This window comes from Phocoena phocoena, chromosome 21, assembly GCF_963924675.1.
Source record: "Phocoena phocoena chromosome 21, mPhoPho1.1, whole genome shotgun sequence".
In the NCBI taxonomy this organism is placed as follows: Eukaryota; Metazoa; Chordata; class Mammalia; order Artiodactyla; family Phocoenidae; genus Phocoena; species Phocoena phocoena.
This window is the reverse complement of record NC_089239.1, coordinates 13198422-13270283: the sequence shown is the minus strand read 5'-3', so window position 1 is coordinate 13270283 and position 71862 is coordinate 13198422. Positions and strand designations below refer to the sequence as shown.

General features: G+C 43.1%; 2 protein-coding genes across 2 annotated transcripts; one reads left to right on the top strand and one right to left on the bottom strand.

Moving 5' to 3' along the window:
* Positions 1-5381: 5381 nt before the first annotated feature.
* Positions 5382-12132, bottom strand: MBOAT4 (membrane bound O-acyltransferase domain containing 4). Its single transcript, XM_065899967.1, has 3 exons — positions 12014-12132; positions 8768-8992; positions 5382-6351 (listed from the first exon to the last, which is right to left on the bottom strand). Exons 1-3 carry the CDS (start codon positions 12130-12132, stop codon positions 5382-5384), a joined length of 1314 nt encoding a protein of 437 aa, XP_065756039.1.
* Positions 12133-18068: 5936 nt separating this feature from the next.
* Positions 18069-42082, top strand: DCTN6 (dynactin subunit 6). The gene is made up of 7 exons (XM_065899906.1): positions 18069-18095; positions 25510-25574; positions 34907-35012; positions 36947-37035; positions 38273-38320; positions 39768-39910; positions 41509-42082. Exons 1-7 carry the CDS (start codon positions 18073-18075, stop codon positions 41605-41607), a joined length of 573 nt encoding a protein of 190 aa, XP_065755978.1. The 5' UTR covers positions 18069-18072; the 3' UTR covers positions 41608-42082.
* The last annotated feature ends 29780 nt before the right edge of the window (positions 42083-71862 follow it).

Here is a 71862-nt window from a genome sequence, read left to right as displayed (position 1 = left end):
TTTTTATTTTTATAATTGTTTATTGATAGTTGATGTACAATATCATATAAGTTTCAGGCGTACAATATAGTGATTCACAATTTTTAAAGGTTATACATTTATAGTTATTATAAAATATCGGCTATACTCCCTGTTTGTACAGTATATCCTTGTAGCTTTTTTTTTTAACTTTTTATTTATTTTATTTATTTATTTATTTATTTGTTTTGGCGGTATGTGGGCCTCACTGCTGTGGCCTCTCCCGTTGCGGAGCACAGGCTCCGGACGCGCAGGCTCAGCGGCCATGGCTCACGGGTCCAGCTGCTCCGTGGCATGTGGGATCTTCCCGGACCGGGGCACGAACCCGCGTCCCCTGCATCGGCAGGCGGACTCTCAACCACTGCGCCACCAGGGAAGCCCTAAACTTTTTATTTTATATTGGATTATACTTGGTTAACAATGTTGTTATAGTTTTAGGTGTACAGCAAAGTGATTTTAGTTATACGTATACATGTATCTATTCTTTTTCAAGTTCTTTTCCCATTTAGGTTGTTATATAATATTGAGCAGAATTCCCTGTGCTATTTTCCCCTATTTTAAATGGCCCCGATCTGTATTTTTCTGGAATTGTGTCTTTGCCAGCTTTCTTACAACTGAGTGTTCTAACACTCCTTAACTTCTTTTATTTCTAATTTTCTAGTCAGTAATATGTTAGTAAGAATGGAATGTGGTCAGGGGGAAAAAATGAGGTAACCAAGCTGACTGAATCAAGTATATAACATTTCTGTACACAATACAGCATCACTGGAGTTAACTAGGGTGTCTCCCACCTCTTACACAAATGAAATGCTTTGTGACGGAAATGGCTCTTTAAAAAACTGTCACTGTTAACTGTATACAGATAAGGGGGGGTGGGAGGAGCGCCAGATAGGGAGATGGCACAGTGCTGGGCAGAAGCGTTAGAGTTCAGTTTTCCACGCTTTCATGTAGGAGTTATTCCGAGCTTAAGTTCCTCACAGACCTTTGTCTGACTTTTGAGATCTTACATCTCTCTTCACCGTCTGTTTTCAGTTGCAGAAAGTCTAGATAGAGACAGTTTTCCTGTTTATATTTATAGGAAACTTCGTACTGTATATTTTGCTTCCAATCTCTTGAAGATAACTTGAATTCATCCCTGGGTTTAGGACTGTAGGACTATATGCTGTAGTCACAGCAATTCAGATATTAACTCTTAATCTTGTAAATTCCAGCTGGAAGGAATAAAACAGAGAGAGTCAAAAAGTGTTTCCACAGCTGAGAAATTAGGACCATAAAACATTCCTTTTTCAATTATAATTGTTTTCTTTTGTGTATTTAGAGGCAGCACTAAAAGGGGGAGTCAGGAATCTTATTTCAGGAGCCAGTAGAACAGCTAATACTATGAAAGAGAAACTTTGTTGCAGTTTACAACCATAGGAACCATCAAATAGAATAAAATATTATAGAACAAACATGAGTATTTCCATATGTGTTATAATAAGAGCATTACTACTTTATAATTTAGTTATCCTGATTTATAGTTTGGCCTTTCATATCAGAAGTGTCTTTTTCTCTTATCAGATCAGTTATTGTTTAATATTATGTAAATATAGTGTGAAATAAGTGTCAGTGAACTTGTGTAGATCTGTGAACCTCTCCAAAATAGGACAGATGTTTTCCTGAAAGCTAGGTATACTTAACATAGAACATTTGAAAATTGTTTCTAAAAGTGTTCACAATTGTACAATTTCTTAGGATAGGACTAAGATGGATGGATTTTTATTTATTTTCGTCATGCTCCAAAACATAGGTGAGAATCAGCTCTAAAACCTAGTTATGAGTATAGTCGTGAAGAAGAGGGTGTTAGTCTCCCAAGGATTAAGGAAAGCTGGGTTTGGGAATTCCCCGGCGGTCCAGTGGTTTCACTGCCGAGGGCCCAGGTTCAAGTTCAGTCCCTGGTCGGGGAGCTAAGACCCCACAGCCACATGGCACAGCCAAAAGAAAAGAAAAGCTGGGTTTGAGCCATACTCCGTACCTAGAAAAGTTCTTTGTTCCCAGCAGCAGTTATACACTACAGGACCGATTCTAGGTACTGTTGGGGAACAGAAAAAGATGGGGACACGTGGTCCCTCTCTGAGCTGTCAGTCTAGTGAGCTAAGACGAGACACAAGAACGGACCAATGGAAGCTGATTCCTATACATGCCAAAGGAGAAGTTTGTGGGTTCACAAGAGGAAACGGTTTGGGAAGCAAAAATGAGGTGGAGGGAGTTTCCCGTTCTGCCCTGGCCGGTCTTCTGCTGGCAGGCAGGGTCATGGACACGAGGGTGTGTCCAGAGCAACGTCCTGGTGGCAGTTCTTCAGCTCCCTGGGGCTCGGGAGGTGGTGAGCGCACCAGCAGTGGTCGTGGGAGCTTCTTGATTCTGACACCCTCATCTCTGGGTCCCAGATACAATGGAGATGGGAGAGGTGGTGAGACTTAGGGTATATTTCAAAGGAACTGATCAGGGCTTCCCTGGTGGCGCAGTGGTTGGGAGTCCGCCTGCCAATGCAGGGGACATGGGTTCGACCCCTGGTCCGGGAAGATCCCACATGCTGCGGAGCAATTAGGCCCATGCGCCACAACTACTGAGCCTGCGCTCTAGAACCCACGAGCCACAACTGCTGAAGCCCGCATGCCTGGAGCCCGTGCTCCACAACGGGAGAAGCCACTGCACTGGGAGGCCCATGCACTGCAGCAAAGAGTAGCCCCTGCTGCAACTGGAGAAAGCCGCGTGCAGCAATGAGGACCCAACTCAGCCAACAAATTAATTAATTAAAAATTTTTTTAAAAGGAACTGATCAAACAGATTCACTGATGAATTGTGTGGGAGAAAGGGAGAAGTCAAGCATGAGGAGCAAGTTTTCAGTTGTCCCTGTCAAGGCCCTGTGGGGAGAAGAAGATGTAATGAGGGAGAGTTGGAAAAAGACAACTGAGGTGGACACCACTTCCAAACTACTGGTTCGTCATATGTATTTGTTACCTAGAAATATCATCATTCGCCATGTTTAAAATCTTTACCAGACAAGAGAAGACTGCTGACATGTTGCCCTGTATCTGCTTTATAAACTGCTTGAGGGGCGACGTGGTAGCACACCATCTCGTCCTCGCAGTTACACTGTGGGATCTGGAGTCACACTGCCTGGTCTCCAGGCTCTTCCTTACACTAGATGTGTCACCTCAAGCGAGTCCTTTCTCCTCTCTGGGTCCCATTTCCACATCTGTAAAATGAGGATGATAGTAGTACCTACCTCAGGGTGGTGGTAGGGTTCAGGTGTGACGTACAGAGCGCTCACAGTGATGGTGCTTGTTCGGTGTTAGCCATTATTACTGTTTCTCTCGCCAGTTCTCTGTACTCTGCTAAGCAGTTCCCTCTTCTCACACAAGTAGACAAACTTTTTTTTTTTTTTTGCGGTACGCGGGCCTCTCACCGTTGTGGCCTCTCCCATTGCGGAGCACAGGCTCCGGACGCGCAGGCTCAGCGGCCATGGCTCACGGGCCCAGCCGCTGCGCGGCATGTGGGATCTTCCCGGACCAGGGCACGAACCCGTGTCCCCTGCATCAGCAGGCGGACTCTCAACCACTGCGCCACCAGGGAAGCCCGACAAACTCCTTTTAAAAATACATTTTAACAATCCAGTCTCTAGAGAATATATTACAGACACGAGTCACTGTCAGCCTCATAGTATCTCTTGGAAATGCTGTAACCACCTTGTTCCTTGTCTGTTGAGTACTTCAAGGTAATCAAGAGGGTCTGTTGACTATCTAATAGACACTGCCTGGTGCTGTGACACGTGCTTCCAATGCACTAAGGACACATGATCCTCCCACCCCCTACTTCTGCCTCAGAACTGAGATGTGGTACACATTTTTTTCTAGAACAGAGAAATATCAATATATTGCCAGACTTAAAACGAGAAGGGGAAGTCACGGTGAATCTGAAACTAAGAAGTCCTTGAGAAAATGAAAACATCAGGGATCAAATTGAAGAGAGAAGCTGCAGCCTGAAACACTGCTGGCAGGTGCATGAGTGAACACTACCCTAAAAGGTGGGAGCCGTGCCGGGGAGGCGCCGTGCCGGGGAGGCCCCGTACCACTGCAAGTGGTGGAACTTGGGGCCAGGACGGGCTTGGGCAACTCACAGGGGGATTACATGGGGCGCTGTAGTGGGAACAGCCAAGCCAGCAGGTCCACCTGCATCACATACACACATATCCCCGTCTCACACCCTGTAGGGTGGGGAAAACCCGTATCCTCCAGCAGCAAGAATGAGAATACCCAGTCCAGAAGACCAGCCATCAAGGTACCCTGCTCAGTGGCACATCTTTTTTGGCAGTGAAAGCACTGCCTCTCCCTTTAGGCGGGCTGCAGAGGCAGGGGCAGCAGGTGGTCTACCCAGGGGATGTCAGTAGCAAAGGGGAGGAGCTCCCAGGCAGGAATAACCGAACAGTTCAGGAGAGCCCAATGGAAGAAAACAAGTTCACAGAATTTACCACGAAGGAAACAGTTGACAGAAGAAAAGATGCTCCATGCTTACAGTTTTGAGTACTGGAGCTATCCACTGGCCCAGAAGGTCACACCGAGTGCTGTACAAAACCTGGCTGATGGAGTCAAGTCACAGAACATTTTACTTTTTTTGCACCCAAACCCAATTACGATTCCCCAGGACCGAACCTTGGAGAAAACACTACTTTATTTTTCCTCAAGGCTCTTCTTCCTATAACAATAGATTTAATTCAAAGACACGTAGAATAATCTTATTACTGATAAACCTTTCTCCACAATGTGTTCTCTCCCTGTGGCATACTGTCCTGAGACAGTGAACCTAGAACCTGCTATCTGCATGGATGGGAAGAAAGGGAAAAGTACACCGAATACTCTACATCTCATGTGATGTTTTGCATTCCCACGTGAAACGTTACATGGCCCACCATCAGCATTTATTCATTCCACAGACTTTCGGAGCCAGACACCAAGACTACAAAGTAATTGAAAAGGAAGGTGAATAGGAATTTGGGAGTAATATATACACACTATTACATGTAAAATAAACAACAAGGACCTACTGCCTAGCATTGGGACATCTACTCAATATTTTGTAATAACCTATGTGGGAAAAGAATCTGAAAAAATATAAATATGTATAACTGAATCACTTTTCTGTATACCTGAAACTAATACAACATTGTAAGTCAACAATACTTCAGGTACATACATCCAATACTTAAAAGAAAAAAAAAATACTTTTATCACGGAAAAGTGGAAACACCTGCATCTTCAAGGCGCCATCTGGTACTTTCTAAAGTCTGTTTCACGGGTGTATTAGATGCAAGTTGGGGAAAGATGTCAGTTAAATTTATGCTTTCTCTTCGCTAAAACAAAAAGCAAAATACAATACACCGTGGGAAAGACGCTGTTGTAAGAATTCCACAGCAGCCAGAGAGAGGAGAGGCTCCGGACCTCCACGGCCAGCATTATGTAGGCAAGGATGAGCTGGGTGTGGGCCCAGGTGAGAGTTCTGTAGAGGACCCGCATCGGCCCGGATCTGATGAACACATTGGCAAAGGTGTGAATCAGGTAGTCGGCTTCCACCATCACAGCCCAGCAGAGGAAACCAAACACCTGTCCCGGGTGGAGTCCGTGCCACCAGGCCGAGAAGACGAACGTCTGCAACAAGGGCCAGGTCCTGCCCTGCTGGAAAACGAGGCGTCGGAGCCACCGAGCTGTGCTTTGGTTCCACTTTCTGGTGAACAGAGCTATCCTGTGGGTTGTTTCCAGCGTCCAAATGTCCGCATCAGGGATGTATCCCTCCTCACCGGGGCTCTGACCAAACTCAGATCCAAAGCCCGCTGCGTAGAGGAGGGAGTCATCCAGGAGCCAGTGGGAGTAGTAGGTGAGTTTGAAGAGCCCGGCAGTGGACCACGTGACATAGACACACTGCAGCTGCCGGCAGTCCGTCAGTCCTGCCCCTGCACTCACCGCCCGCCTCACCACGACCTTCAGACACTCTAGTCCCAGAATCTGCAGACCCCTCCGGGTCAGAGCCCAGAAAGAGCGCCTGGGATACAAACTGCTGGGCCCTTGAACACGAGCCTGAAATCTCTGGAAGGAACAGAGGGGGCCTCCTAGGAGAGCAGGGAAAAAGAGCAAGTAGCTGAAATAGGGCAGAGCCCCCCACAGACGCTCAGACAAAGAGCTCCTGTTCCTGATGCCTCCTCCTGCTGCTGCTGCTGCCACTTTCCCCTCACGAATGTCCAGAGACAGGGATGTGACCCTCTGGGTCAAGAGCATGAGGGAAGAAAGAGTGACGCAGAACCTGAAAGAGATTTTTTTTTAATGTAAAAACACTCCACGTTTACTTTATCCCCTTGCAGTGCCTCACCCAAGACCCAATGGCAGGGACTTCCCTAGCGGTCCAGTGGCTAAGACTCCATGCTCCCAATGCAGGGGGCCCGGGTTTGATCCCTGGTCAGGAAACTAGATCCTGCATGCATGCTGCCACTAAGAGTCTGCATACCGCAACTAAAGATCCCACGTTCCACAACCAAGACCTAGCCCAGCCAAATAAATATTAAAAAAAAAAAAAAGACCCAGTGGCAGATGGGTGTCTCTGAACAATTAAGACCAATCATGGCCTGCAGTTCCCCCACAAAGACTCTTGGATTAGTCCAGAACCACAGGCTCCTCCGAGCAGGATGGAAAGGTAAATGGAGAAATGAATCATTAGAGAGGCAAATAAATGAATGATGAGGAATATTATGGTGAAACGTTGATTATCGTATTTCTAAGAATACCTTATAAAGATTAGGATCGAGAATCAGGGAGAAATTTGTCACAGAAGAAACAAGACCTTAGTTCTGTTTAGTCTTAGTTCTTCCTATAGACACTATAGGAAGTTGGAGATTTGGACTGTGAACCAGTCCCTGACTGAATGATTCTGAAGGCTTTGGGATTTGGGCTGAGGAAGGGTGAGTCAAGCTGGAGGTTCAGGGTGTATGCTGAGTCATTAGCAATTTGAGCTGTGTTCTTAACCAATCACCTGACCTGTTCCTGCATCACCATCACACAGTAGAGAAGATCCTGCTGACCGTGGAGAAAATTAACGAAACTTAGTGACACACTCTACAATCAGGAGCGCTGTCCTGTGGGGAGAAAATGGCTGTTTCCCAACCGTTGCTGCTTCCGCGTCTGAGAACTTAAGGACAACTGACCTCCTTGGTTGACCTATCAAACAGTAAGCGAAGTAGCCGCCAAATGCCACTAACCCCTGTTCAGTCAGTCCTCTTCTGTTCAGGGCTGAATGTGTCCTTCCCCACCCCAAATTCATATGTCGGGGTCCTAACCTCCAGCACCTCAGAATATGTATATTTGGGGATGGGTCTTTAAGAGGTAATTAAGGTAAAACAAGGTCATGAGGGTGGGCCCTAACCCAAGATGACTGGTTTCCATATTAGAAAAGGACACAGACACACATAGAGGGAAGACCACGTGAAAGCAGAGGGAGAAGACGGTATCTACAAGCCAAGGAGAGAGGCCTCAGGAGAAGCTGAACCTGCCAACACTTTGACCTTGGACTTTCAGCCTCCAGAGGAAGTAAATGTTTGCTGTTGAAGCCACCCTGTTCGCAGTACTTTGTATGAGAGCCAGAAAAACTAACACATCTTCCCGCTTCAGCCCAGGTTCAGCCTCCCTCCCGTGCAGCCAGATTCTTCAACTTGCTCCTCCAGCCCCTATCAGGTCCGGCCTTCTTCCTGAAATCCTAAGTCACCACATCGCCGTCAGTACTCCCCACTCCCTATCCACCCACCATATTGCCTCTTCTTCAGAGAAGCAGGCCCTGGAGCCTTTGGTGAAAACAGTCAGAATAAAGAATAGGATTCTGGGTGTGGGAGGGATGGCAGAGTAAGGCAACCCATGGCAGCTAGAATCAGAGAGGTGACCCCCTCGACAGGTCACCGCTCCAGTTCACCGTGCGACCATGAAGCCAGTCCGATGGTGATCACGTCGAGAGCAAGGAACAGCAGGCTTCAGGATGGCAGAGACGCCTGTTTCCCTCTAATCCTGGTGATCTCACTGGCTCAGGAAAACAACGTCCCTAGACTGTAATTAGCGCCCTATTTTTTTTCTTCCTGGATGGAGTGACTTCCCTTTTTCTGGGGGATGGAAGAGCTGAGTGTCAGTGAAAGTAAAACTCTTGCAGAGCAGGTGTGTGGGAAGGCAGCAAAGGTTTATGGTAGATTTACACCTTCCCTGTCCTACTGAAACAGCGGGGAGGCTGCCGGCTATGTGTCTAAACTACCTACACTGAGGTGTGTGTAACCTGCTTAGTCACCTGCAGGCCGGCCTCATCTGTGGGCCCTGGGACTCCTGGTTCACCCCCTTTCTCGGGCACAATGTGAATTACAGCTAGTGTCAGGCACTGTGCCATGCAGGCAGTACATGGTAGTTATTAGGAGATTAGTCATACAATGACGCTTACATTCATTCATTAACTCTAACCTAAGAGGCTTGCAAGATAGGTATTGCTATCCCCCCAACACACACTTACACACACCCTTTATTTCAGGAAAAGACATTGAGGCTGAGAGAGGTTGACTGACTCACTCAAGATCACGCTGATGGGATGCGGAAGAATTTGGATTCAAAGTCCACACCCAGGTCCTCCCCACCAGCACCCCGGTGCGAGCAAACCCTGGTGGGCTCCGTAGGAACACAGGAACGGGCTGCTTTACCTCGTGGAAGGAGCTTCTTGCAGATAATACTCCGTATAGTGCAGACCCAGGTGGCACAGCGTCTGCCAGCTCATCTGAAAGAGGAAAGTCAGCCTGTGGACGTCCTGGGGGCCCAGCGAGTGGATCAGGACCACGGTGCACAGAGCGGGGATGAAGACCAGCACAGCGAAGGAACCCATGGCGGCTACTGCCAGGGCTCCTCCTACCACCAGGAGGAACAGGTACCTGGAACACAGAACGCCTTGGAGCAGTGCGACAGATGAGTCACTTCCCGTGGCAGCCCATCTGTGGAACCCAGTGGAGGTGGGCGCCCCCTCACCCCTACAGAAGTCACACTGTTGTCACTCTGCAGTATTCCTCCTGTTCTGAAGGAGAGAAACATGGAGGGTAGAGGCAGAGTCCATTTGTAAACCACTTCTGCAGGAGACAAATCTTGACTTCTGCCTCTGGGACCCTGGGCACCCCTCTGTGATGTCTGCCAGACCAGTGGGGAGACACCTGCCCCCAACAATCCTGTGGGGACTGGTCTGGAATGTTTCCCAGGAGGGTCACACCCAGCCCTGCGCTTGCTGCCCAACCAAAGTGATGGGAATCTAGGATCCAAGATCTAGGAGGACTCTAGATATCATCTCATACAGATGAGTCTCTCCCCTTTCCACAGAGCTGCACGTCCTGGCCCTCAATGCCTCCCTTTGATAAGTGTTTGAGAGCTCAATTACAAAGTCTTTAAGTGTATCGTTTAATAATTTTTGTCGTCTGCATACATAGTTTAGCCTATTCTCCAAATTCAAACAAATAAAACCATACAGTATTTGCTTATCTGAGTAGAGCTTCTATCATTAGTATAATATTTTGTTTTTTTAATTTACTGAAGTATAGTTGATTTACAATGTTTCAGGTGTACAGCAAAGTGATTCAGTTATACATATGTATACTCCTTTTCAGATTTTTTTCTATCATAGGTTATGATAAGATATTGAGTGTAGTTCCCTGTGCTATACAGTAGGTTCTTGTTGTCTGTTTTATATATAGTAGCGTGTATATGTTAATCCCAAACTCCAAATTTATCTCTACCCCCTCCCCAGCTATCCCTTTGGTAACCATAGTTTGTTTTCTATGTCTGTGAGTCTATTGTCTATCTCTGTTTTGTAAATATGTTCATTTGTATCATTTTTTAGATTCTACATGTAAGTGATACCATGATATTTGTCTTCATATCTACCCTTAATCCTCTCTACTGTACTTTAAGTTCTCATGACTTGGTGCTTTTTGCAATGTTGTAAATACATGTTGTAAATGATGTTGTAAATACATCAGTGAAGTGGTTTGTGGAGCATGCCTCCTTTGGAAGCCAGCGGATGCCCTCTGGATCTGCAGAGGCACCAGAGTTTCCATATTATGAGGACTCAGCTCTTCTCTCCACAGTATATGGAGATTTGTTTGTTTTTTCCTTTTAACTGGTGCCTAGTTAATAAATCTGAACAAAGAGGCCAGAAAAAAAATCTGAAACAGGGACTGAGTGGTCAGGGACAGGAAAAGTGAATGAATCTCTATGTCACAGGGTATAGATCATGGCTCCTTGGCCTGTGACGCACACGCCTTTTGCAAGAATTTCTTTCTTTCTTGAGGGAGACGGCAGGTGTTTCAGTGTGCGAGGCTGTATTCCACAGGCCCTGGCCATTCCTGAGCTTCAGCCTATGCTTGGGATGACTCCTCCTCTACCCGCCCAAGCCTTCGCCTCCCTGCCATCGGAAAATAGGGGAGAACACTTATTCCTTACACAGCAGAGGTGAAACATGAAACAGTGCCCTCTCCCAAAGCAACTGCCCTGGGGATTTGTAAACATTATTATGTCTACACATGTACAATGCAGAATGCATGATTTTTTGGAGTGCTGATTTTATTCTGGGCATTGGGCCAATAATTCCTTTATATGAAATATCTTCATTTAACCCTTAAAACAATCCCATGAGGTAGGCATTATTATTTCCATTTTACAGATGAACTCAGAGAGTTTATTCACATACACAAGGACACTCAGGAAGTGAGGGACCGGGACTCACCAGGCTAACTCCCAAAGCCAGCAATATTAACCTATGGGAATTAGCCCTTATTTTTGCACTTGTTTTGCTTTATTGTTTGTGATTCTTTCTCAATAGGAAACTTTTTTTTTAACAACTGCTTCCCTCGTCTCCTAAACAAAGGTAAAATGCCATCAACCAGTTGTGAAGATGTAATAACCTACCATAGGGCTTCCCTGGTGGCGCAGTGGTTGGGAGTCCGCCTGCCGATGCAGGGGACGCAGGTTCGTTCCCGGTCCCGGGAAGATCCCATATGCCGCGGAGCGGCTGGGCCCGTGAGCCATGGCTGCTGAGCCTGCACGTCTGGAGCCTGTGCTCCGCAACAGGAGAGGCCACAACAGTGAGAGGCCCGCGTATCGCAAAAGAACAAAACAACAACAACAACAACAAAAAAATAACCTACCATAGTTTAATCGAACTCAGCCATCCTGGTTGCTAGAAACAGCTAGATTTTACTTATGAATCCCCAATATATAAAAATCCTAGTTTCCAAAATAAGTGAATTATTAAGAGGTTGAACTTTGGCAATGGATTTTCACTTTACAAAAGGATATTCCATAGAACCTTTTTTTAAAAATAGGGACTGTCTCTAATGTATTGAATTTACCAGGTATAAAAAAATCATTTCAATCAAGTTATCAAATCTCTAGTGACAAAAATTTTGGATCCCACGTAGAGATAAAACTAATCGAACAAAATTTATTTTGACTTTTTTCATTTCTCTGAGAAATCATACAAAGGCATTAAAAGAATCACATAGTTGTATATTTAATAAAATTTAATTTTATTGAAAATGATAGAATTCCATGAAATTAAGACTGTTCAAGAACATCTGGGGCATATGGTTGATTTATAGATGCATCTATTTGGGGAATTCCTATATCACCCCAACATCCCTCTGTCCCGCATTTATTTTTATCCTTTTCCTACTTAATGTGACCCTATCAAACTTTGGCTGAGTCAATGCAGACATGATGTCAATTTCCAGTTCCGATTCACTCTATTAGACATAATCATGATCAAGCGATCAATAATCGGTGGCAGTGATAACTTAAAAACAACCAGTGTAATTAGTATTTAATATTCACATCTGCACTCCAACCTGGGCTTTTTGATCTACTATAGTATTCATAGACGTAAGAGCAAAATTAGCCATCAAACCTACCTGGCATGAGTGGAAAATGAATCCATAATGCAGAGATAATTAAAGAGAAGTGCAAAAGGAAAAGCAGCCACTTGATAAAGTGATACAGGATGGAGGAAGAACAGCTGAAGCCAATCCATCATGAACTGGAACAAAAGATACTGTCCTTTCCAGAATCCTTAACGGATGCTTTCCTGGAAATCTCAACCAGGTTCTCTTTGATCTTTTTATACGGTTTAGGAAGGCCTGGCTGAGCAAAAGGCAAACAAAAGCACTGGAGATAAGCAGTATAAAAGTTGGCTTTCTGATAAAGGGAACTCACTATAGAAACCAAAACGCATCTGGTGTTAGATTACCTAGTAAGGATATGTATGAAAAGCATTGCTTTCAGAAGTTCTGGTTTTGTTTATGTACTGCAGTATTTGCCTTTCCAGTCATCTGACTTTCATATTCTTCTCACTAAGTAAATGGAAAATCTCATTTTCCAATTGTGGACAGTCAACTCACCCGACTGGGGAGGGGGAACGAACTGTGAGGAAGGGAGGCCAGTTCCCCCACCCAACCATGTCCTCCTTAGGCTCTTTATACTATTCCCTTATGCTATTTCTTCTTTTTTTTTTTATAGTACCTAGTCACCACCCTTTATATACCTATTTCTCGATTAGCTTATTGCCCGTCTCCCTGCTGCAATGTGAGCTCTGCAAGGGAGGAACTTTGTTATGTTTATTGCTGTACCCCCCTACACATAGAACAGTGCTGGATGTGTACGATGTACTCAGTAAGTACCTGTTAAAATTTGAAAGGTTTTAAGGAAGCTAAAGTGTGGAGAGGAACATTTAAAGAGAAGCTCTTCTTTAGGGTGTGGAGAAGAAATCCAAGAGACACTGCCTACAAGCAAGACAAAAACAAGAGGCCAGGGCTTCCCTGGTGGCGCAGTGGTTGAGAGTCCGCCTGCCAATTTAAGGGACACCGGTTCGTGCCCCAGTCTGGGAAGATCCCACATGCCGCGGAGCGGCTGGGCCTGCGCGTCCGGAGCATGTGCTCCGCGACGGGAGGGACCACAGCAGTGAGGGGCCCGCATACCGCGAAAAAAAAAAAAAAAAGAACAAGAGGCCATTTCTTGGCGGGTAGAGGTCCATCTACTGAGCCCATCCCAGACCAGCCACTTTTCATCTCTGAAGGCACATGCAAGAGCAAGCAGCCTTAAATAAGGGACGGGAGAGTACAGCCTGATTCAAAAGCATCTTAAGGGCAAGGACCCCCTGTTAGTTGGAGACAGCTCTGCACAGAAGAGAAAACATGAAAGAAAGCCTCCAATTAGCTAGGGCACTCTGAGCAAATCAGTCACCTCTCTGAGACTGAACACCTTCATCTCAAAATTCTATATAATAATGACAGTTATTCAGCAGAATTGTGTTGTCTTCAACAGAACTGTTATGAAGATTAGATAACGTATGTAAAAGCATGGAGGATAAAGCTGGTTGGTTGAATGTAGTTGAAGGTAACACAATTGAATAGTAAAAATGATGAGCATTATTGGGCTACCATTTTATTTATTATTTTTTAAAATAAATTTATTTATTTATGTATTTTTGGCTGTGCTGGGTTTTTTGTCGTTGTTGCTGCTCACGGGCTTTCTCTAGTTGCAGCGAGCGGGGGCTACTCTTCGTTGTGGTGCGCAGGCTCCTCATTGCAGTGGTTTCTCTTGTTGTGGAGCACGTGGTCTAGGTGCGCGGGCTTCAGTAGCTGTGGCTCGCGGGCTGCAGAGCACAGGCTCGGTAGTTGTGGTGCATGGGCTTAGTTGCTCCGCAGCACGTGGGATCGTCCCGAACCAGGGCTCGAAACCGTGTCCCCTGCATTGGCAGGCAGATTCTTAACCACTGCACCACCAGGGAAGTCCCTGGGCTACCATTTTATGACAGACCTGTGCTAAGCACTTGGAATAGAAGGATGAATAAGATACGGTTCCTGCCCTCAAGTAGCTCTGAATCTACTAGGGAGAAGGAAATGGCAACAAACACTTGCATTAAAGAACTATAGGTGCAGTATACCACTGGCACACTGTACTGGACAAATAAGGAAGCAATCATCTGCAGAGATAAGGAATTTTTTAAATGCAGGGGAAGTGGGGAAGGGGGAATGCTTAAACTGGCTCTGGAAGGATGTTTCCAAACAGATGGATAGTTTATTCCAGGCCACAGATGGCACAAAGACCTAGACAAACAGTAGAGCAATTAGTGGGAGAAAAGGGCTCCCTAAGCAATGAATAAGCTCACATCGTAGTAAGCATATTAAAATGCAACCACAACCCCCATTAAATATACTTGCTAGGTTCAGAAGAATTGAGTTGCACTTAATTTGTTAGGGAAAAGGTTATGCTTTTTGTCATTAAATTAAATATTTATTAATTCTTACTTGTACTTTCTGCATTTCGGAATCAGCATATTTTATTTGCAGGTCTCAAACATTTTATAGGTTCCCCGAAAGGCTTATAGGCCCTAGACACTGTAGCTAATATTGATAAAATGGTCCTTTTTACAAGCATGCCATGATGGTTAATTCTGTGTCAACTCAGGCTGTGCTGCTCAGCTGTTTGGTCATCACCAGTCTAACTATTGCAGCGAAGGTATTTTTGAGATGAGATTAAAATCAGATTTAAATCAGTAGACTTTTGGTAAAACATATTACCATCCAAAATGTGGGGGGTGACTTCCCTGGTGGCACAGTGGTTAAGAATCCGCCTGTCAATGCAGGGGACACGGGTTCGAGCCCTGGTTTGGGAAGATCCCACGTGCCGAGGAGCAACTAAGCCGGTGTGCCACAACTACTGAGCCTGCGCTCTAGAGCCCGCGAGCCACAACTACGGGAGCCCGTGAGCCACAACTACTGAGCCCAGGTGCTGCCACTACTGAAGCCCCCACGCCTAGAGCCCGTGCTCCGCAACAAGAGAAGCCACCTCAATGAGAAACCCGCGCACCACAACGAAGAGTAGCCCCCGCTCGCCGCAACTAGAGAAAGCCCGCGCGCAGCAATGAAGACCCAACACCCAACACAGCCAAAAATAAATAAATAAAATAAACAAAATGTGGGTGGGCCTCATCCAATCAGCTGAAGGCCTTAAGAGCAAAGACTGAGGTTTCCCCCCCAACAGAAAGCAATTCTGCCTCATAGAAACCCTGTCTGAATTTCCCACTTGCAGATTTTGGATTTGAGACTGCAAGATCAACTTCTTCCAACCTGGGGTTCTACGTAACTACGTGAGCCAGTTCCTTAAAATAAATGTGTGTCTCCCACGGCTTCTGCTTCTCTGGAAAACACTAGCACCCATGCCATGGAGGCCTTTTTTTTTTTTTAACATCTTTATTGGAGTATAATTGCTTTGCAGTGGTGTGTTAGTTTCTGCTGTATAACAAAGTGAATCAGCTATACATATAACTCCATATCCCCTCCCTCTTGCGTCTCCCTCCCACCCTTCCTATCCCACCCCTTAGGGGTTCACAAAGCACGGAGCTGATCTCCCTGTGCCATGCAGCTGCTTCCCACTAGTCATCTACTTTCTGTTTCTTAGTGTATATAAGTCCATGCCACTCTCTCACTTCGTCCCAGCTTACCCTTCCCACTCCCCATGTCCTCAAGTCCATTCTCTACGTCTGTGTCCTTATTCCTGTCCTGCCCCTAGGTTCTTCAGAAACTTTTTTTTTTTTAGATTCCATATATATGTGTTAGCATATGGTATTTATTTTTCTCTTTCTGACTTACTTCACTCCGTATGACAGTCTCTAGGTCCATCCACCTCACTACAAATAACTCAATTTCATTTCTTTTTATGGCTGAGTAATATTCCATGGTATATATGTGCCACATCTTCTTTATCCATTCATCTGTCGATGGACACTTAGGTTGCTTCCGTGTCCTGGCTATTGTAAGTAGAGCTGCCATGAACATTGTGGTACATGGCTCTGTTTGAATTATGGTTTTTTCAGGGTATATGCCCAGTAGTGGGATTGCTGGGTCATATGGTAGTTCTATCTTTAGTGTTTTAAGGAACCACCATACTGTTCTGTATAGTGGCTGTATCAATTTACATTCCCACCAACAGTGCAAGAGGGTTCCCTTTTCTCCACACCCTCTCCAGCATTTACTGTTTGCAGATTTTTTGATGATGGCCATTCTGACTGGGCCATGGAAGTCTTTCAAATTAATTTAGACAGACATTGCTTAAAAATGAATAGGTGTTTACAAGCTTGGAGACAACAGGATGTTTTAAATTCATCCATATATTTATTCAACATGTTTTCTTTGAGTATCAACTATGTGTCAGGTACTGTGGTCAGTGAGTAAAGAGTAGGGACAAACTCATATAGCCTTACTTTCATGGAACTTAGTCTTTGGGGGACGTGGTAAAAGAAATACAGCTGGTGATGGATGCTACCCTTATCCCTTGGAGATAACCAACAGTATAGCAAGAGTGACCTATTTTAAAGAAATTTTTATTTTATATTGGACTATAGTTGATTTACAATGTTTTACTAGTTTCAGGTGTATAGCAAAGTGATTCAGTTTTATATATACATATAAGAGTGACCTATTTCTGACTCAGTGGTCAGAGAGGCTTCTCTGAGAATGAAGGTCAGTTTCTTGTATCAATTGAGCTGGGCTACAGTTCTCAGTTATTCAATCAAATGCCAGTCTAGGTGATGTAGTGAAAGTATTTTGTTGATGTGATTAAATGCCATAACCAGCTGATTTTAAGGAATAGAGATTATCCTAGATAATCTGGGTGGGCTTGATTCAATCAGTTAAAAGGCCTTGGGGCAGAGCTGGAGCTTCCTGAAGAAAGTCCACCTGTAGACAGGGCTTCACTCCATGTGTCGGAGTTCCAGGCTGCCCTGAAGATTTCTCACCTGCCTAGCCAGCCCCACAATCACGCTGACCAATTCCCTGCAATAAATCTCTTAATATATTATCTCCTAGTGGTTCTGCTTCTGTGGTGGAACCCTGGCTGATATGCCCAGTATATGACATCTATCTGAGACTAGAGTCAGAAGCGTGGGGGGGGGGGGGGGGGGCGAGGGCAGGTGGAAGCTGTTTGGGTCTGAGATTCAGCCTGGCTTCCTGAAGAATGAAAGTGTGATTACAGAAAGAGGAAGAGAACATGAAATTAAAGAAGAGAGAACTGGGCAGGGGCTGGATTTTAAAAGGAATGGGAAGTAAAATAACTGAATTTGGTTTTTAAAGGATGATTTTAGCTACAGGAGAGTGGCTTGGATGGGGGTGTGATCTCAGAGGTCACGGGTGGAAGGGGCAGGCTACAGGGGAAGGTTAGATTAGAGAGGTGGCAGAGTAAATGATGCAAAGTGTAAGAATGAGATGTAGGAGCTGCAGAACTTGCCGGTGAATTATGTATGGAGAGGTGAGGACTGCCAAGGATGACTGTTGAGTTTCTTACTTGAGCAGCTGGGTGAATGGCGGACTCCTTTACTAGACAGAGATCAAATGACCAACTTGGATCCTCTGGAGAGAGGGCAAGGGCGTAAATCAAAAGCTCTGTTCTGGACATTTTAGGTTTCATAAGACCTTGAGGCACCCAAGTGGACAGGTGAAGTAGGCAATCGAATAATCAGCCCAGCAAGGAGGACAGAATTAGAGATATTAACCTGAGACCGACAGCAGGTAGAGGGTACTTAATTTACGGGAATAACGAGCTCACACTGAAAGGGAAAAGGGCCCAGCGTTTAGCAGTAAGATGCTTAAGGAAAGGAGACTGAGAATGAACAGTGGGTATAATGAGGTCACAATGACGTGCGTTGGATCAAACTAAACGGCTGTTTTAAATCCGAGTCCATCGATCCCCGGATTGCGCTAAAACCAGATGGTGGCCATGCACCGCCCCCTGGCACAAACCCGCTTACCCCAGCAAAGCGGAACCTTAAACCAGAGCCGGCCCCGCCCCGCCCCGCCCCCGCGAGCAGCCCCAGGCTCCGCCCCTTCCCGATCCTGCCAGGCTCTGCAATCGTTCGTAGAGATCGTCGCTTTGCCCAGGCGGTTGTGTAGATCCAACTGGAGGTCAGGCCCAAACCATGGCGGAAAAGACTCAAAAAAGGTGGGTCGCTGCCTGAGAAAACCCTGTTCTGTCCTCTCCGCAGGGGTGGAACCTGTTCCTGGTCGCCTGTGGTGGGGCCTTAGATGGTGTCTTAGATCCCGGGCGCCCGGCTTAGACGGTTCCTAAGGCCCAGACCTGGGCGTCCGCGGAGGGAGGGGACGACGGAGTAGCGGTAGAGCGGCCTGGGAAGGTATACGGAATGGGGCTGGGTTCTCGGTCCCTCCGCGACCTCACCGGCGCTCCTCCGCCACGCGCCTGCGCGGAAGCGGTCTCGGGCGGGGCTGCGAGGGGAGGAGGGTGTTGTCCCCCGCCCCGGACACAGAGGACCGGTCCCCTTTCTTTCCGCGGCCTTCGGGGCGCCTGTAGCTGCCCTGTGTCCTCGACACACGTGGGAGTGCCGGCCGCTGCCCAATCCCTTCGTGCCTGTTGTGGGCGCTGTGTTTGTGTAGACGGGCTCCAGGGGGGCCGCACCTGGACCAGAACTAGCTGCTTTGTAGACGCGTGGGGACAGGCCCTGGGGTTGCTTCTCCAGTGGTCTTACTGGCTGGGCACTCTGGGTGGAAAGGAGCGGCTGGGAGGGGTACACGCTTAAGTTAAACTGTTTTCCACAGCAGCAGTGTTGAGCACTCTGTGGTGACTCTCTCTGAAAAAGAAAACCGACAAACCTTGTTTTGGGTGCCATAAATTAACATTTAGGTTTTTCTTCTCTTTAGGCAGGTAATTGTAATCTTTTTCATAAGATAAAGAGGAAAGGAATATTATGCACAGTATAGTGGTGTGCAGTGAAGATGAAGGTGGTGTTGATTGTTGTTTTAATAGGTAGGTCTTTGGCTAAAGACCTGCCAGCTGCCTGTTTCCCCGTCCGCCCCATCACTCCCAGGTACTACGTGGAGATATTCGGACCACGTTTTAATTGATCTAGCGGTGAGTTTAATTATTCCTGCCTCACAAAGTGTGCTGATTGTAATACACACTGCCTGGAGCCTCTTCCTTCTGCATAAAACTGAAGACAGGGCATTTTTGAGTCTCACCTGTTGTCGCTTGCCCAGGATAAGTTAAACGTTAGATAATACTTTTTTCATAAAAAAAATCATAGCGAGAGGGAGGCTGAGGGAATGGAAAACTGGGATGGGAAATCATGTCTAAAATGAGATGTTTATAGAGGTTAATTTATTTGTCCCGGGCTTAATAAAATTGCTTTTTTAAACACACAAACCAAGTTGAAAAAACATTTACAAATGTTGATACATTCAAGGGCAGCATCATTCAGCTGTCACAGAAAGAATATCCAAAATGACAGGATGTTTCCAGGAAACTTTCAGCTAACAGAAAAGAGATGACTGGTGTTAGGATAATGATGTCCCGGAAATGAACTTTGCTTCAAGACGTTTAAAGTCTCTGGGTTTCAGTTTCCTCATCTAGAAAATGAGAGGTTTGGACCATTTTCTGTTTTCTACTTCATGTTACTGAAGTTTTTTCTTCTATTCAGTAGAAAGGTTTTATATTTTCTGTGGTTTCAGCAGACAAGTGACACATAGTAACCCAGATGGATCATTTTAAAATTTTATTAACTTGTTCCTTGTAGAAAGTCAGTGCCTGTTAAAATGATGGGAGCAGACATAGCTGTGTCTAATCTCAAGAACATTTCTTGAAGATAGACCCAGGGATTATTAGTTTTTGGTTTGATATTCTTTTTACTTAGAGCTTTAAAAATACTTTGTGGTAGGAAGGTTTGTTCACAGAAATTTATAGAAGAAAAATTCTTGCACGTCTTTTTTTAGTTTTTCACGTCAGTAAGGAAGTGGTGATATTTAAAAATATTTAAAAATATTATGCATATACCTGGAGCTCCTAGCTGTGCTGTTCCTATATAATAAAAATATTTTAAAATATTTAAAATTTTAAAAAATATTAAAAATTTTTTTAATTTTAAAAAATTAAAAATTTTTTACACATCTTTTACAAATGCTCATCACATAATCTTTCTGGTGTTTTTCTTTTTTCCTAGAAATCTTCCCTTTGAAGTCTTCTGTCAACTTTGCTCTCTAAGACTGATGCACAGCTGTTATCCTGATGTTTCCCTCTGTCCTTGCACGCTGGAGCCTCTGTTTCTAGAATCTGTCTTGTCTGTTGGTTTACTTTTATTTAGCTAAGTACATCCTTCATTAGCTTCATAATAAAGAGTGCATAGGAGATATTTTTTTTTAGAGTTTGCAAGTCTAAAAATGTCTTTATTTTCCTTCCGTAGTTGTTTGCTAGTTTGGCTGGATAAACAGCTCTAGGTTAAAAGTAGTTTTCACTCAGATTTCTGTAGGCATTGTTTGCTGGTGTTGTAGTATCCAGTATTGCTCTTAAGAAATCTGATGCCATTCCGATTATTTCTTCCCCTCGGTGTGTGACTGTCCCACCCCCCACCCCTGGAAACTTTTGAGGATCTTCTCTATAGTGTTCAAAATTTTTATGATAATGGTACTTGCCCATGGGTGTTTTGCATTCACTGAGTCCTTCCGGAGTGGAGATTGATGGCCTTTGTCCTGGGGAATTTTCTTGTGTTATTCTTTCATAGTTTATTCTCCAATATCTCTATTTTCTCCTTTCAATATTACTTTTATTGGGATTACTTTTATACTTCATGTATTGGTCCTCTAACCCTCTTGCCTTTTCTCTCTTTTTTTTTTTACATTTTGTTCTACTTTCTGGGAGAGCTCTTTTTTTAACCTCCATCCTTCTAGTGAATTTTAAATATTAGTCATGTTTTTTATTTCTAGGACCTCTTTCTTAGACTCTGTTCCTTTTTCATAGGCTTCTGTCTTGATTTATGCAGTAGTGTCTCATTTCTCTCAATTATAAGTGTTGTGTGTTTTTAATGTTTTCTTCTACTATCTGAATTAACTGTGTTTCCTCAAACTATTTTTTTTTCCTGTTTGTTTTGGGTTTTTTCCTTCCTAGTTGGAGGCTTCCTGGATGTATCTGATAATGGCCTTCTGTCCATTCTGTCCATTGTTAAGCATGAGAACAGCACAGCTGGGAGCTCCAGGTATATGCGTTAGGCTTGTCCTCTGATGTGTTTCAGGGTAGAGCAAGTCAGGCAGGAAGCTGAGCTTTTCATTGAAGAACTCAGGATGTCTGGTAGTTTCTGTAGAAAAGAATCATCTTCTTATCTCCTTGCTGCCTGAAATTCTGTATGAGGCCAGGAAGGCACATGGGGAAGGGGTGCTGGTGGTCTCACTGTTGCTCTGCCCGTCATTGTCACCTGGCTTTGGCTTGATATCTTAAGTGCAGCGCCTCATGGAGGGGCCAGTCATCACCCGGCTGTGCCCCTGAGGATGGGTACGGGGGCAGACATCTGACTGCTTGGTTGCCTCACTTTTCTCCCCTTCCCTAGTGCCTGGTCCCTCCAAGCTAAGCCTCTCAGTGACTCTCTTCCTGCTGCTTACAGGCTTCTGAAAGTCTTGACATCTTTCATCTGCTGTTACCTCCTCTCCCTTGCTCTTTGGGAATAGTACTTCTTTTATTCCTTTACTGTTGTTTTAGTGGTATTTTGAAAGGAGAGATAAGTTGTCCATGTAGACCAGGGGTGGGCTAACTTTTTCTGTAAAAAGCTAGTATTACCTTGTTTTTATTGTTAAGGAGTACATAGTGTTCCAGTAAGCTGGTGGCAATATTTTATTTCATTACCTCTCCCTTTTTATGGCTATCAAGGTTATTAACAATGAATGTTTCACTGTTCTGAATAATATTATAATGACCAATTTGTACATATATTTTCCTCCTATTGAATTCTTGATGATAGAACTCCAGAAATAGATTTCCTAGATCACACATTATGAATATTTTTATGATTCCTGATGCATATTGGTACAGTAATTTCAAAGAGGTGTCCTGATACTGCCACCAGAAATGTCCTAGTGTCTCAGTTAAATTACAGCTGCATCATCATTGGATAGCTGTCATTAAAGGAAAAACAAAACACCTCATCACCCTGAACAAACTAATATGAGATAAGAAATGGGCCAGAATATAACCATATTGAATATTCCAAGTATTCACATTTATCTCATAACACAGCCTTTCATTTCTTCCCTCCATTGACTTGTGTCATGTTTCTGCTGGTACGATATCAAGCATCCTGGGTGTAATATGACACAGAACAGTTAGAACAGTGGTCTAGAAATATTCTAACCCATGCCATTGTGAATATGGTGTAACCGGGTTATATTTGTGATAGCAGTTTATTTGGAGACTGAAAGTAATGAGAAGTAATGCTAATGAAAAATAATCATTTTTTCCTTGGTTAAAGAGGATTGTTGCTGAAGCAGTGGGAGAAATGATTTGAAGAACAGAAAAACTGGCCTTAAAGGGAAACTAAGGAGTCTAAAATTCATTAAATGATACAAGTTACATGAAAGTATTTTTAGATAAAGGGGGAGACCCTTTTAGGGATTATGATTTGAGGGGGACTTTTTCAGGGAAGTGGATAAAGTTTCACCCTGATTATGGAAACATATCCAGGACTTCTTTAGTACCTGGCCTTAAGAAAATTTGATCAGCTGTTGATTGATTGATTGGATAGGTAATGCATTTGTGTGATTCAAAATGCAAACAATTTAAAAAATGATATATAATGAAAAAATTCCATCTACCTTTGTTTCCCTGCTATCTATCTCCTCTCTCTGAAGGCAGTGAGTATTGATTGTTTCTTACCTGTTCTTCCAGAGATAGTTTGGAAACATCCAAGAAAATACAAATATTAAGCAGTTACACACTAGTACCACTGTACACATTGCACCAGTTGTAAATGATGCTCAAAAGTCATTTCAGAAAAGCTGAATGTGCTAAACACTTAAGTATTTTATTAGAATGGTAAGGTTGTCTTGTTTAAGTTCATGTTACGTATAATGAAAATTTTCAGTCATCGAGGACAAATTTTAAAAACATGAATCTGTTTCAGAGTAAAACATTTGAAAAAATAAAACTTTGCAATAATATTTTTTAAAATCAAAGAAGTATCCAAAAAAGACATGAAACACAAATAGAAAGTACCATTAAATTTGTTTATAGTATCTACTGTATGTTAAAAATAAGCAAGTAGGGACTTCCCTGGTAGTACAGTGGTTAAGAACCCGCCTGCCAATGCAGGGGACACGGGTTCGAGCCCTGGTCCGGGAAGATCCCACATGCCACAGAGCAACTAAGCCCGTGTGCCACAACTACTGAGCCTGCGCTCTAGAGCCCGCAAGCCACAACTACTGAGCCCGAGTGCCACAACTACTGAAGCCCGCACGCCTAGAGAGAGCCCATGCTCCGCAACAAGAGAATCCACTGCTATGAGAAGCCTGCACACCGCAGTGAAGAGTAGCCCCCGCTCACAGCAACTAGAGAAAGCCCGCGCTCAGCAGCGAAGACCCAACGCGGCCAAAGATAGATAAATAATTAATTAAAAATCAATCAATAAGCAAGTATTTTCATACATGAATATTTATAGAACTTAATGATATTGATATGAGCGAATCATTGCACTCTAGATTTCTAGTCCTTGCTGATGGTGATACAAATATTTAAATATAAATATGATATTTACTGAAATGAGAAAACAATTTTTTGAAAAATTTATAAATCAAGGCTGTAACATGCAAGTCAAGAAAACTTCAACTGTTGTATACCAGGTTTTAGTAATTTACCTGAAATGCAAAGTTCATGTCTTAGAAGAAACTTTGATAGGTTTTGTTTATCTTGTAGAGCTAGAACATGGCAAGGATGTCTGGTTTCAACACTCTTCTACTTAATATCATACTGGAAGTCTTAGCCAGGACAATAAGGGAAGAAAAAGAAATAATATGAATACAAATTGGAAAAGAAGAAATAAAACTGTCCCTATCCACAGATAACAGAATTGTTTACATGAAACTGGTTTACATGGAAAATCCCAGAGAATCTATAAAACTACTTGAACTAAGTGGGTTTAGCAAGGTTGCAAGATACAAGGTCAATATACAAAATTATTGTATTCCTATAAACTTGCAATGAACAGCTAGAAATCAAAATTTTGAAAAATCCACACAGATATAAAATAGAAATATCTAAAATGGTATTGTTATTTCATAGAAACTGAGAGCAGATTTAACACCATGAATAATATCATTACTACTAAGAAAGATTATTAATGACTACGAGTTACTTAGCGAGTGTCAGTTAAATGGGGAAGTCATTGGTACAGTTCCTCATGTCAGCTCATGGCTCAGCTAGGGCAGCACTTAGCTAGGTTCAGCTGTGTCCAACAAAAGACCACAGCAGAATATCAAAAACATTAATAAATTATTTGGAAATTATTAATTTTTTGAATAGTTTGCACTACAATTTAGATCACTTGATCAGCAGTTTTATCATATACATAGAGAATAAATAGGAATATTTAGAAATTTTAAATTTCTACATTGGGGCTTCCCTGGTGGCGCAGTGGTTGAGAGTCCGCCTGCCGATGCAGGGGACACGGGTTTGTGCCCCGGTCCGGGAAGATCCCACATGCTGCAAAGCGGCTAGGCCCGTGAGCCATGGCCGCTGAGCCTGCGCGTCCGGAGCCTGTGCTCCGCAACGAGAGAGGCCATAACAGTGAGAGGCCCGCATACCGCAAAAAAAAAAATAAATAAAATAAAATAAATTTCTACATTGATTTCTATATTACTATTACATTGCTGCATTGTTAAATATTTTGAACGAACATTCTTTTTCCTCTTCTTTTTTTTTTTTTATTTTTGCGGTACGCGGGCCTCTCACTGTTATGGCCTCTCTCGTTGCGGAGCACAGGCTCCGGACGCGCAGGCTCAGCGGCCATGGCTCACGGGCCTAGCCGCTCTGCAGCATGTGGGATCTTCCCGGACCGGGGCACGAACCCGTGTCCCCTGCATCGGCAGGCGGACTCTCAACCACTGCGCCACCAGGGAAGCCCTCTTTTTCCTCTTCTTAACCAAGATACTGGCATGTTACTGTCCATCTCTGGCTTTGATTTTGTTGACTTAACAATGTAGCTTGGAGATCATTCCAACTCTTTACATACAGGATTATTCATTCTTTATTATGCTGTATATTAGTTCATATTATACCATAATTTATTAACAGTTCCCTACTAATGAATATCTAGATTGTTTTGAGCTTTTTGCTATTTAGAAACAATGTTGGTGTTAAAAGAGTCCAAAGCCTCTTTTCCTCTCAAGCATTTTAAGAACGCACGATAAATAATTTTAGCTCAGTGGATGGTGTGCCACCTGAGAAGTTTATAATATATTAAATCTTACAGTTTATTTTTCATTTTTCCCTCAATTTGTTTTAACCTTTTTCTCATTGCAGTGTCAAGATAGCTTCTCTAACAGTATTTTTAAACTTTACGCGTGATGAATGTTACCTTTTTTTCCTACAGTGTGAAGATTGCACCTGGAGCAGTTGTGTGTGTAGAGAGTGAAATCAAGGGTGATGTAACTATAGGTAAGAAAATAGCCTATTAGTGTTGTTTCTCAAGAATTGTGATTTATTTCAGTGCTTTACAATTCATTAGGTATTATTTTCTATGTTTGACTGATGCCCTAATTTTATTGAGAAACAGTGTATTTCTCTAAGTGTTTAATATTTCTAAAAGAATTTAGTGTGATGGAGTCTATATTTAAACTCATGTCTGATAAACTAACAAGGCAATATAATAAAGTCTTTTATTTGAGAGACAGCTATTGTGTACCTACTACGTGCCAGGCACTGTGCTAGCACTAGGGACCCAGCAGTGAACACAGCAGACAAAGGTACTGCCTTCACAGAGCTTACATTCTATTAAGAGTATAAACCATGGAGTCTGACAGACTTGGGGTAGCATCCTCGCTCTTAACCTGCTGAGTTACCTCTGGCATGTCACTTAACCTGTCTCATTTTCCCCATCTGTGTAATTGTGTGTATCAGAATTAGGTTCAACTGCTTGTAGTGGTGGCTTACACACTCAAAGGTTTACTCCCTTATGTAAAAAGCCCAGGGGTAGGCAATTCAGGGCCTGTCAGTTGATTGTCTGGGAACTCCAGCCTTGCAGGCCAGGATGTGATGGCTAGAGCACGAAGAGTGATCTTGGATAAGAAAGGGGAGGAGCGGAAACAAAGGGTGTACCTCCCAGTGCATCAGCTCCCCTTAAATAGTCTTCCTGAAAGTTCCACACGGTCTTTTGCCTTGGTCTCGGTCTCATGGACACACTTAGCTACAGAGAAGGCTGGGAGATGTAGTCTGAACTAGACACGTTGCTGCCCCCTTATTGGGTTCTGTTACAAGGCAAAAGGAAAGAATGGATATTCAGTGGTAGTTAGCAGCTTTTGTCACAGGCAAAATAGGAGTGCCTCCCTCAGAGGCTTTTTTGTTTGTTTTTTTTTTTTACCTTATAGGTTTTTGAAGGATTAAAAAAAAGAATATTTGTGGGGCTTCCCTGGTGGCGCAGTGGTTGAGAGTCCGCCTGCCGATGCAGGGGACGCGGGTTCATGCCCCGGTCCAGGAAGATCCCACATGCCGCAGAGCGGCTGGGCCTGTGAGCCATGGCCGCTGAGCCTGTGCGTCCGGAGCCTGTGCTCCGCAACGCGAGAGGCCGCAACAGTGAGAGGCCTCACGTACCGCAAATAAATAAATAAATAAAAGAATATTTGTGAAAGTCATTGCCCAATACCTAACAGATAGTAAGCACTCAATAAACGTTGGCTAATCACACTGTAAAATCAGTGTAGCCTTGTTAGAGGTGAAGTCCAACATTTAAATCAAATGAACAATTTAACATGAGGCAACTTGCTTATATGAACATGATTAAATTCCCCCAAATGCACATTTTAGCACATTCTAGTTCTTTTACATGTGTTTTCACTGGACATGGTGCCCTGGTAGCTTTATTAACGTGAGCCCATCCTTACTAGCCACTGTGTGTTGCTGGAGTAGAGCTTTCAGGGAATTAAGTACACTTTCAGAGAGTAGATATGCCTTGTTCCCTTATACTAACAGTATCTGTAAAAGAAAAAAATTTTTTTTTAAATTTTAGTAAGTCTAAGCCTCCAGCCACTTCAGGCATCATGTCTTATAAAACCAGTTAAGATTGTGCCTGTATTGGGAACTTCCCTGGTGGCCCAGTGGTTAAGACTCTGCACTCCCAATGCAGGAGGCCTGGGTTCGATCCCTGGTCAGGGAATTAGACCCCACATGCATGCCACAAAGAGTTCGCATGCCACAACTAAGGAGCCGGCAAGCCACAACTAAGGAGCCCGTGAACCACAACTAAGGAGCCCGCCTGCCGCAACTAAGACCCAGCGTAACCAAATAAATAAATAAAGGAAATACAGCATTAAATTACTAAAAAGATCATGCCAGTATTATGGAACATCATTAGGAATTTGCCAGGTTGGATTTATTTAATTATAATATTTTAAATTGACAGAATTTCAAAGTTTAGATGATGGCTCTTTCTTTCCAGTGCTGTATTAACTCTTTGTTAACTCTTAACACTTGCAAACTTTTTATGAGGAGAAATTATGATGGTCACATGTTTATCAAAATGTTCCTGTGCATTTTGCCTTTTTTTTTTTGGCCTCATGTGGGCTCTTAGTTCCCCAGCCAGGGATTGAACCCGAGCCCCCTGCATTGGGAGCACGGAGTCTTAACCACTGGACCGCCAGGGAAGTCCCTCCTCTGCATTTTTATTCTAGTATTTTTATGGTTTTCTTCATGATTCGAGGAATAACATCTGATAGTAGCCCACAAGGTGTTCTGTAATTAGAAGGAAAATAAATTATAATACTTACTTTCCCTCTCATTTCTACTTCTTCCTCACTTTAAACAATAAGTGTTCAGTATCTACTGTATAGTAGATATATAGATGGTATAAATGTCTCTACAGGCATAAATGTGCGCACAGGTATACATATATGTTTGTGTGTGTTTGTGTGTGTGTTTCAGATTTGAAATAACAGGTCCTGTCCTTGCAAAGCATCCCTAGAATAGCAGTAAAGGCTTTATCCTGTGAAAAGGAGAGCTGGACCACTACATAGGACTGGGGCCTGGAGGTTTCAGGAATCAGCGCTCGCTTTTCTGTTTCCCCTCTGTCTTTTGTTCCTTTGTGCTTCTCCCCTTTGTTTATCCCTTTTATCCTCCTGCCTTCTGTAAATGTTGAAATTATGTAAAGAAATACAGTATTTAAATCTACTTTCCATGTAAGCTCATTACCATCTGATGATGCACAACTTTGATGGTTAAAATATAAAATGATTGTTCAACACAGATTTTCAGTGACGGATTGTAGCATAAGAAATGGTAATTTTTTAAAAACTAGTGATTTGAAGTTTATCATAGAATGGATCTAAGTTAATATTTGTTGGGTTTATTTTTGACCCAGTTTTTTAGAACAAGAAAATTTGCTCACATTACAGAAACATCTCAATTTTTGAAATTAAGGAAAGGGGCTTCCCTGGCGGTCCAGTGGTTGGGAGTTTGCCTTCCAGAGCTGGGGACATGGGTTCGATCCCTGGTTGGGGAACTAGGATCCCACAGGCCTCGGGGCAATTAGGCCCACGCACCGCAACTCTTGAGCCCATGCCCATCCCCAGACTAGAGAGAAGCCCATGTGCTGCAGCTAAGACCTGATGCAGCCCAAAAATATAAATAAATAAATATTTTAAAAGAAAATTAAGGAGAAGATTCAGAAGTGATATAGTGACCCAGTGTTCTGTGTTACACAATTCTTATCTCATTTTCATTGTGCCTGTTTCTTATCTCTAATTTTATATATAAACATCAAAATTTTCCAGTATTGGTATTTAGTCATTTCTATCATGTTATATTTGGTATAAAATTATCTCTTATCTTTTGATACTATTAATTCATTTTTCTGATGTAATACATCAGATTTAAAAAGCTCCTGGGAGATATAAAGTTAAATCAAAGCTGAGAGTAGAGATAAGTTATCTGATTAAATCTCACTCTCCCTACCATGTTGTGTTTTTTTATTTTTAGTGTTGTGGTTTTTATTTGGGGGGGGTGAAATTTTCTTCTTAGGGAAACTTTTTTTTTCTTATTTATTTTTAATAATTTTTATTGGAGTATAGTTGATTTACAATGTTGTGTTAGTTTCTGCTGTATAGCAAAGTGAATCAGTTATACATATACATCAATCCACTCTTTTTTAGATTCTTTTCCCATATAGGTCATTACAGAGTACTGAGTAGAGCTCCCTGTGCTATACAGTAGGTCCTTATTAGTTGTCTATTTTATATACAGTGGTATGTATATGTCAGTTCTGATCTCCCAGTTTATCCCTCCCCCTCCCTTTTCCCCCTGGTAACTGTTTGTTTTCTACATCTGTGATTCTATTTCTGTTTTGTAAGTAAGTTCATTTGTACCATTTTTTTAGATTCCACATATAAGCAATATATGATATTTGTTTTTGTCTGAATTACTTCACTTAGTATGATAATCTCTAGGTCCTTCCATGTTGCTGCAAATGGAATTATCTCATTCTTTCTTATGGCTGAGTAATATTCCATTGTGTGTATATATATATATATATATATATATATATATATACTACATCCTCTTTATCCATTCCTCTGTCAATGGACTATTTTTCAACTTACGGCTGTTTTTGTTTTTGCTTAATTTATCAGAACAACTAATGTAAGTCTTCTGTTACAGTATGAGATTTGAACACTTAATAAGCTCTGTTTTCTGGCTTAAGTGTCAATGAATTTAAGTGTAGTTTAATTAATAGATTTTTCAGGATGTTTTACATAACTTATCATTCCCTTATCAGTTTTACTCTTACCAAATTATTCCATTCTGAAATATTTGAGGAGCAAAGTAATTTTTTCCTTTGCTATATTTCAGTTAGTAGAACTTTAAACCTTATCTTCTGTTTTCCTAGAAAATCAGGTATTTGGTTTATCGAAGTAACTAGTCCGAAACTTTGAAGTATTGTCCTTAACCAGAAACCCTATGGCTGTGGCTCTGCAGGAACCTGACCCTTTCATTAGAGGCAGCTAGGAAACAGACCTTGGGAAAAATAACAGCACTCTCGTTAATTATAATTTGGGTAAATAAGGTTTCATAGTATGAAGCCTGTTTTTAATTAGTTTGCCTTGATTCATGGGCCATGCATTATTTCCTGAAAATTTTTTTTGAAAGCTGAAAAACATTTCAGAAAGGTAGCTCTGAGCACAGTCCTGTAGTCCTGTTACAGGGTGAAGGCAGACTCCTGGGGTTTAGGACAGGGCTTGGTGGGACATCGTAATGTGAAGGCAGAACTGAGTACAGTGGCAAAGCTTTGTGATGGAAGCACTTTGTCCCACTTATTCTGTCATTCTTTCCATTAGAGTTTTTAATATAAGCTTCCCTTTTATTGTGGAAATCTTTTTTTAATTGAGGTAACATTGGTTTATAACATTATGTAAGTTTCATATGTACATTATATGGAAATCTTTTTCAATAAAGCAGAACAGTGGCTTTGACTTGAGAAATTCATTGAATATAAAGCAGTTCTTAAAGATACTTCAGCTTACAGGTCAAAGGAATTGTTTTCATTTTCAAAAGAGACCTTGTGGCTTTTGGAGCTATTTATTGACATATGAAAATGTCCACAAAGATTGCTTTCTGTGGCAAAGATAGACAGGAAAAATGCCCTTTACTAAATGAGGGGAATGGAAATTTGATGCAAGGAATGTCTTTCTGGCTGGGTTGCGTCAAGCCCGGCCAACCATTTAGAAAAATAATTCATCAGCCAGTGAGGCAGCTCCGACTCTAGACACACTTATCCAAACAAGGAGATAAGCCAAATAGGGTTTCAGCACATTTGGTAAGAAAATATACAAACTGCCCCGCCAGAAAGAGCGCCAAGAAAGTTCACAGCAGCCTTTTAAAAAAAAACTTTCCATGGTGACAGATTTTTATTGTTAAAGCATTTTAACCTCAAGACCCTTCAGCTTGGTTTGAATTCAGACCCATTCTAGGTAAAAATGCTTCTTGCGTGCAGAAAAGTATGGAGCAGACTGTGCTCACATTCCAGTGTCTTGGACTAGTGCTCAGGTTGCCGGGCTGTCTGGTGACGACCTCCAGCGCTGCGCAGAGACAAAGCCTCACTCACCTAAGTCAGAAAGTTCCTTTAAGGAGTTCACCAAATTTAAGTCTTAGCAGTCACATGTCCTGTGGTTCATATACACATACTAACCTCTCTAGTCTCTGCCCAAAGAGACCTACAAGAGGTTAAGGGAAGCTATTCAGTTTATTGTCACCCATGACCTTGTTGTTAACATCACAACTTGAAGTAGATAGTTTTCATGTTTCAAGTCATTTCAGCCCTGAACTCCAAGACTTGTAGTTTGGCGGTGTGGCCACCAGGTGGAGGTGTTGTCCTAAACACAGGTCTCACAGCAGCTGCTCACAGGTCTCATAATGCTTTATATCCCAAGGCAAGGCCATCAGATTTATAACCAGTTTTCCGGTTACTTACTAACAAACTTATTAATAATGATAAAAACAATAACAATGATAAACACCTGGCTAAAATAGCCCCAGCATTATTTTTAAAAATTGTGTAAGAAGACATGGGATTTGGGATTATTCAATTTTTAAAAATTTGTGCTCATCTCTTTGGGTTTCTTTTGTATAATTAACATGTATTATATTATTTTTGAAAGGAAAAGATGAAAATACCAATTGTTTTCAAAGCTGTACTTTAGAGGAACTTTTAAAGGAGCACAGGTCCCAGTGGTACTTTTGTCTTATTAGCCCTTTCTCAGGTAGCTTCTTGCAAGGCTGCTTGTTGTCAAAAGTACCAGCAGAATATCTAGTGCCTCTGGCTACTTATCTAGCTGTGGCAAAGGATCTGCTTTCTTTCACAGCCATGACGATCTCTTCCTCCTGTCAGATTTTTAATGCTAGCAATGGAAAATTATTCATTTTATTAATTATTAATCTTTTTCACTATCTTACAGTATGGTGAAGAATTTTCCTCCCTGGTTAAAAAGAGGTTTTACCCCAGTACCTGAGTATCAGGGAAGTAAAGCACTCACTTTTCTTCTGTTTCTCAGACCAGAAGGAGTTATTTTGTTTACTGTGATAAAGTTCTTAGCTCTTAGTGTCAGGTTATGATGAACTTCCCATTTTGAAGAACTGTGATCTCCTTTTCAAACATTATTTTATATAATCCACACTTCAGCCCAGTGAGGTAGGTTATCATACTCATCTTTTTATAGATGAGAAAACTGAGGCATTTGAGAGATTAAGCACATAGCCTTTAAGTGATAAAGGCCAGAGCCTGGACTTTCTAGACAAGGGGCGGGGTGCTAGCTGGGGCTTTAATTATAAAGAACCTAAAATAGAAAGATTGTGTCCCTTTATCATGGAATATTTTGATGTAAAATGTAAATCTGGTATTGTGCAAACTACAGATTTAAATTGGTTCACATGGCTGGAAGACCTGTAAGAAATTTCTCATTTCAAAGGAATCCAGTGTTTGTTTCAGAAATGTTTTAGCACCTCTCCCCAAAAGTGTTAACTTCTAAATGCCCCTTATTAAGGAATTGGTTAAATAAACTATGGTATATTCATATGATGTGAAATAATAATCAGCCATTAAAAAGAATAGCCAGCTAGATACTTATATGGAAAAACCACCATGACTTACTAGGTGAAAAAGCAAATTGCAGAATAAGTACTATTCCTTGTTTTTTTGAAAAAGTATGTATTTGTAATTCGTATTTTTTCTCATTTATTTTTTAACTTTCTAATGAAATATATTTTATATACAGTGATATTTACAGATTTTAAGTATATAGTAGTACTTAAGTCTGGAATAATACTCCAAATTTTTAAGAATAGTTATCTCTAGGTGGGATTAGCAAGAGGAGAGAGGATCTTTCACTTTTGGCTTTGATTGAGGTTTTTCTAATGAGTATGTATTCCTTTTATAAGTGTGTGTGTGTTTAGCAAAGGAAAAAGGCACACGTGGTCACAGTCACGGTCGCCTTGAGAAGCTTCCCGTGGATCTCAGTGATCCCGTCTTCTATTCTGAAATCTCCTATCCTGAACAGGAGAATTTGCCAGGGAAATTGTACTTTAGTAGCTGAGAATTTGGGGAGCCAGAGGTGACAGAAATAACAAAGCCACTCTCTGTGCATCCTTTGACTTGGGCCCCACCCTCTTTATCAATCCCGAGCTCTTCATTGTTAGGGAAAAAAATAAGCACTGAGATTCCTTCCAGTTCTCTGGGCACCTGGAATGCCTCTTTATTTTAATACATTTTTGAGCAAGCATGTTAAGTATTCCCAATTTTTAAGATAACAAGCTCAAAAGGGCAAATATAGCACACATTCCTTTTTGTTTCCCTGTAACATACAGCCCTGCCTGTCACAAGCAGATAATGATTACTGAATAAATTAACAAGTTATTAATATACTTTATTAAAACAATAGAATACTGAATTTCATGGACAGTGCCATCTATCTGACTCCCCTCCTACTTTCTGTCAGCACTTCTGCCCACCCTCTCTTACTTTCAGAGTCAGTTACTTCCTGTCCGCTTGTTTACAGATAAAAATGGCCTTGGTATGGGTGGGTGGGCGGGCGGGTGTTGGAGAGAACGGCTGCCTCGAGAGATTCTGTTTTCTCACTAGTGGTTTCATTATCACCCAAATGCTAGGCCTATAGGGAGGAGATGTTACCGGATTTAGGCAGTGCAGTGCCTCCTTCATCCTGACCCGCCAATGGGCTTGATGAGAGCCCTTCCTGCCCCTCGACTTGAGGTTGGAGTCACTGCCTCAGGTCTCCTTTTATCAGAGTCGTAGGACTCCAGTAACCATGCTTGGCTCCTTCCTCTGCCTGCCGTTACCCCTTTCACCTGGTTAAAATCACATCCTAGACCAGTAGGGATGGTGACAGAGTAACAAAGCTAAGGTTAGTCTCCATATTTTCTAACTCTCATCTCGCCCATATTTCCTCTTAATCCCTTAATAAAAGGACTAATTTTGGGCTTCCGTGGTGGCGCAGTGGTTAAGAATCTGCCTGCCAATGAAGGGGACACGGGTTCGAGCCCTGGTCTGGGAAGATCCCACATGCCGCGGAGCAACTAAGCCCGTGTGCCACAACTACTGAGCCTGAGCTCTAGAGCCCACGAGCCACAACTACTGAGCCCGCGTGCCACAACTACTGAAGCCCGTGCGCCTGGAGCCCGTGCTGCACGACAAGAGAAGCCACCGCAGTGAGAAGCCCGTGCACCACAACAAGGAGTAGTCCCCGCTCGCTGCAACTAGAGAAAGCCTGCATGCAGCAACGAAGACCCAACACAGCCAAAAATAAATTAATTAATTAAAATAAATAAATTAATTAGCTAATTAAAAGGACTAATTCTGTAATGCGCTAGCATAAGAAAGCACCAACATTGTAAGCAAATGAGCCTTACCTTTATGAGGGAAAGGAAGGAAAGGAATTAATTTTTATTGCTGTCTACGTGTCAGAATACTATGTCTACAAACATTATTTCATCTAATTCTTAAAACAGCCCTGCAAGACTGTTATTATCACCGCCCCCATTTCACCGCTGAGATAACAGAGGCTTCAGAACAGAGGGTGAGCCAGGGCTGTCCGGCTCCAAAGCGTGTGCTGTCTCCACTCACCTCGGCTTGAGATTTGGCACGAACGGCAGTGATAACATTTGTAACGTGCCTAGTGTGGTGCCTGGCACCTATTTTAGGAAACGTTCCTCCCAACAGCCTCCTTGGAAGCGCAGCCTTCAAAAGTAATTTCTTTTCACCATACTTTTAACAGGACCCAGGACAGTGATCCACCCTAAAGCACGAATCATCGCGGAAGCCGGGCCCATAGTGATCGGCGAAGGTAACCTAATAGAAGAACAGGCGCTCATCATAAATGCGTGAGTGAGACTCTTACAGATGCTCTGAATCAGGTGCCACAGTGTTTCCATTCATTTCAGCCCCATCTCTAGGGACCTTTTACAACTGACATCTGGAAAGCCCACTATTTGAGAACTAGAGAAACACTAAGCATCTTTTTCTTTTTTAAAAAAATTAATTAATTAATTTTTAGCATCTTTATTGGAGTATAATTGCTTTACAATGGTGTGTTAGTTTCTGCTTTATAACAAAGTGAATCAGCTATACATATACATATATCCCCATATCTCCTCCCTCTTGCGTTTCCCTCCCTCCCACCCTCCCTATCTCACCCCTCTAGGTCGTTACGAAGCACCGACCTGATCTCCCTGTGCTATACAGCTGCTTCCCACTAGCTAGCTATTTTACATTTGGTAGTGTATATATGTCCATGCCACTCTCTCACTTCATCCCAGCTTCCCCTTCCCCCTCCCTGTGTCCTCAAGTCCATTCTCTACGTCTGCGTCTTTATTCTTGTCTTGCCCCTAGGTTCTTCAGAACCTTTTTTGTTTTGTTTTTTTAGATTCCATATATATGTGTTAGCACACGGTATTTGTTTTTCTCTTTCTGACTTACTTCACTCTGTATGGCAGACTATGTCCGTCCACCTCACTACAAATAACTCAATTTTGTTTCTTTTTATGGCTGAGTAATACTCCATTGTATACATGTGCCACATCTTCTTCATCCATTCATCTTAAGCATCTTTTTCAACACAAGTAATTAGTAAATGAGGAAAGCACAGACCAGAGGGGTAAAGAGACTTGTCCAAGGTGAGATAGCTCGTAGGTGGATGACTAGAATCTCCGAGTCTCGGTCTGATAATCTTCCCCTTATGTATGACAGCCTCTTCTGTTCCTGAAGCGAACATTTCCTGAGGACACCCCCAGTGGCCCAGTGCTGTGCTCACTGCCTCAGATAGTCTTTTAGTTGGATGTCTTGGTTCTGGCTGCAATGTTATTACTCATACCCAGACATGTGAACTTAAATCTGATATATATTTTCATATGCTTTGAGGGATAACACTCAGAATTATATTTGAAAAATTGGGGGTTCTAGAGGCAATTTTTAAACTTTATAAAATATTAGAACATTTACATGATCTTAGTGAACTAGACTATAATACCTGTGAAATTTTTATAAGCATTTGTAAAGCTTTCTAGGTAAAATTTTGGCAGGAAATTCAAGCTTATACCTAGTTTATAGCAACAGTGTATGGAATTTTTAATAAAGACCTTGGGAAAATACTTAACTGTGATAAAGAGATTGATTTCTCTTAATGCTTACTTAGGATTTGGGAGTTTCTTACTATATTAAACAGTTTCTTTTTAAAATATATTTTGGCACTTTTAGTGTAAGTCAATTAACAAGTTATATTCTGCAGTAACTCAGCTGTCAGAGATAAAGCACTGTTTTTAAATGGCTTTTTCCTCTTAGACCACAAACATCTTATGTTCTAAATGTTTCAGCTATCCACCTAACAGCATAAAATGATTATTTTATGTGAATATCTGTTTACATTTCACAATCTTGAATGATTATTAAGAAAGGGAATTTTTCAAGTTAGGCATGATTTTGATTCCATTTCAACAAGCCGAAAGTCCTAGCCAGCATCTTTTCTACCTTGTCCTGGGAAAGGCACACTGGGCTTTGAGTTTAAAAAATAAACAAAGAAAGACTGACCTTCTGTACACACCTATGACTTCTTTACATTTCAGTAGTTCTTTTTCAACTCAGAATAAAGTCTTCTGCAGCATAGAGGATAAATAATTCACTTGGATTAAGAAATTACTTACATTGTTACATATATTAAGCTTGATGGAGGTAAAATTGAGAGAATGAACCCAAATTCCAAAACAGCAGAATTGCTTACTGCACTGTTAACTTGTTGATAATTTGTCTCTTCTTTTTATAGTCATCCTGAAAATATCACTCCTGATGCTGAAGATCCAGAGCCCAAACCTATGATCATTGGCACCAATAATGTGTTTGAAGTTGGCTGTTGTATCCTTTGCCATAATTTAAGATAAATCATTTCCAGCTGTCTTTTGGTACCTAAATCTCCTCTGTAGAAATTGTTGTAATTTATCTATCAAATACTTACATTATATATATATAATTATTTTTTAACACATAATATAATTGTATATAATATATGTTATATATTATGTAATTTATATTATGTGTATATATAAACATTTATAAACTATGTTTTTAGGACTAGGCCATCCAGCTCTTTGAAAGGACTTATTTACAGTATAATCCCCTCTGTTCCACTGAATAACCCGAGTAAAAGAAGTATGCTGTTTTCACGTGTGCATGCATGCACACACAAACTCACACTCACCTTTAGGAACCATCTTGCTCCTGTTGCTACATCTTGTTGGCAGGTCCAGTGACTGAGTGGCAGTAGACATGAAATAGAGTAATCTTGGCTTCAGTCCTGGTTTAAGAACCACACTCTGTCCATTTGATTCCTATATAGTTTTAGGTTGACAGTATGTTGTCTGATACAAGGAAATGGTGGATGGAGATGAAAATATTTCATTCTTTGCATTTTTCCCCCCAAGTGTCACCAGTGCCTTTGCTGATTTCTTACTCTAAAAAGATAGTAAAATCTTTTCAAGATGTCAGCGAAACCTTATTTTATAATAGAAACTACTTGAAGGAGAAAATCTAAAGGTTTAACAATAGCAAAATATTTAAATAAACTGCAAGCATAAAATGGACCACTGGAACCATTAAGCAGTCATTTAAAATTATGTTTTTAAAGATTTTTGATGGTATGGGATAAGGCTTGCAAATGGAAGTGAACCGAATAAAGTGAGCTACAGACGTTTATACGGTTTGATTTTGTACAGTTTGATTTCCAGTTATATAAAGGGAATTATACATGTTTACATAAAGATATATCAAGGCATTAACAGTGCTACCCTTAAGTGATTGGGTGTTAGTTTTCATTTCCTTAAAACAGTTATGAAAATATGTTACTCATAAAATCGGGGTATAAGGTGCCCATTTCTTTAAAAATATAGAAGACATTTATTTATACTTGAGATATTTCTATATAAAGATTCAAACTTTACTTGCACACTGCCCTGGGCAAGGAGTTCTGGCCAGGCCAGCCTGCGTGGCCCCTCCCATGCCTCTGTCTCTGCCCCAGTGCAGGATAAGGACAGAGTGAATTAGTAGGGAAGAAATATGAACATATTCACAATGGCTACTTAACTCTGGCTTACAGATTCCCAAGCCATGAAAATAGGAGATAATAATGTTATTGAATCAAAAGGTAAGTTATGTTTGGAACTTTATTGTGAAAACTGATTACCTCCTTTCTCTTTGTGGTGTTCCAGAAAACAACCTAAGTACAGACCACGGCAAAGTGGTGTGCTTGGAAGGAAGGCGGGGTTGGAAGTGGGCTAACACAGCTATGAGATGAATTCTTTGCCTTTAAGGAACCTAATCTAGTAATGTGTTTCATACATTAATTTAAAATTCTAGCTATGTACATTTAAATCAGGATTGAGTTAAACCATAAACTTCAGGTGAAAGATTTGAAAAAGATTTCTCCTAAAAACTAGTGTCTGACTTCCCTGGTGGCTCAATGGTTAAGAATTGCCTGCCAGTGCAGGGGACACATGTTCGAGCCCTGGTCCGGGAAGATCCCACATGCCGCTGAGCACCTAAGCCCATGCGCCACAACTACTGAGCCTGTGCTCTAGAGCCCGTGAGCCACAACTACTGAGCCCACATGCCACAACTACTAAAGCATGTGTGCCTAGAGCCCATGCTCCACAACAAGAGAAGCCACTGCAATGAGAAGGCCATGCACCACAGCAAAGAGTAGCCCCTGCTCGCCACAACTAGAGAAAGCCCGCACGCAGCAACGAAAACCGACTGCAGCCAAAAATAAATAAATAAATAAATAAATGATTTTTTAAAACCAAAAAAAACTTCCTTCCTTCCTTTAAAAAAAAAAAAAAAAAAAACGAGTCAGTGGTAATTTAGTTGATTAACGTTATTGTAGAATTAAAGAAAAAAAATTAGTTTCTCTAGCAGTTTGCTTTCTTGAATTTCAGGACTGCTTTTCCCTAGCCCATCAGAAACAAATGTGAGCTACTTTATCATAGGTGGGGCAATGCGGGGGCCATGTAAGTTACCATCACTGCTGGGAAGCAGCTCCAAGAGCTTGTCCAGAAAGAACTGGAGTGATAAGACTTTTTTAGAATAGTGCCTTTCCTTTCTTGGTCTTGACTGGCATGAAAGAAAATGTTTTCTTTAAAAAAAAAAAAATTAGGCTTTTGGTTAATCTGCTTAATGGTTTTTATTTAATTTGGATTACCAGTTATGATGATGATGATTCCCACTGTCATTTTCTATTTATTGTGTACTTACTATGTGTCAAACCTGTGCTTGACACTTTACATTTACTATCTCATTTATTCCTTACAGCAAACTATGAAGTGGGATGGTCTCCATTTTATAGATGAACTTGCTCAGAGAATTTACAGTGACTTGCCCAAGATTGCACAGATAGCAGCAGAGCTCTGTTTTGAATGCACTTGATACTAGTCTGGTGCCTGCCTCTGCGCTGTACAAACCCTGGACTAAAGTGATTTCTTAATATTTTTTTAAGGGCAGTTTGTATTTTTAGACTTGCATCATCTTAGGAAAAAAAATAGTGTTCTAGTCATTGAATGTCTTACATGGTAGTTCTCTCTGTGTCTTTCCTGCAGCATATGTAGGCAGAAACGTAATATTGACAAGTGGTTGCATCATCGGGGCCTGCTGCAACCTGAACACGTTTGAAGTCATCCCTGAGAACACAGTGATTTATGGTGCAGACTGCCTTCGTCGGGTGCAGACTGAGCGACCACAGGTACTAGAACCTCTCTTTTAAAAAGAGTCTTTTCTAGGGCTGCTAATTTTCCCAAATACCACATAATTGTTTTAATGGGGCAGCAAGTCAGCTGTTTAAAAAGCAAATAATTAAAATAAACCATGAGAGAAACATTCCTAAAACTATAATTTCTTTGTAATTATTGAGTCCTTAATATCAGAAATATGTCCAAAGATGACAATGACACATTGATTATGGGAAAAGAAAATCCAGTGATATTATTCCTAATCTTATGTATTTTCACTGGAGGTGCATCACCAAGCCTTACAAACTATATGGATTTGCTCCTAAAAATACCAACCTTCGAGGGTAAGGAATGAACCTACCAAATTTATACTGAATAGCCAACTTGGGTTCATCTATTAGTTTACTAACACAGATGCCTTGAAAATAAGCACAGCTTGTGAATATGCAGGTATATTTAGATATTTTCCTGTCTTATGAGAAATTGTCCCCTCCTAATAACCAAGAATAATGGGAAGTATGTATTTGGAGTTTCACATTAGAGTAGGAGATAAGTAAGATAGGGCATTTGGGACTTCCTTTGGACAGAAGACATTCTGATTGAAGTTTGGAGCCTCACTGTTTGGCACACTCAGTATATTACCCACCCTCCTTCCCTTTCCCCAAAGAAAGTATTTTTCAAGACATTTAGCACTTTTGCTTCCTAGCCATATTTTATCAGAAATTAAAATTCCAGCTCTTTCTGGGTTATTGTAATTCTGTAATGTTTGGCCTTTATTATTATTACTATTATTATAAGCAAGTATTACCTCTATAGACCAAAAAGGAAATAAGAACAAATCCAGTATTTTTTCACTATCTTTCTGCATAACAGCAAAACAATTGAAGAGGGAGAAATGAAGCTGGAGTTGGGTTAAGGGAGATTAGAATTATGTGAGCAAGAATATCTGAAGTTTAATACATAATGGTGTGTATGAAACTCTGTTTTCCATTATCTTGCTGATTGTAAGGATCATGTAAAGGTCCTTATTACAGAGGATTCACCCAGACTTTTGGAAACAAAGTTCTTAGGGCAAGGGCCTAAAAGTCCATAATTTTCACAAGTACTCCCAGTGAGATTTACAGTGAGGGAAGTTTGAGCAAAGCTGGTATATGAAGAGTCAAGATCAGGTGAGTGTCACAGCTGTGTGCTCTGTAGGTCGTGTAGAAAGCAGTGTACTTGGGGTATTTTACTTGTGTTGTCTACTATAATTGGAACTTTCTCAGTTCTTAGAGGCCAAGGTGAAATCTACGAAAGCAAGGTTGAAAACTGATTAACATATATTTTTATATGTAAAATGTTTTGGCTTTTTCTTATTACCAAACTTAACGTATGTTCATTGTAAATTGAAAAAACAGAAGCAAAAATAAGTCAGTGAATGGGATCCACTGCAGGGGCACAGGTTCGATCCCTGGATCCCTGGTCAGGGAACTACGATCCTGCATGCTGCACGGCAGAGCCAAAAAAAAAAGTCAGTGAAAATCACCTGTAATCCCATGACATGGTGATAATCATCTCTACCTGATACTCTTTGCTTTCTGTTGGTCAGTTCTTAATTCTCTTATCTTTTTAGCCCCAGACACTACAGCTGGATTTCCTGATGAAAATCTTGCCAAACTACCATCACCTAAAGAAGACTATGAAAGGAAGCTCAACTCCAGTTAAGAACTAAGAACAATATATGACATCAAGATAATATTTGTCTTTGACCACTGTCTTTTGAAAGAGCCACAGTGTTTATGCACTCTTAGCAGTCTGCAGAATAATGTGTGTTGACTTTATCTTGTAAAATTGAGTTAGAGAGGAAAGAAATGGGGTTTCATTGTAACTGTCCTCTATAATTTATATAAAATGTATTATTTTCTGATATCCTTGTCCCATTTCTGATAATTTACGGATTTCTTATTTTGTGTTGTTTTGTTATGTAAAATGTTGGCCATGAATTTTAGTTATATAAAAGACTACCCATGATAAGAAAGAACATATTGTTATGTATTTATATTCTAGCATTTACTAAACTAAATAAAAATGTTGATGACAGGACTTTCAGTGAATATACTTTAATCAATTTTTCTACTTGCATCAACTCTCCCAAAATAGCTCTTTTAATTTTTATTGTGTACTAGCTATATATTAAAGCTAATGTGGATTTGTAGCTGTTTAAAATTTCAGTGAAATTTCAGCAGCTATTGAATTAATTTAGACTTCATTTTGTTTCCAAGAAAAAGATTTGGTTTTTTTTTTTCAGTAAAACAAAAGTAATCAGGGAAAGATGTATTCAGTAGAATACAAAATCAAAAAGAATGGTGTCTGATGAAAATGACAAGTAAAATGACCATTGAGTGGTATTCTTAGGTTTCTGAGAATAATGAAACTAGAAGAGATTTTGATATATTTATAAATGTATGAAATTATTTTGGCATATTACTAATCACTAATTATCGACCTTGTCATAATTCTATTTACCTAATTACATAATGGGCAAAATATTGAGGATTTTATTGTAATTCCAAGTTTTTTTAATAATTCAAGTGCATACATTTAATGGGACATACTTTTTAACTTTTGAATCAGTAGATGTTGATTCATACTAAGACATTAAATGCTAAAATATTTTCTCTTGAAACTTTTTTTTTCATTGAAGTATAGTTGATTTACAATGTTATGTTAGTTTCAGGTATACAGCAAAGTGATTCAGTTATACGCATATATGTATTCTTTTTCAGATTCTTTTCCATTATAAATTATTACAAGATTAATTTTTAATTGTGGATAGTAAAAAACTATTTTCGAATTTCTGAAACTGACTGGTACAGATTAGCCTTTGTTCCAGTTGTGAACGACTTGATTTTGGTAAGAATATTCATGACTCAAGTTAGAAAACTGTACTACTACATGTAGTGGTTTGAAAAATGAGAACATCACATAAATGTCCTGTTTTTGATAACTGCTCTTTATTCATTTTTCAACCCCTGGTGATCAACTTAGGATTTTGTTGATAATGAAAATTTCTAGATAAAAGATCAGAAATTACAAAACTGCCCTTGAAATACTGTACCAGTTCTGAAATATTATCTCTAGACAGGCTCTGATATGCTAATAAATGCCCTGTACTCCAAACTATACAGGTAGTATGTGAAGACAGCAGTGAGATCCCTCCTGAGGACTTAGTAATAAGATATCCCCAGAGAGTCAAACTAGTTTAATCATCATGTGAGAAGAGCCTCAACGTTTCCCAGGTACACTGTGGCTTTTAATCACTATTAACTCATTTGAGGAAAGAAAATGTCAATTTACCAAGAGTTTAGAGAAACAAAAGTGACAGTGTGAATATAGTGTTAACCCACGGAGGGGAGGTGCTGAATCCAAGAGATGTGAGCCATTCAGTGACCAGAGGTGTTCTCTACTTCCCATAGTATCAGTTTATGAAGACTTGCTGTGGCTTGGGAAGAGCATACCTCAAGACTTGCCACTTCGTCCTCTAACTGCAAGCTTTACTGAGCCACCTTCTGATTGCTGATACGGACTCTAAGCTGTCATTCAGGAAAAGGGGGAGCTCTGTATGAGAGCATCAGAATTCCATTCTGCACATAGTAAACTTAGAGAAGCTTTCTGATTTATACATCAGTGTCATGTGAATTTAGTTTGTGTAGTTCTGCCTCCATGTCCGTCAGTTTAGTCTGTGAGTTTTGAATATTCTAATAAAATAGTTTATGATCCTTCAGGACAGAGAATCAAAGCCCAGGCAGTTTATTGCAGTCTTTGCTCTTTGGGGCTTCTCCATAGCCAGGCCCCCAGCCTTCTCCTGGTGACAGTCTCTGTCTCACTGAGACCTCATTCAGTACTCAAACTTCAGCACAGATATTCTAGGCAATTATGCTATGTGGTAGGACAAACCCTGACATGCTGATGACATAAAAAGTAGCAACTAAGCAGGGAGAAGAAAGAAACCATTTTATCATCGCAGTTTGATGATAGTTCTTGGGTCAAGATGATGGGTTTTCACCAGGTGAAGTGTCAGGTCTAGAAAGGGTACTTTTTACCCTGCTGTCCTCTTCATCCATTAACACACACTGTAGTGGTTTATCTATGCAGTGTAGAAAATTACCCTAAAATATAGCAGCTTAGAACAACAGATGTGTATTATCTTCTTGTGTGGTTTCTTCAGGTCAAATCTAGGAGCGGCTCAGCTGGTGGTCCTGGCTCAGTGCCCCCTCAGGTTTCACTCAAGCCAGACTGCAGTCATCTGAAGGCTCAACTGGGTCTGAAAGGTCCACTTCCAAGGTGGCTGCCTCACATGGCCATCGGCAGGAGGCCTCAGCTCTGCACACGTGAGCCTCTCGACATGGCTGCTGAGCGTCCTCGTGATGGGGCAGCTGGCTTCCCTCAGCTTCCTTCAGCTTCTCCCAGATCCAAGCAAGGAAAGTCCTAGTCTCTAATGTTGCACACCACCACTTCCATTGCATTTTATCTGCTAGAAGCAGGTCCCTAAGTCCATCTCACACTCAAGGGGGGGTGATTAGGCGCTACCTTTTGAAGGGAGGAGCATCCAAGAACTTCTGTTCATGTTCTAAAGCTGCCAGCATACACACGCATCATTCCCACCTGGGTTCCTCCCTAGTACACCATCAGCATCTCTTAGGGGCCCCCATGCTGTGGGGAAGCTTTAGGAAGGACTGCTGTTTATTGATGGGCACACACGTGACATCATTCAAGATCTTCATCTCATAACCTATAAACCCTGTCTTCTTTTTTTTTTTTTTGCGGTACGCGGGCCTCTCACTGTCGTGACCTCTCCCGTTGCAGAGCACAGGCTCCGGACGCGCAGGCTCAGCGGCCATGGCTCACGGGCCCAGCCGCTCTGCAGCATGTGCGATCTTCCCGGACCAGGGCATGAACCCGCGTCCCCTGCATCGGCAGGCGGACTCTCACCCACTGCGCCACCAGGGAAGCCCCTCAATATATTTTTTAATAGGGGAAAGAATGACCCACACCTGATCCCATATGCTGTCAGCCTTTATATTTTAACTTTATCATAATGCAGTAAGAAAAATCAGAAAGCTCTTTACTGAATTATAAATAAATTATTAAAGTGTGTTTGTGCTGGACGACAAAAAGTCAAGTGCATTTGAGTTTTGAATATTGAAATATGAAGGGGGAAAAGTCATGCTGTAAATGACATTTTGCTCAAATCACCTTCCTCTTTCTGTAGTATACAAGGGCCCCTTCCCTATATTTCAAGCTTTGCATAAAAGAAGAGTCATATTAGATCAGGGGCAAGCATCCATCCCTGCTTCATCCTTCTGAGTAGATCCTCAAATTTTGTTCAATTGTCTACCCAATCCACAAGTAAACCTCAGTCGGTGCCAATGTGTGTTTGCCCTTTCCCTGGTCCACAATTGCACATGTAACTTAAATTTGCTTAATTCAAGCTCAGGGAAGAACTTAAGAGTTGGGGAGGAGATTTTCCTTCTGCCACAGGATGTGTATAGGGGAATAGGCTGCCTCTTTGCTGCTGGCAGCCACCTTACCACCATGAAGGGAGGCAGCAGAATGGAAAGATAGGAAAAATATAGGTGCTCCAAGACATGGCTGAGCCTAACCTTAGAGCCTACCTAACCCTGAACTTGTTAGGGGAGACATTTTCTCATTGTCTTAGCTGGGGTTTCTATTGCAGAAAATACAAAATTTTTCAAGAAATTTTGCCTCAATTTTTTTTCCTTCTTTTTTTTTTTTTTTTTTTGTGGTGAAGCAAGGTACAGCATTTATTTGCAGGACACAAAGCAAGGAGAATGGGCAACATATGCTCAAAAGACCTGAACTCCCTGATGCTTTGGAGCAAGCGTTTGTTTAAGGCAGCATTAGGAGCGAGGGTCACAGGTCATCAGCTCATGGACATTCTCCTCGTTGGTTGGTGGTGAGGTAACAGGGTGATGTTTTGGAAATCTTTATCATCAGTCTTCTGGTTCCAACCAGTCTGGGGTCTACATGCTTGTGGTCAACATGTAGTCAACATCCTCCACTGGATGGGGGTCTTAGTTTCTTAGTTTATGTCTGAAGCAAGTTCCTGAAGCAACACCCGCCCTGTGTACTGCAGACAGCAGGCAGGACATGGTGGCAGTCTTCCCGCCTCAATTTTTTGGTGGCCTGCTTTGCTCGTGTAGTTAGCACAAGCCTGGTTCATCTGTTGAGCAACCCAGCACTGCCTGCTGCTGCATGGGTGGCAGATTGAAGAGGGGCAAGAATGAATAAACAGGGCAGAAAAGAAACTTTGTTAACAAGAGATGATGGTAGCTTGGGATGTGGCAATAAAGGTATGGACAAGTGGAAAAACTAAAGAGAGATTTATGAGAAAAGTGTATGATTCTGTGGTCTTTAATACATTCACAGAGTAATACAATCATCATGACTTAATTTTTTTTTTTTTAACATTTTCATCACTCCAAAAAGAAAACCCCACACCCATTAGCAGTCCTTCCTCCTTCCTTCTCACCTCTGGCCACCACTAATCAACTTTCAGTCTCTGTGGATTTGCCTGTTCTAGACATTTTATGTAAATGGAATCATGTAATATGTGGTCTTCTGTGACTGGCTTCTTTCACTTAGCATAATGTTTTCAAGGTTCATGTAAGTAATAGCACGTATCAGTACTTCATTCCTTTTGATGGCTGAATAATATTCCAGTATATGGTTATACCTCATTTTGTTTATCCGTTCATCAGTTGATGGACATTTGGGTTGCTTCTAGTTTTTTTTTTTTATTTTGCTATTATGAATAATGCTGGTATGAATATTTATGCACAAGTTTTTTTGTGTGACAAGTTTTTATTTCTCTTATACATACCTGGGAGTGGAGAAGAATTGCTGGGTCATATGGTAACTCTATGTTTAACTTTTTGAGGAACTACCAAACTGTATTCCAAAGTGCACCATTTTAACTTACACCAGCAACGAATGAGGATTCCAGTTTTTCCACATCCTCACTAACACTTGTTAATATTTGTTTCATTTTAGCCATCCTAGTGGGTGTGAAGTAGTGGTATCTTATGGTTTTGATTTGCATTTCTTTGATGACTAATGATGTTTGGGGCACAGATCATGGCTTGCATGCAAAAAGTATTTTAGTAATTGAAAAAAGTATTTTCAGTATTATAAAGTGGTTTGTTTTTATTTTGGTTTATTTGGTTTTTTTGGCCGGGCCACATGACATGTGGGATCTTAGTTCCGCAAACAGGGGTTGAACCCTAGCCCCCTGCATTGGAAGTGTGGAGTCTTAACCACCAGACCACCAGGGAAGTCCCATTATAAAATATTTTGATAAAATATACATCCAATAATTTAACAGATAATAATAACTGCATTGAACAGTACTAATTGAGCCATCAGGTAATGAACTAAAGTAAATTTACAGAGAAACACGGGTTTTATCCTTTAGAAAGAAGCTTATACTCGAATTGGGAGGTATAATGAAAATAACACCTATATATGCACATTTATTAAGGCGCAAATCAAAACACTAATTACCTAAATACTTAACTTGTGGTCCGTGGATTATATGCAAACTGTGGATTTTTTCCTAAAAAGATGGTCACGGTCCATAACTTCTGTGAATTTCTTAAAGAATTCTAACCACTACCACCCCCGCAAAAGCTAAGAATGACTGCTCTAAAATTTTCGTTGGGGAAAAAATGACTAATGCATTCTTAATGTCTGCTTCCATTAACATTTCTTTCTCAATGTTAGTTACTGGTTAAGTTATGCATTTTGCTTTGGTAACCATTTTTTCTAGTCAAGGCTTTCTGGGTCACAAGATAAAGATATCACTTCACACTAGTTTAAGGGAAAAAGACTTTATGGAAGGCTCTCGATGTGGCTAATGGAATCCAAGGGCATCCAGCCTGGCTGGGACCAACAGAGGACTGGCCCAGGAAGCCGGCAGCCAGCTTCCCTCGCTCGAGTTCTCTCAAATTATCCGCTCTGCTGAGTGAAGCAACCACCACTGCTCATGCGTGCCCCTGACCCGGCGTGCCTGCCCTCACTCCCTAGCTTCCGCGTCCTCCGTTCACTGCCCTGCAGGAATGGCTAAATAGTGCCTCACAGCCCCAATTCAAAACTCTCAGGATTGAGACTCTTCGTTAGTCCCACTGCTAATCCCATCAGCTCTAGCCGCGAAGGCAGCATCCTGTGGATGTGGAGCAAGTGTGACGCTGCCCCTGGAAAGGGGAGCAGAGGCGGAGAGACACCCCGCCTGCGTCTCCCGCTCCACTCAACTGAACGTGAACTTGCTTGTCCGTATGCCTGAACTTCAGGAACTTTTCATTTGTAGGAGTCTCTAGAATCTGAAATGAAATACTCTCATTTCCTATGGAGATGATAATCAAGAGAGAAAACTTATTGATCTTTTAGATCAAAATCTCCATTATGTTATCTTTATTGCAAACCAAGCCTTGAGGGATTTGTGTCACTTCCCATGTTACAGTTTCAGATCCTGGCCACCATCACCACCACTGCTACACACACCCACATACCCACTAGCTAAAAAGACAGATGCCTCCTTGAATATTTAGCTTAAAAGTTGTCACGGTTGGCCTGTTGATGGATATCAACCATCTGAAGAGGTGAATCCCAACCTGCAGTGTTGCATATATATTTTATTTCACAAACTCTCTCCTGTTTCCAAGAGTGCTGTGAGATTTGTATGGTTTTTTTTAATGAATTTAAATGAATATTGCTTTGAGAATTAAGTTTGACCATTTTCCAGTACCCAGTAGGCTAATAATGGACGTGGAAGCCCCCATGGGGAATCTGTTCAATTGGACGCACGCAGGAGACCCACCCCGTTATCCACCATTCACAGTAGTGGTGGCTGCCGACACTCCCTTCAGCTTCTGATTCCAGCCAGAGTCTTGCTGTCATGGACTTCACAGGAGGGTCATCATCCCCCCGGATTAGTGAGGAAGTCTGGAAACCATCAGCTTGTTACCTGAAAATTGGGCTTGTCTCTTTTTGGGCATCGAGCCAAAAGACACAACCAAGCCACAGATCAGGAGAAGGAAGGGTTTATTATTACTTGCAGCAAGGAAGGAGAACACTGGGGATCTTTCCCAAAGCAGTGTCTCTCTGAACCACAAAACTGGGGAAGTTTTAAGCTAAGTGTACATGCATATTCATGAAGGGGCTTGAGCAGAGGAGAATTCAGCACAGAATTGGGGCAGAGGTCAACGGAGTCCGAGCTTTAGTTGATTAAGTCAGGAGTGTCAGGTCATTCCCTCTACCTGCGGGGGAGCCTTCGTTCCTGCAGAACTCAAAGACATTATTATGTACATCCCTTGAGGAAGAACTAGGACTCTGCTTTATCATTTCACTATTGTTTGACTGCCTTTTCTCTGTTCCTATATTCCTTTGTTCCCTTAGCATCATTAATTACTGAGACATGTTCAAGGGCGAGCATTGTGGCCAGCCTTAGATCCCAAAATGGCTTAGGCCAAAATGGCTTCTTCTCATGTCAGGAAAGCCATTCCTGGCTCTCTTTCTCCCGGGATCCCCTAACCTATCTGCTTACAAGCTCATAGGTCCTCTACCTTGGCTGTTCATCAGCCCCCCCAGGCCAGACCTCATAGTCTCTGAAAAATGTAAAAGCTTTCCAGGTGACACACAGCCTCCAAGGTTGAAGACTGTCACATTTGATGGAATTTTCAGACAAAATGTGTGGCATAAATTGCAAAAACAAGGGTAGGGTTGTTTTTTCTGGTTTGTTTTCCCATATTTCAGTTTCATTATAAATATGTCTCATTCAGTACATAAAATTTGGGGGGAAAAAAAACATTCACAACCCCAAAATAAGGAGAAAACCACTGGTACCATTTAATCGTATTTTCTACTAATGTTTCCTATCCATATATTTTATATAACTAAGGCCCCAGTGTAAATACACAAAGACTATTTGGTTTTATTTTGTACTACTTGACACTGTAAGGAAGCATTTTCCAGGCAAGGCAGGCAGTATGGTTATCAGAAAATTAGAAGTAAAAATCCTCCCATCACTTGAAGGTCCATCCCTCCCACCTAGCCTCACTAGGTCAAAACAAGAACTCGCCAAAGTTAAAACGCGGAAACAGGTAGTCAAGACTTAACTGGTTTTACCTCAGAGCCTCACCGGATAAGGGCTCTTTTAATAACAAAGCTTCCATTTAGGGATACTGAATTGCCTTCCCCTTCAGAGTCTATGGGCCACTTGCTTTGATGTGCAGTTCCCTTTAAACCTTGCTTGTTAGGCACCTGGAAATTCCTGAGAAGATCTTTAAGTCAACAATACAGATTTCTGAGCCTTGACCAGACCTGATGTCCCCTCCCTGCCTCCCCGAAGCCTCTTCCAAAGGCAGTCTGCCTGGGGTGATAATGGGATCCCAGCCCCAGAGGGAGCGTCCATCCCGACTTACCACCACCCAAGTGCCAGAAGGGAGCTGACAGCTGGAGGTGGCTTTTCCTGCCCTTGAGTGAAGGTGTTCGTTGACCCCCTCAGACTTCTGACAGCTCCCTCAAAAACCACTTGCCAAGGGCAGGAGTCCTTGTCAATGGGCACCTGTCCTCTCTGGAAATCGGTAAATTCTCTTTGAATAGTTTATATTTCAATTAGGTTACGGTGCATAATTACGGAGGGTGACTCATGGAGAAATGAAACAGAAATGATCACATATATACTATATTTATATGCACACACGTAGACTGTCCATAAAGTACAAGTGTAAAGATTATGTATACGTGAAAACATATTAAAGGAGAGCGAGCCAGACTTCATTCTAGATGACAATCCACCCCACCTGTCCCTTATGATCCATGGGCAGGTGTGGAAATGACAGAGCCTCCCTCTGAAGCCCCACCAAACAGTACAGATCTTTTTCAACTTACAGTGGGGTTACGTCCTGATACACCTATCATAAGTTGAAAATACCATAAGTTGAAAATGCATTTAATACACCTAACCTACAGAACATCATAGCTTTGCCTAGCCTACATTAAACATGCTCAGAACACTTACATTGGCTTACTGTTGGGCAAAGTCATCTAACACAAAGCCTACTTTATAATAAAGTGTTGAATATCTCATGTCATTTATTGAATACTGTACTGAAAGTGGAAAACAGGATGGTTGTCTGGGTCCAGAATGACCGTCAGTGTATTGATTGTTTACCCTCATGATCGCAGGGCTGACCCGAAGCTGAGACTCGCTGCCACTGCCCAGTGTCACCGGAGAGCATGCCGCCAGCCCAGGAAAAGATTAAACTTCAAAATCGAAGTACGGTTTCTGCTCACTGCCTATCACTTTCTTGCCATCCTGAAGTCGAAAAATTGTAAGTCAGACTAAGCTGGGGACCATATTCTGTACTTGGTAACAGAGGAAAGGCCTTTGCCCCTGCAGAGCCCAACTCAAGGCTTTCCAACTTTGCGTAAAATACCGCTGTCTTACAAAGTAAACGTGAGCAGAATAGTTTAACAAGAATGGCTGTTGTCTTTCAGGTAAACCATAGATTCTTTAGAAGTTGAGACAAACTAAAGCCTACACAATCAATCACTCTCTAAAAAATCATTCCAAAAATGTATTTCATTCATCAGAATGCTGCCTTTTTCCAAAAGAAATTTGAAGTGAGTTAAGGTAAAGAATGTGTACACATTAAGATTAACAAAGTAGGGGGGCTTCCCTGGTGGCGCAGTGGTTGAGAATCTGCCTGCTAATGCAGGGGACACGGGTTCGAGCCCCGGTCCAGGAAGATCCCACATGCCGCGGAGCAACTAATCCCATGCACCACAACTACTGAGCCTGTGCTCTAGAGCCCACAAGCCACAACTACTGAGCCCGTGTACCACAACTACTGAAGCCCGCGTGCCTAGAGCCCATGCTCCGCAACAGGAGAACGCAATAAGACACCCACGTGCCACAACGAAGAGTAGCCCCCACTCGCCACAACTAGAGAAAGCCCATGTGCAGCAATGAAGACCCAACGCAGCCAAAAAAAAAAAAAAAGATTAACAAAGTAGACATGAACAGAGCAAGTGGGAAAATGAGGCGAAGCAGACATCCTAACCCCGAGAACTAGCTAACCACTGTGACTGCCGGTCAGACTTGGCTTCAAGAGCAAGTATACAAGGCAGTTAGCAGGAAACCTGGAACATGATAAGGGCTAATAAGTCATAGCCAGTATTATTATAATTCATAACCAGTATTACATTTCTCAAATACCCATTTTATTTCATCTCATGAAGTTGCAGCTACATTCATTTTTAAGGCTTTAAAATAATTTTGGAACAAGATGTCATTGGATTGGAATCTCCTGGCACAGTGCAGCACCAGGCTTGCTCTTCTAACTCAGGGTCGTCTGAGCCTTGCATTTCAGCAATTAAAAAAGAATGATTGGGAACTCCCTGGCAGTCCAGTGGTTGGAACTCCGTGCTTCCCTGCAGGGAGCACGAGTTTGATCCTTGGCCGGGGAACTAAGATTGCACCAGCCAAGCAGCACGGCCGAAAAAAAAAAAAAAAAGATTAAACTAGGAATGTCCTTTTCCCATACGTTTAGCTCTTCCATCTCTGACTGGAAAATTTGGAGGCAATAAGGTCCCCAATATTTTGGTCTGCAAAACATCTCTGTGATTCTTGATAGCCATGACAAATAAGAAAAAAGAGTAAGTTCCATTGTTCCCATCACATATAATGGAAGGTTTCAACTATAATAAGACTCTCAAAAAGTATTTCTAGCGCAGGTCAGAGAGACACAGAATCGAACCAAACAGGATTTTTCTGTTATCTGTCATCTGGATCTGAGATGCTGCCCTCAAGAACCAACTTGTATAGCCAACGGCCCTAGTGCAGTCCCTGTGAGTCTCCCAGAAATGCCTCATGTCGGGGTCTGGAGTGAGTGTCGCACTTTATACAGCAGACGGCGGCTGGCACCAGTGGCACCATTGCAGACATTAGGAAAACTAGCGGATTCCACCTGGGCACAAAGGCCAAGTCTCTCTTCATATGCCCTCCTATAGCTCTTCCTTTTTGCCTTCTGCCAAATCCTTAGGTGAGTCCATCCTGTTTCACCTGAGATGGTACCAGAAGGAGGTTTATAAAAGCATTACCTCTCCCCAGGTATCTCGCACAGTGCATGGTCCACCCTCAGTAAGTAAATGAATGAGAACCAAACAACCTCCAAACAAAAATGACACTAATGGTTTTCAGTTCAGTCCAGAAAAACAAAACAAAAGAACCCCACGGCATTTAAAGAAGAGAATGAGTTGTCAAATAAAATTGTCGAAATGAAACCCCCTAGATTTCACCACATATTCAGCCTTCTGCTTCAGTCAGACCTGCCTGATGCCCCTTCATCTCTACGATCATCCACCTCTCCTCATCTGATCAGAAACTGTCATCAGCTATTATTATTTAGCAATTCTGTCTTAATGAGATTAAGAAGATTGGAGGTGAGAGGAGGGACAGCAGATGGAATATATTCTATTTTCTGAATTGATAAGAGAAAGGAGGCAATGTAGACATGGTCAATTTCCATCGTTAATCAAATAGAAAATACTAATTTCCTGAAAAGAAAATTTGTGGGTTCAATGTCTCTTTACTTTTTCTCAAAAAATCTGCATTTGGTCCCAACCCACCAAGATGAATATAATTTTCTTGGATTTATCTCAGGCGAAAAACTACCCTATCTCGCTTCGTTCACAGTTAAGAACCTCTAAAAGCTACCTCCTGTCTATTGGCATTTTTATTTAACCAAAGGAATAAGCATTAATACTAATATATGTGTTGTTTACACTGTGATTATGCAAAGCGGAGAAAGTAAAAGAACAATTTGACTTGTAGAGTCTTTACATCATTGTTAAATTCTCCAACCCTGTCCCATCACATCCCCACACTAAAAATCTTCAGAGATGATTATCAAACTTCATACATGTATTTTAAAACGTTTGTTTGCATTTATAGAACATGATTCCACCTGTGATGTGAGCCTAGATACACAAACCCTATTTCACTATTAGGATTGTTGTTTGTTTCTTTAAGTAAAATGTCCAGCTGACACATGGTAGATGTTAGAGGTGCTTAACCATGAGGGCAGCAGCTGGCGGGCAGGATTAGAACATGCCACGCTGGTCTTCAGAGAGCGAGGGGAGAGCCTTTTTCCCCTGACTGCTGAGCGGCGGGACCTCCATCAATCAGCCCAACACCCAATCTCTCAGCTTACAATCGACAGATTCTTAAGAAGTTTTTTCTTGCTTTTCTCCCGGAATGTTCCTACCCCAAATCAAAGCCACGCTCAGAAATATCGCTACATGCTATCTACGCTGATTTTTTTTTTTTTTCAGTGCAAAGCAAGGAAGAGTGGCGTTGGCCCAGTAGTCCAGAAGCTCTTATCTAAGAGATGAGTGAAGGGAGGTTCTAAGACCCTCCTTGTTTTACCTCTGATCCCAGAGGCTTGAGCCCCCAAAGGTCAAGATGGTGGCTTCCCTTAGAGCCGTGAAGGATGGGCCCGGAGAAAACTAAGCTGGGCCTGGATGCAGAGAAGTTAGTACACGGGTCGGGGCATGACAGTCCAGGTTGCTAGGGCTGACACCCCGTCCCCTGCCCTCCTCCCCACCCCTCCCGCCCCATTCCCCTTGCTCCCACTCTGCCAGCCTCCCCTCACTGGCTTCACTGGTTTTACTTGCCCTTTAGCCAGCCCAGTCCGTCCCACAGCAGACTCCCAGCCTCTGCCCTCTCCTCGTCCTCTTCATACCCGTTTCCACTGGCACCTCCTCCTCGACTGCTCCGTCCGGGGCCCTCTGTGAGTCATCTCACCCATGCCCCTGGCTTCAGCTGCCTCCAGTCTGCTAATTGTGGCCCGGATTTCCAACCTGGCTATATCACCTGATATCCAAGCTCCGGCCGTCTTCTAGAGAGCACCACCCGATGGCCTCCTAGCCCTGCATTCAACGTGTGCTTCCACCTGACCAGCCTCCCAGAGGTGCCTCACGTGGGTGGTCTGGACTGAGTCCCACTTGATTCCATCCCAGTTTATACAGTGGCTGCCACCAGTGACACTATTGCAGACGTTAGGAAAACTAGCAGATTCCATCTGGGCATGAAGAGCAAGCCTTTCTTCATGTGCCTCCTGTAGCTCCTCCTTGTACCTTCTGCCAAATCCCCAGGCAGCTGCATCCTTAGAGTCACCTGAGATGATACCAGTTTATGAAAGCATTACCTCTTCTCAGGTAGCCAAGTGCATGGCTTTAAGGACCTGTTCTCCCAAACTAGCAAACTTTCTGTCATGCGTTATTCCTTCCTACACAGTCACCAGCCAGCTCAGCTCAATCCTATCTCCTAAGTATTTCCAGACACTGTCCCTTTCTCTCCGTCCCACCCACCGCCTGAAGCAGGCTTCATCACCTTCATCCTGTAACGGCTTCCAGATTGCTTTTCATCACTCCCCCGTCTCTAGTTATCTTCCCAAAACACAGAATCCACCACGCCTCCACATGTTCGATGACTTCCAGTCTCCAGCCACACCCCGTGTCTCCCGGCCCCAGCACCCCACCCCCCTGCATGCCGTTAGTCACACTGTCTCCTCAGCTCGGAATGCTCTTGTCTCTGCCTGTCAAACACCCACTCACCATTGAAAAACCCAGTTCATCACAAGCACCCCCAGTCCCTTGGGCAGAGTCAACAGCTCCATGGGCCCGTGGACCTACCTCCTGGAGCTCAGGGCTGTTCCCTTCCTCACTCACTACCTACCTGACTCCCAAGTGCGATGCTTCAACGGGCCAGGTGCTCAAAAATGCCTGCTGCCTTTGATTCCACCGGAAAAAGAAAGCTGGAGTCACAGATCGGTTTCCTAACAGTCTCATTACATTGTCATTCTCTCCTGTCCTCACAACAGATACTGTTTACATGAGAATCTAATCTGCTGGGTATTTATTGAAGAGATTTCTAGAAGCAAAGAACAAGCTCTTATGAGGAAACTCTCACCATGGAAGCCTGTTTGGGAGGTAACAGACACCAGCCCCCCCTGGGAGGGGTCAGTCTTTACCTGGATAACCCGGAGCATGGCAGGGGAGGGCAATGAAAGGAGGAAGAAGGAAAATTTGTTTCCATTAAAAGGTACCGGTGCTGTAAAAACTCCCAGGGTTAGAACCCCTATCCCCGTAACAGCATAAGAACTCCTCATATGTGTCTAGGTGTACAATTCTATTAGACCGATAGAGAAGTAATGGACTTAATAAACTGCAAAGAGCAAACGACACTACGTGATGATCAGATAAGGACTCTGGGGGTGGGCAGGCTGGGCTGACTCTGCTCTGCCCCCTCTCTGATCTGTCTCTTCACCTCCCCGACTGCCGGCTTCCCCACTGTTTAAGGGGAGCCTGGCAGAGGCTGGATCACGGAAAGCCATGGAAGGCTGGGGAAGGGCTGGAGGGGGCAGAGAGGCCAGTGAGGAAGAGACGGAAATGTCATTTGGCTTGTGGGACAGCAGGATAATGTGGCACCTTCTCTCCATCGCTTTCTCCCCTGCTGGAATCTGGGCTCTGGTTGCCTCTCTCCTGGACTGCTTTCCCTGATGGCTAAGCTCAGTGTCCCACCGCCACCCGTGCCCGCCATCACTCTGGCCACCAGGCTGCCACCAGAGCAGTGTCTCCAAGGGGCTAATGTAACCTTGTCTCTCCCTTGCTTCCCAGGGCCCTCTGCTATTACAGGATTAACCCACGTGCTTCCCAGTCGTAATCCCTGCCCCTCTTCACCTCCCATCCCTGTTGATGGGTCTCGGCAAGTCAACTGTTGCCTCTGTGTACTGACTGGCTCTGCCCTTCTCTTTGCTCGGAATCTCCTTTTCAAGATTTAGGTCAGGTGTCTTGTCTTCAAGGAAGACGTATATACACTGTTGACCTAAAACAAATAGAGTGCCAGATATTTCTCCAACAAAGATGGGTTTATTTGGGATCAGCAAAGAATTGTGGAGGGGAGCAAGACACCACCCCAAAATGCCTCTTTGTCAGGCAGATTATTTCAAGCTGAGAACAGTCAAGGGCCCCAAAACTCAGAATCCTTGACCTTCTCCCTAACTGCCTAAAGGAGTTTGCATAGCGGGCCTGTTCCCGGAACAGAGCTGTCACCAGAGACATCAGCAGAGAGCATGGGCTGGAGTGGTGGGGGAAATGCCTAGAGACCCGAGTCCACGCTGGGTCCCACTGTCTCTGCAGGCCCAGCAGACATTTATTTACTAAACATTTGCTTTTCCATCTCTATGTGCATTGCCTTCCTCCCCTTTGAAGTCCCAAACCACTAGCCCCAACATCCTTTTTTTTTTTTTTTTCCCAACATCCTTTTTTGTCTTTAGCTGAAGATGGTACTTAAGGTGAGGGCTTGGGTCATTTTCATGAATTACTCAGTTTTCCTGGGTCTCTCCCATGTATACATGTTACTGGACTTCTGTTTGATTTTCTCTTGTTAATCTGTCTCATGTGCATTTAGTTCTTAGACCAGCCAGAAGAACCTAGAGGGGCAGAGGAAAATTTCTTACTCCCCAGCAATTGCAGTTTGGGGTCTGCAGCCATGGTGAGCCAGGGGCAAGGGAAGGAGATTGCTTTTATGGGGCAGGGAGGAGAGAAGTTGGGGAGCTACAGTAAACAAAGAGTCTATGGCTTTTCATTGGCTGAGTGCTAACCAGGAAAGGAGTCTTTCTTCTTCCTGGTGGGCTCTGCTGTCATCACAGGCCCTGAGATCTCCCCTTTCTGGTCTCCCAACTCCATTTAAAATAAATTGAGGGGGACTTCCCTGGTGGCTCAGTGGTTAAGACTCCAAGCTTCCACTGCAGGGGGCACGGGTTAGCTCCCTGGTCCGGGAACTATGATCCCACATGGCACACAGTGCCGCCAAAAAAAAAGGAAATAAAAGAAATTGAGGTTTCTATTTATTAATTTTTACAACATCAACACACGACACACTCAGACCCACATATAGACACTCTCAGACACACATATAGACACACACAGAGATATACACACACACCCCATACTGCACCATACTGTAAGACTGGGCTAAATCCCTTCCCCGGGCTCTCCTAGCACCCAACCTCTGTCACTGAACTGACCAGCTTTTACTGACAAATCTGTCCTCCTATCTCGATGATAAACACTTCCGGGTCAAAGACCATGTCCTTCGCAACTTTAGCACCCTGCTTTCCCCACACTCTATCTGGTTCAGAGTGGGCCGTCAATAAAGCTTTGCTAACTGAACCCAACCATAATTCAAGGCAGGCTGGAGGGACTGGGAAACGGAATGGCTTCCAGGGTGACCGAATGTAAAATTGATTCCCCTCTCCGAATCCCTGGGCAGACTGCAACCTTTCACAGCAATGGACAGTATCACATACCCTCACCCTTCAAGTCTTATCCTTGCCCCTTAAAGCACACATAAAAATTGGACTCCTAAAACTCAGCCATTCGCTGTTGAATTCAAGGCCTTTCTCCAATTTGAGATATTCCACAGAAGAAATCGAGCCATTTCTAGGTAGCCGAAAGGAAACAGAAAAGGGACTGACTTAAAGCTTCATTCAGCCCTCATGTCGTTTCCCATTTATCTCCTATATTAAAACCTTTTGAACGCGGAAGCTACATCTGATTACTCTTTCTGTTTCCCGCAGCTCCTAGCAGGATGCTTTGGATGTGAATGGCAAAGCGCTGGAGGAGAAGACAGGATAGGATGGACGTGGGCCCTTTGGATTTGCCGGAGGAAAAAAATAACGTGTAACTTGGAAATGTAATAAAACCTTCAAAAGTACGTACCACAACCTATGTCCATTGCAGGAACTCGGCTGTGTTTCTATCCATTCCACGCAGTCTATGCACCTGAGTCGTCTGCTCACCTGTGTCACATCACGGCCACGAGCACAGGCTTTGGGACCACACAGCTCTGGGCGGAATCCCAATTCTGTCACCCACCAGCTGTCCACCCTGGGGCTCAGGGTCCTCACCTGTAAAGAGACGATGACGCACCTCCCAGGGAGGGTCCAGCACTCAGCTCGGTGCCAGGCACACAGGATGTGCTCTATAAACAGTCGCTATTTGATTGTTGTGGTTGCTATTGTTATGTGGGTCCTCAGTATATTTGAAATGAGAGCAGGGATTCTAAATTAGAGCAGGACACTATTCAAATATTGGTAGAGGTTTGGCAGTTTGGAGAGGTATAATGGGAGAGATCACACCTGAATATATGTAGAGACAAACAACAAATTAGTTAAGAAACTTGTTAAAACCTAAGACCGGCACTAAGCAGGGCGCTTCCTTGGCAAAACAGGGCAGGTGGGGAGGAGGGGGGTCCAGCTCGGCCCGCCATGTGGAACAGGACAGGGAAGGCATGTCCGGCCACTGACAGAGTCTCGGGTCTCAAACCTCATTTAGGTCCCTGGTGGCAGCAAGTTCCCACCTGGAGAGGGGGAAGCAGCCCAGGACATCCAGGGATCAGGCGGTCCTGAGTCTGGATCTTAGATGCCCTGTCCAGAATTACAACTGGAGCCACAGAGATGCCCTGTCCAGTGGTGATGAAGCCCTGGGCTTCTCTGAGGCTCTGGACACCCCATGGGATTGGCCGCCAAGCACAGCTGGGACCACGATGTGAGCCCAGGGGTCAGCTGGGGGTCCAGGGTCCCTAAACCCACAGGTATGGGGGGTGGTGCTTACACTCTGTAATCCTTTCCTGCCTGAGCGTCAAAGGAACCTGCACTGAGGGGTGAGCACCAGTGAAGCCAGCGGTCCCAGCTCTGAGCAGCTGGTGGAGAGTCAGGAATATGGGATGCAAGCCACATGTCCTGCCGCATTCAAATAGGTTGAATTATCCATCGTGAATGTTGGTCGACTCTTTTCCTACCAGAAGCGTCTTTGTACCAAGGTACAGCTACCTAGCCCGCTGACAGGCACATACCATTAACTTACAGATATTTTTATTTATTTATTTTTATTTTTTTAATTAAAAAAATTTTTATTTATTTATTTTGGCTGTACCTCACAGCTTGTGGGATCTTATTTCCCCAACCAAGGATTGAACCCGGGCCCTCGGCAGTGAGAGCGCAGAGTCCTAACCACTGGACCGCCAGGGCATTCCCTGCAGATATTTTATAATAACATCATCCATCATTTACATGGTGCCTTGGAGACTCCAAAGCACTTCCATAAAAACTGGGCTCACTCATTCCTTAGAATAACCTGTGAGGTAGAAAGGGAGGTGATTTTTATCACCTCAGAGAGATTTTGATGCCTGAGAGAATTTGAGAAGATGTCATACAACACTTGACTTGGGTCTTGGAAGGAGGAATAGAAGTTTGCCCAGCATAACTGAAAGGTTGCTTCTTTCAAAGGTTGCCAGCTCGTCTGCCCAGCCATTTTAATGCTGGGCTGAGAGCAGGGGCGACGTACTGCTTCCAGTAGAATATCCTTGTGGGACCAGTGCCCTGGGACTCGCGTGTGACCTACAATCTCAGTTTTAATGTAACTCTTCCAAAGCAATTAAAAATACTTTACCCACAGATTGACGTTGAATTCCCTTCCCTGTACCCAATTAAAAAATAATGATAACAGTCTTATTAGATCTAAAATAAGCCCAGATTAGAAACAGCCTGTTTAAAAATCAATAAACTTTTCTTAATCCCTGCAGTGGAAAAAGAAAGAGGCTCCTCTCTGTCTTCCCTAAAAAGTCAGTATTTACACAAAGCATTGCGTTGCCGGATTCAGAGACGCAGAGGTGCCCGAGCGTTCACCCAGCTGCCGGCACCCCCTGAATCCTGCGAGACTTATTTGGCTATAACTAATCTTAGCTCTAGGCTTGCTTACATTTTTGGGTGACCCTTTTGCCTGGAATGTTTCTCAGTGTTCTCATTAGCGCTGTCTTCCCAGCCCTGGACCTCGCTCTCCTTTTGTTGCTGTTACTGTCTGTCCTGCCATTAGTAATCTTGACTGCTCCCAGCAGCCAGGCCTGGCATGTTCCCCATCACGCTGACACTGTTCCCGCACCAGACCCGGGCCCGACTCCTGCTCCCTAACCCTGTCCTCACAGCCAGGCACCTCTGCCGCCCTTCCTGTGTATTTACAGTTGGATTTGTTGTTGTTGTTGTCCTTTTTCTAATTATAAAATATATTTTATGCTTCTTATAGAGAACTATAAAGAAAGATATTAAGAAAACCCTCATGATCTACACTCAGAGTCAGACACCGCTATTTTTCTAGCATAATCCTTATTTAAAATATATTTTATTGTATGTTTCATTCAGAAAGTAATACAGGGACTTCCCTGGCGGTCTAGTGGTTAGTATTGGGCACTCTCACTGCCGTGGCCCAGGTTCAGTCCTTGGTCAGGGAACGAAGATCCTGCAAGCCGTGTGGGACAGCCAAAATAAAAATGAAGCAACAAATAATAAATTAAAAAAATAAAATAAAAATTAAATTAAAAATAAATAAAAATTATTTTATTTCATTTTTATATAAATTTAAAAATATATAAAAATAAGATAAATAAATATTTTATTTTTTTATTTTATTTTTATATAAATAAAAAAATACTTTTTTTTAAAGTAATATATCTCTTGATATGATGTGATGAGAATGGCACTTAACTTTTGTGGTCTATTCCCCCAAAATTCATAACCTCAGTCTAGTCATGAGGGTAGACTTCAGACAAACCCAAACTGAGGGACACTCTACAGAATATCTGACCAGGACTCCTCAAAACTGTCAAGATCATCAAAAACAAGGAAAGCCTAGCCTAACAGTCTAGAGGAGCCTAGGGAGACACGGTCATTAAACATAATGCAGTGTCCTGGATGGGCTCCTGGAAAAGGAAAATGACATTAGATTAAAAACTTTAAAGATCCCATAAAGGAATGGACGTTCATTAATAAAAATGGTTAATTGTGACAAATAAGTTAACAATAGAGGAAACTGGGTACTTGACATATGGGAACTCTGTGCATTATCTTTGTAGCTTTTCTGTAAATCTGAACCTATTTTCAAACTTAAAGTTTATTTTTTTTTTCTTCCAGTTTTACTGAGATATAATTGGCATTCAGCACTATAAAAGTTTAAGGTGTACAGCGTAATGATTTGACTTACATATGTCATGAAATAGTTACCACAGGAAGTTTAGTGAACATCCATCAACTCATATAGATACAAAAGCAAAAGAAAATGTTTTTTCCTTGTGATGAGAACCCAGGATGTACCCTCGTAACAATGTTCATATAGAACAGCTTTCATATATGACATACAGCAGGGTTAATTTTATTAATCATATACTACATTACATGCCTAGTACTTATTTATCACATAGCTGGAAGTCTGTACCTTTTGATCATTTTCATCCATGTTTTGGGAAAAAAAATTCGGACAACATGGAAGTGTGTAAAACAAAAGGCAATAGCTCCCTGCTTCCATCTCCTCACCTCACGGTTGGCACCAGCCTTATTTTCTGGAAGTACTTCCTCCTTATTGCACAGTCAAGCTCACGCCGCAGTGCAGTTCTGAATCCTGGCTTTGTTGTTTAGCGTTACAGCATGAGCATTTTCCCATGTCCTTAAGAACTCTTCTTAAAGACAGTTTTATAGGTTGTGTGACATTCATTGCACTGTTTTCTTGCCTAAGGTAGCTGTGATCCAGCCCTTATGTTTCCAGGAGATTTGCTTTCATTACCCATGTTTTAGAGTTTCCTCCTGCAAAGAACTGCTCCCTGCTTTCTCCAAGCAACAAGGAAGACAGCAAAATCTTCATCCAGACTCTCCTGGGACCTTCAGAAAACTTGTTTAGTCCAACATGTTTCAGCAGAGTTCGGGTTTCAAGACTTTCTTTTTCACAATCTCTTCTTTTACCTTTATTTCCCACAATTTATAATCCACTGGGGATAACCCAGGCACTGTCATGGCTGATGACTATAATGTGGACTGTCTGGGCATTAATGTACGGGATTGAATAGCATCCCTCCCAAATTCAGATCCACCTGGAACCCCAGAACAAGACCTCATTTCAAAGCAGGGTCTTTTCAGATGCAATTCGGTAAGATGAGGTCATACTAGAATCAGGTGTGCCCTAAATCCAATCACTGTCATCCTTATAAGAAAGCCACGTGAAGACAAAGAGATACACAGAGAGGAGAATGCCACGTGAGGGCGGAGACAGATTGGAGGGATGCATCTACAAGCCAAGGAACGCCAGGGACTGCTGGCAGCTGCTGGGAGAGAGGCCTGGGACAGACGCTCCCCGGAGCCCCCATGAAGGAACGAACACTGCTGACACCTTCATTTGGGACTTCTAGTCTCCGCAACGGTAAGAGAGTAAATTTCTGTTGTTTTAACCCCCCAGGTGGTGGTGTTTGTTACGACAGTGCTTGCAAACTAATTACAGGAAGCTGTGGCCTCAGAGGGCCACGGGTATGGGCAGAGCTCTGGCACTCGAGTGGGGGGAAGGGACAGTGGCTCTCGCTGTGAGGGGCAGTGAGGTATTTGGTGGTGGGGGGAATCCACAGAGATCACAGGTGTCAGGCATTGAGCAAAGTTCTAATTGAAACACAGGTGTTTTGTGTCATTTCCTTTCTCCACCATCCTCCCCACCTGATGGCCATTTCTCTCTGGTCAGACAGAAAGAGGCCCACAAAAATCCCTTTCCTCCCTTATATCTGCATCCATTATTTTTCTAGAAGATATAAGTAGCTGTCTGCCAGAATATGCCTTAAATATCAATACACAAAGCCTCCAGGTTGCAAACCAGTTTCATTTCAAAGCTTTGGCTACAACAAGATAAATTACTTCAGCACTTCGTTTCTTATACATTATTTATAGTGAATTTGCTTTGACAGCACACACACACCTTAACCGTGATCGCTCTATGGATTCTCCACTTTTTCGAAATTGAGCTTATATTACTCTCATAAAGAAAATATTTTTATAAAACCTCCTTTAAAAGAGTGGTGTTGTATCTGCCGTAAAAAACTGATTGCTGATGGAGAGATTCTCCTCAGATAAGAGGCTGAGGCTCAAGGTTGGCGGGGAAAATGTGAGCGGGATGTTGTCAACGACTTTTCAGTGTGCGAGACCTGGGGACCTCTCAGGGGTCCAGGGAGTAACTGTCTTTATGGGGCTAGGAGCTGCCAGGAGGTCCTGAGGTGGGTGTGTGGTGAGGAATAAATTCCTCCTGAAGGGCTGGGGTAGGGGTGGTGCTGGAGCGCAGAGTCTTGAAGGAGCTTGATGACTTTTCCTACAACTATGGGGTCAGAATGGCAGGAGGAAATACATCTCAGTCTCTCCCTGGGCTGCTGTGAATGAAAACGCGGAGGCAGAGGGAGGTTTGTGGGCAGGAGAGAAAGTTCCTGCGGTTCGCCGCAGGAAGGCGGGCCACACCTGCCGAGAGGCACCTTCGTGTCCTCTGAAGGTCCCAGCTTCATTTTACGTGTTGGTCATCAACTGCCGTGTAACTTCGAAACTGTCTTAACACGATACACGTTTATTACCTCGGAGTTAATGTGGGCAAGGACTTCAGGAGAGGAGTAGTGGTTGTTCGCCAGGCCCGGACCCAGAAGCCCCCCACTCAGGCCTGATTCTCTCCTACACCTTCCCGACCCTCTGAGTGTCCATCGGGGTGAGGTAGCTAGGGGCTATGGAGGCCCACCCGGGGCAATGCTAGCTTCAGATGCAAATCCACAGCCCTCTCAGCTCTGCAGCCTCATTGCTCTGAGCCCTTGGAAGGCTCAAGGGGCCTCCTCCCCGACCCCAAGCCCCCAGCTATCCCCCCAGCCCCACTGCTCACTAGGCCTCAGGGCAGAGATAGACACTTTGCTCTAGGCAGAAGTCCATCGTTCTCATTACGGGTCACTCTGAATCTTTAGAGTCGATTCTGCCAGTCTTCTGCATCAGGGGGCTGCCAGCCCGAAGTGGGGAGCCTCTCGCCGCCGTGGGGAGGGAGGTGAGGGATGTGGCCCGGTGTTGGGGTCACAGAGCCAGTGATGAGCTGAAGGCCTGGCCGAGCCGGAGGGGCAGCCTCGGACCCCAGCGAGCCCGGCCCAGGAACGGTCTGGGAGGACGCAAAAGGAGCGGGACATAGACCTGAAGGACTTATCCTGGCCTTGCTTCCCGCCCAGGTCTGAAAGCCTGGCCTCAGGAACGAGGGCCGACAGCTCCTTCCCCTCCTTTTTCTAGCAGCTGGAAGCAAGGAAAAGCACCTTTTCCGTGCACAGAGATGCATGGCCATCAAACCAGATTGCAATACTTTGCTGGCAGAAAACTAAGGCCCCTTTCTGCTGGAGCCGCCTGCTATTTGTAACTTAATTCACTTAACTCCTACATGAGTTCCCCTGACGCAAAAAAAAAAAAAAAAGACAACAACCCACAAAAAGCAGCTCTGCACAGTCCGCTCAGGGAAGGCCACCCTCTTGCTTCCAGTACTGCTGGGCGTCCGGATGGCAACCTGGGGAGGACGCAGGTGCCCCGTTTAGACCTGCCCACTCGGGGAGGAGGATGGGAGTGGCTAGTTACCAGTTCATCAAGTATTTTAAAAATCATCTCAGAAACCGGCTCTTTTGTCATCTGCAGTAGCCAGGACAAGAGTTATAAGGAAAGGATGAGAATTGCTAGGAATGGGGAGAGCCTACCATGTACCATCTTCCCTTCAAGGCTTAACCTTGCCCTCCTCCCCCCGCCCCTCCAGGTACAGACCCTCTCCTAAGGCCTTCCTCCTTCACCTCTCTGGTCCTGTGGTTTCCTAGACGCTTTTTATCTGGGCCAGTCATTCGGATGGTTAGTCATATGTTGTGTTAGAGATCTGTAGTGGCTTACAAAAACGTAAAGAAGATTTTTAAAACTCAGGTATGATATTGGCACAGAGAAAAGCACAGTCTTATCCAGTTGCTAAAAGGGGGCCAGAAAGTTTCTCTAAGTCTCTTTCCGGAGGCCGAAGTTAAAGGGCAAAGGATCATTGCAGGGACTGCACAGCGTCTTTAGGTGCAATCTAACTGGTTTTTAGGAATAGAACATATTCTCTCAACACTGAGAACGGAGAAAAATCTCCCCAGCGGGTCCAGCCAAAGACCTCGGTGTACTGTCTCATCCGAGAAAATGGCTCATCTCTTATGACAGTGGGGGGTCTTGTTTGCTTGCTTGTTTGTTTTGGCCGCGTTGGGTCTCTGCTGTTGCGCGCGGGCTTCCTCTAGTTGCGGTGAGCGGGGCTGCTCTTCGTTGCGGTGCACACAGTGTGCGGTTTTTGGTTTGGTTGTGGTTCTTTTTTTTTTTAAATCAAAAATCACAAGTTGGCTCAAATAACTTACTCCTTTGGTAGAAATGAGAAAAGCGTAAGTCGATGCAAATGGACAAGAAAGAATTACAGAAGGAAGTAGAGGGTGCAAGAGACTTTTTTTTTTTTTTTTCCATAAGAACAGATTGTTTTACTAAACTGTCAGCTGTTGTCCCTCCTTCCCAGTTGGGGGCTGTGACGGGGCCCTTGCTGCCGCCTTCCTGCATTTGCTCCTTAGCCCCCCACACCATTTCCCTGGGTGTTGCTAGGTTTCTTGTCCCTGTGCTCCAGGTTAGGGGGTCCTCTGGGGTCTGACTGTCACCAGCCCCTTCCTCGCCCTCCTCTATACATAAGACCTTAGGAAAGGGTGTGCTGGCCTCTGGCTCCGGAACTTCCACAGCCTTGTTTTGTCTTGCTCTCTTCTAGCAGCTGGTGCTCGCTCTGCAGATTCAATGTGCAGAAACTCCTGCTGGGCTCCAGCCAGGGTAGTCACACGCTCAAAACGGGGGTCCAGCTGGGCCATCAGACTGTTCAGGTGTCGCTCTGTCTGGGCCAGCTGTTGTGTCAGCTGGGCCAGCTCTTGAAGAGGCATTTTTTGTAAACTCAAGAACAAGGGACAGAAACGCTAAAAAAAGAAACCTAAAATTTCCACACCAGGAACCATGTCTAAAGTTTGCTCCATCCCCACTACAGCACCCATCACACTGAATGGTCCAGAGTAGTTCCAAAAGGTTATTTATCACAAGGTGTTAGCCCTCTAATTTGTAACTTTCAGTATTTAACAACTGCTTCATCTCTACTTCCCTGGAGTCACAGCCTGCGCTAGGCTGCAGTGTTCCAAATGGCCAGCAGGTGTCGCCAGCTAACACGAGTCTGAGCAGCCAGAAAACGCAAAGTTCTTTCTCTCTACTTGAAAACTTTCCATGGAGCCTTAATGTGGGCAGTGTAAAGTCCAAATTCCTATCCAGGACACCCCAGGCCCTTCAGATTTAATCCAATTCACTTTTTATGGCTTTAGTTCTTACCAATTCAGGCACCCATTCAATCAATCAGGAAAGGCTTATTGAACACTTGCTTTTTTATCAGGTGCTTTTCTGGGACCTGGAAATAAAAAGGTAACAGAGATTTCATCTCTGCTCTGGAGAAGCTCACTGCCTACCCCACCTAGGAAAACAGTTTAGGGCTAAGCTGCTATGTTAAAGAGACATCTATCTACACTCACGTACACACACACAGTGGCTTAAAGAAAATTAAATTTATTTATTTCTCACACCAGCAACCAGAGTGGTCCAGACTGGTCAGCTGGGGATCTGGCTGCTTCCCATCTCATTGTGCGTCATCATCCGTAGGATGTTGTCCTTAGTTGCACTGTCAAAGCTGGGTCATGACGATATCCAAGCTTCAGCCTGGGAAAGGGGAAGAGAAAAAGAGGAGGGCAGGCAATTTCCTTTTAAGCAGGAAACACAGAAGCTGCACCTACCCTTTGATTCACATTCCAGGGCAGGGACCTAGTCATGTGGCCACATCTAGCTGCAAGGAAGGCTGGGAAGTGTAGTCTTTATCTAGGCAGCAGCGTGCCCAGCTAGCAATGAGTTGCAACTACCAGTCTGGTCAGAAAGCATCTCTTTTTTTCATACAACCTAACTTTACTTTTAATGGATTCGAGAGACAATTTTTGTGTCTTCTACATTGCTGTCAATGGTAATTGCACTGTCGGGGTTTAGGGATGCCGGTTCATAGAAGTTTGTGGTGACTAATAGCAATTTACTATGCACATTTCATATTTGTGAGACATATCTATTACTGCCCATCAGAGATGATAAAATCTTATCACAATGACAACTGAGTTGATAAAACTCAGTGAAATGCAACTTAGAATCCAGTTTATTTTTTACTCACGAGAATATGACATTTGAGTCGGCTTCTTGAGGCTGGTCAGGTGGGAAAGGAGGAAGAACATTCTAGAATGTGACTAGCATCTGTAGAGGCCTGTATTCATGGCAAGGCCAGCTCTATTGGTACGTTGGTTATTAGGTGCGGGTATGTGTGTGGGGAAGGAAGACAGGAGAGAAACTGGGAAAATAGAGTAGAATAAGATTGTGCTAAGTTTCTCACTCCAAACTAAGGAACTTGGATTTTACCTGGCAGAGCAGATGCTTGGGGGGTACTTCCCAGTCTAGGAGCCAAGGTCAGGTCCCAAACTTTCTGTCGCTGTATGTGGGTGGGCTCCAGGCAGCCAGTGTACAGTACTTGACCTCACTGTCTCATTCACGAGACAGTGAGCGGAGATAATGTGGTAAGGGTGTGTGTATGTGTGTGTGCGTGTGTGTGTGTGTGTTGCTTTGTTCTTGTTGGAAAAGACTTGTGTATGTTATGGAATCAATAGGAAGGTCCAGAAGCCAGAGGTTGAGAACAGGAGAGAGAAGGGATAATGGACAGTTATATGTTCCTCCGAAGGACTCTTGGCCAAGATTCAAGGCAGGAATGAAGGACTTTGCTTTTGTAGGAGGGACGGCATCCCTGCCATAACAAGAGAACACAGAGAAGAAAAGGCAGGCTTTCATCTGGTATTAGAAAGAAGAGGGGGCAATTGCTGTCTCAACCCTTTCTATTTCACTGTAGAGTAGAAGCAAGATCACCTCCTGAGTGAAGAAATCTGAGGAGAGTAGAGAGGGTTCAAAACCATGCTTGTGAGGGTAAGAGAGTGAGTGGACCGGCAAAGCCTAGTAGTGGTACTCAGTAGGTCATCAATTTATGCACGTATTCAGTCAACAAATGTTCACTGAGATCAAGCAGAATGGTAGGCAGTGGGAAATGCAGAGATGAGTAAAACACAGCAGCTGATGACAGGGCTTCCCCATACGGTTGTACAAGTTGTGCACTGCCCAAACATGCCAGTAAGGGAAGGAGCTTAAGCTGAAATCCAGTTGATGCTTCGCTAGGCACGTCCCACAGCAAATGGGCTACATGTGCCCAGAGGGAGTGCCTTTATCAGTGAACTCAAAGGGCTAACGTGAAAGTTTGAGGCCCTGGTTAAGGGCTAGCTGCTTTAGGTCATGGGAGAGAAGAATGCACTGTAATTAAGAGAAGGCTCTGAGGGCACAGAGGGAAGAGTGACATGAACCAACCAATGGAGAGTGAGCAGGTCCTTGAGGGGGTGAGACCAAAATCCTCTCATGTAAAGTGAGCTTGGACATTCTCCTCTGACTCGGGGGCCCCGGGGCCACCAGAGAGCAAGCAGGGGGAGCGGGCAGAGTGGGAGGGAAGGGGAGTCATGGACAGAGGTGAGGAAGCTCATTTCACCATTTTGTCCTGTTTGGCTCTGAAGATACTTCTACTGCATACATGCTCTCTCCCCATCAGGGACACCTAGTCAGGGCTGGAGGTGAATCCACAGAGGAAGGGGGCACCAGGCCCCCCAAGTGTAGCTAAGCCTGGAGTGTTAGTATGCAGCCTTTCTCATCAGCCAGTGGCGATGGGCCACCAAGGTGGGGTTGCCGGTGAGGCAGCCCTGCTCAGCAGAGAGTGTTTCTTTTCACGTTTAGGTTGTGTTGGTGAGGACAGGTTTGCCCCATGTTGCTTCTAACTCTGGAGGCTTTCTTTCCTTTCTGGATCCAGGGATTCCGCTCACATATTGAGGCCAGAACCCAAAACGCCCTTGCTAGGCCTCTAGCAAGCTGTGTTTTAGATATTTATAAATGATTAATAACATTACATATATTCACTTCATGGAGTAAAAACCCCTCACATCTGTTATCCAATTTGAGATGGGAGACGACTCGGTGAGGTGTGAGTGAGCCATGTCTCGGGGAAGGTGGCTAGCTCGGCTGAGGTCACAGGCACGGTTGGTTAACTGGCAGAGCTAGGATGCAAATCCCTGTCCGCCTGATTTCAGAATAACTGCTCTTCTTTTACCCAGAGAAAGGGAATAGTAACACCTGCTTTATAGTTGTGAGAATTAAATGAGAAAATCAACACCAGGTGTCCAGCAGAACTCCCTGTGCATAATTCTACATTTTCACTCCCAGAAAGTCTTCTCTCCGTAGCCATAGTTACCTCTTCTCTCTTTAACCAAGAGTGACCAACCTGCTACACCACAATACAGAGAACACAGGCTGGCTGGTCCTGGGCCGCAGACAGCCTCTGTGCCACCCTGTGTTATCACATGGTGCCTGCCTGCTGTTTGGTGCTCAGAGATGGCTTCCTCAGGCCACCACGAGCCTCCTCTGTCTCCTTTCCCAGTAGAAACACAAAAGCTGCGTGAATGCGGAACAGCATTGTGGTCGTGGCGGGGATAGGGCGGGGTTCCAAGGCCGTCATCAATTATTGTCAAAACCCACTTCAACGTTGCATGTTAACATGGTGCTTACCGGGCACAGTGCCAGAGACAACAGTCTAGGACAGGCAATGGGAATAAGTAAAGGATGGGAGGGGCATCTCCCGCTATCTCTAACCCACCAGCTATAGGAAGTCCTTCTAGACACAATGGTTCTCAACCTCACCGGATACAGCTCCCCCTTTTTATGATGAATACACTATATTCTTATCATGAAATAAAGATGTAAACCACTATAACTTGCCTTTGATGGAGTATTCATGGGCGAGGACACAAGGGAGCCTTCTGGGTTGTTGGAAATATTCTATATATTGATTTGGGTGGTAGTTACATTGCTGTATTCATATATAAACATTCATTGAACAAGGGGTCTCTCTGTATTATTTTTTACAAATTTATATGAATCTATAATTATCTCTATTAAAATTTAAATTAAAAGCGAGATCCAGGTAAAGTTTTAAATGTGTATCTTGCCATAATTTTTAAAAAACGAGGTGCATTTCACACCCATCAGATTGGCAGAAATGGAAAAGTTTAATAATATTCATTTCATCAAGGATGTGGAGAAAAGGGAAATTCTTCAGTGCTGCTAGGGGCATAAATTAGTACAATGGCTATGGAGGACAGTTCAGTGTTACCTGCTAAGATTGGCAATGTAGATGCCCTGGGAGCCAGCAGTTCTACTCTCACACATGAATAAGAAAATATGTACGAGACATTCTTTGAGATATTGTTAGTACTGGTACAATATTGAAAACAAAGTGTTCATATGTTTTTTCTTTTATTTAAAGATAAAAGGAGGGACTTCCCTGGTAGTCCAGCGGCTAAGACTCTGAGCTCCCAATGCAGGGGGCCTGGGTTCGACCCCTGGTCCTGGAACTAGATCCCACATGCCACAACTAAGAGTTTGCATGCCGCAACTAAAGATCCCACGTGCTGCAACGAAGATCCCGCATGCCGCAACTAAGACTCGGCCCAGCCAAATAAATAAATAAATATTTTAAAAATAAATAAAGGGAATTCCCTGGCAGTCCAGTGGTTAGGATTTGGCGTTTTCACTGCTGTGGGCCCAGGTTCAATCCCTGGTCAGGGAACTAAGATCTTGCAAGCTGCGCAGTGTGGCCAAAAATAAATAAATGAATGAATAAGTAACTAAAATTTTAAAAAGAAAAAATACTGTGCAAAAGTCAACATGGAACAGGAAACATGGATGGAAGTGTTGAATTTGTTTCCGTGGTTTGAGAGACTGTGCAGTGCCCAACAGACACACACATACCATTAGCAAGTAATTGTGGTTATTTAAGAATA

What these genes read in the sequence shown, in the direction of transcription:
- MBOAT4 (XM_065899967.1), bottom strand. Translation starts at nt 12,132, where the DNA reads ATGGATTGGCTTCAGCTGTTCTTCCTCCATCCTGTATCACTTTATCAA. An exon ending in TCATTTTCCACTCATGCCAG is followed by an intron (nt 8,993 to 12,013) that starts GTAGGTTTGATG and finishes TCTGTGTTCCAG; the next exon opens with GTACCTGTTCCTCCTGGTGG. An exon ending in CAAGAAGCTCCTTCCACGAG is followed by an intron (nt 6,352 to 8,767) that starts GTAAAGCAGCCC and finishes AATCTCTTTCAG; the next exon opens with GTTCTGCGTCACTCTTTCTT.
- DCTN6 (XM_065899906.1), top strand. Translation starts at nt 18,073, where the DNA reads ATGGCGGAAAAGACTCAAAAAAG. An exon ending in CAAGGGTGATGTAACTATAG is followed by an intron (nt 25,575 to 34,906) that starts GTAAGAAAATAG and finishes TACTTTTAACAG; the next exon opens with GACCCAGGACAGTGATCCAC. An exon ending in TGTGTTTGAAGTTGGCTGTT is followed by an intron (nt 37,036 to 38,272) that starts GTATCCTTTGCC and finishes TCTGGCTTACAG; the next exon opens with ATTCCCAAGCCATGAAAATA.